Genomic DNA, 72,089 nt, shown 5'->3' on the forward strand with positions numbered 1-72,089 from the left:
ATAAATAAATATAATATTTATAATAAAATTGACCCCAAAACTTAATTTATTTATGCAAATCATTCACTAAAATTACTCTAAATAATGTCTAGAAATTACGCTTATCAATGGGAGCAGGCGGAGGTAGCAAAGCCTGGGAGGTACCCGCGGCGCGGCTCGCCGCGCGACAACGCAGCTTCGCAGATCGACTGGCCATGGAGTCGGAGATGATGGGGAATGAGTCAACGTCGCCTGCATAAAAGAAAATAAAGACAGTAAGTCGAAATGCCAGCCTAAGCTAGGCAGCACAAGTACAAACACCCAAAAGCTACATGAGGTGGCCGATCCAGCAAGAAGAAGACCCGCCTCCTCCATAGCACGGAGATGAGACCAGAAGAACACGCACATGGACCCGGGCCACAGTTTCATCAGAAAATTGGCGCCTCGAGTCGCCTTTGCTGTGTAACGAGGCTGTCGAGTGTCCGCCTTGAAAAGAGTGGTAGGCCATGTGGTCGAGAAGTCGAAAGGAGAAAGAGTGGGAGCCGGTCGGACAAAAATGAAGAAAGGCTTCCAATTTTTTACAGAATCCGGCCGGCCTTCAAATAAAACAAGGCCTATCCGGTGGGATATCTACACAAAGCCCAGCGAGTGGCGGCCGACCTTCGTCACCGAGTATATCCGGCGGAATAACTCTATGTCCAGCTCCGCGTATAGCCAGCGACAAAGTGGGGTGGATAAATCTGGTTGGTACTTGGTAGTAAAGAGCCACCACCCATGGGTAATGTCCAACCTTGAACTGTATCAAGCATAGAAGAGAAGAATAAGAGATGCAGAATGGTAATTGATTGATTCACTACAAGAGTCCATATTTTTATAGCCACCACCCATTTGTGACTTTTTATTTATCGACATGATAATTCTGTAACTGGCTTAGGACTATCCAATACATAAATGATGAGTTCCATCATAACTAAAATGCAAAAGCCAATCCTTTAAGTGGGGTTAGATATGGAAATGGGCGGATGGACTTTAATCACAACTCACAAGGCGGATGTGAATTGCAATCCCTAGAGGATACACATCATTTTCTAATGCTCATCCATACCTTTTAATCTCTTTGACTAGTGCCAATTTTGAAACTAGGCAACAAAAGAGGATTAAATCCGACTTTTTATATATTTTTCTCAACACAATCATTTTCCTTATCTCAGGATGAAGAAAATATGAACATGAAGGAGGTGATTCGCAATCAAGTTAGAAGTGAACTGAGTAAACTAGAAACAACATGCAGAGATATAGCTTCTGTGCTACGAGGTTTGGGAATTTTTGTGGGCCCCAACATCCACCTCATCATCCACTATCTCACTCAATCACAAAATCTCTTCTTCCCATTAGTTTTAAGTTTTTCACAACTTTTTGTGTACCCACTATTTTATCTCCCTATTTTAATTATTTCTTTATTTATTATCATTCTAAAAATTACAATTATAAATTTGATAAAAATATTATTAATAATTATAAACAAAAAAACAAAACAAAAAGCTGGCCGTTGCACAGCAAAATAAAACAAAAAGACCTTCACAAATCTCAAGGCCCATGCGGGCCACTAGACCCACTAGACCACCTTTTTAAAAAAAAATTCTGACAGATGGCTGACAAAATGTAGGGTGTTGCAGGAGAAAATTTTCTCCAAAATGCAACACCCCCATTTGTTAAAAGTTTGTTATGCAAGATTTGATTGTTCCAAAATTTAGTAAGATCCCCCCTATTGGGGATGCCCTTACACATAACTTAATTGTTTTAAGTATCATGTATTTCCAATTTTAACTTGTTCCTTACATCAGTTACGTGGCATGTTCTAATTCATCCAGAAAAATGACAAGTCAGAATTTTTATTACTCTCTTTTTCTTTCATTAATAAAATTAAGACAATGTGAAAAGAGTGTGCAAGTCCATATATCAATATTATAAATTTTAGTATAAGTAAGCTCGAGTACTTAGACATAACATTTCAATGTTCTACAAGAACAATATTTACCATAACAATACATTAAAGCAGACATGAGACGCAAAAACAAGGCATAATATTTGCTTCAACGCATTAACTTAAGTAAGTAATATATTGCTTCAAAGCAAAAAAAGCAAACATGAGACGCTAAACATAGAAATGAGTCGTGGATTAATCAAATACAATGGTAGTAACTTCTTCCACCAATATAATCTAAAGTTGAACCATCTTCAGATTCTGCAACATGAACTGATATGTTAGAACCACAACAGCATAAAGAGAATTCAATATACAAAAATGTCACAGGATAACACTTCATGGTAAATAGAGAACAGTACAGTTGTCATTTCACCACCTAAAGAATATAAGGTTAGTTTCTGGATAATATAACGGCATGGTAATTAAGGTTAGTATCTTGACCCCATAGCCATAAAAGATCGAATTCAGAAGAATACATACGTACCGCATATTGCTACCATGTCTACCTTGTAAACGCCAAGGGGTGAGCCACGTACGGATAAAAACATCTCCCCATGTTTGGGATGTGATGGAATAATTACGGAGAGAACTCGGGGCGAAGCAATATGGAGCAGATCACACCCGGCACTGAGTGGACTACGCACGCGACTGAACAGACCATGGAGAAGTCTACCTATCACAGGGTCCCCGGCTACTATGCATACGGAGTGACGAACCACCCCGGGGTCGGCACCTCGGGGTCGGCTAACCACCCCGGGGTCGGCCAACATGGGCTCGGCACCCCGGGGTCAGCCGGCGCGCCCGGGGTCGGCCACCCCGGGGTCGACCTGGCGTGAGGTCGGCTCGCCGTCGAGCTGACCTCCACGGGCTCGGCCGAGCCCATGGCCGACACCTTGGCCGAGCTCCGTGCTCGGCCAAGGACCGGGTCCTCGCGTGGAGCGAGTACCGTGGCGCGGGCCGCGGCTCCTCCCGCGTGACTCGGGCCCGATCCGGCCGGGGGGTATAAAAACACCCATCGGTGTCCTATTCATGCAGCTTCTATCTTCTGACAATACTTGTATCATTATTACACGTCCTGAACCTCTGTAATAGCATTACACATCTATTTAATATAATATCATTTACGTACACACCCCTATTATCATTTTATTACTTCGTTTATCACATTCGATATATATACGGGTTGTATAATCCGGACCCCCGGGTTCATATAATCCATCATTGGTGCTCTTATTGAGAGCGGATGTACAAGCTTAAGTGCTCTCCCTATTATCCTTCATCAGCAGGCGGCGACCGCGCTCAACAGCGTCGCGGCGGGGCTGCGACGGGGTGCCCCGGCACCTCAACCTCCACCCCCTCCGAGGGAGCACGGTGGTCCCAGCACTCACGCGCCCCGGGCGCCCGCGACGCCGGGCGATGGGGAAGTCAACTCACCGCGGCCATCCGAGAGACGAGACGAGGCGGAGGCAAGCCGAGGCCGGAACGAGCAACGGGAGGAGAGGAGGACTCGGTCGACCCAGACAACATCCGCGCTCGGGCAGTTGGGCCCGCGTGTGCCGGCGCGAGACCGCCTAGGGCCGAGGCCAGCCGCAGAAGCCAAACAGGCGGAGTCGTCGTGTTCGCGGAGGTCCCGGAGCCATGAACCTCGTGTTCCGGGGCCACAGGAGCCGACCCCACTAGTAGAGCGCTCGGGGGAGACTAGAGGCCGACTTCCAAGCTCCCAGCGCGATGAGATGGAGCAACTGCGCAGGCTGATGCGCGAGTTGCAGCGCAAGATCGAGGCGCGCGACGAGTCACCGGAGCCTCAGGAAGCCTTGGCCACGCCTTTCACGAAGGACATCATGGCCGAGCCCCTGTGTCGTTAAACCCTACACGGGAGCGACGGAATCGCGGGATCACCTCAATAGGTACAAGGCGGTCATGATGATGACAGGCGTCAATGACGCCATCATGTGTCGCGGCTTCTGCACGACTCTGGATGGCCAGGCCCAAGACTGGTTCGGGGCCTTGCCGGCAGAGTCCATCCCCACATTTGCCGCCCTAGCCAAGAAGTTTATGTCACACTTCGCGGGTAGCATACAACGAAGGAAACAGTTCGCTTACTTATGCTACCTGAAGCAACTCAAGTTGGAGACCTTGGCGGAGTTCCTGAGCAAGTGGAAGAAGGAGGCCATGGGGGTGACCAATTTCGACGAAAGGTCCGCCATCCCATTCTTCACCAACAACCTTCGATCCGGTCCTTTCCACAGCGACCTCGTCCGGAAAGAGCCGAAGACGTACACGGAGTTGATGGACCGCGCCGCGCGGTATGCCAATGCCGAGGCGGCAGAGATGAGGAAGAAAGAGGAGGAGGAAGGGCGGGGCTGGAGTGACAAGGCACCGTCTAGCCCCACTACGACACCTCACTCCGTTAACACAACCCGTGAACGTCATCCTGGACCACGCGGAGGACATGGGTATCGTGTCGTTCCCCGAGGTGTGCTAGAAGGTCTCCCCCAAGGCCGACCCGAAGAAGTATTGTCGTTTCCATCGGCAGCGTGGGCACGACATGGACGAGTGTATGGCCCTCAAGAGACAGATCGAGGAGCTCATCAGGCGGGGGTACCTAGGCCAATACGTGAAGAGGACAGGGCAGGACCCCACCAAAGGCCTCGACAACGCACGGAAGAAGAAGGGCGGTGCCGGACCATCCGCCTCTGCCCCGCGCAAGAGGGAACTCGGTCAACTCACGGAGTACGAGGAGACCGAACCAGACAGCCCGCCAAAGAAGAAAGTCATCCACGTCATCTTCGGCGGCCCGGAGGGTGGAGACACGCCCGCCGAGAGGAAGAGGTTGGCGCGGAGCCTATATGTGGGGGAGGTCGTCCGGGTACCCCAAGAAAAGAGGACACGCTGGGAGCCCATAACATTGACCGACGACGACCTCCCGGATGGCCCCCTGCCCCACCGAGACGCATTGGTAATTAGGCTGGAGATCAAGGACATCATTGTCCACCGTGTACTAGTGGATACGGGGAGCTCCGTGAACGTCATGTATTATGGCACCTTCACGCAACTCAGGCTATCCCGGAAGCAGCTCTCCCCGGTACGGACCCCGCTATCTGGTTTCACCGAGGACTCCATCGAAACAGAGGGCTCCATCACCCTCAAGGTACAAATCGGCACCCCGCCCCACGTCAAAAGGTGGGAGGTGGAGTTCGTGGTGGTCAAAACCAGTTGTGCCTACAATATCATCTTCGGCCGACCTGCCCTAGAGGACCTCAGGTGCATCATTTCCATGGAGCACATCTGCCTCAAGTTCCCCACCCCCACAGGAGCGGGTGTCGCGCGAGGAGACCAGAAGATCAGCCGGAGCTGCTACTTGAAGGCATGCCGCCAAATAACAAGGAAGGACCTCAAGGTACAAACTGTAACCGAGAAGGCGCTTCGAGAGGAGGAGAAGCGGCCCCCAGGCGAACCCGCGCTGGAGACGGAAGAGGTCATTCTGGACCCCATCGGGCAAGACGATGGACAGGGTGTGGAACGCGGAGCACTCGCTGAAATTTTACCAGTAGAATCACATTTTTACGGCCTACCCCCTCCCCAATAACAGGCTGACTCCCCACAATAATCTTTTGTTTTCATTCGTAGTGGAATAATGAATTTCATTGAGCAATTTTCCTACCCCGAGTTGTGGAAGAGTACGGGCACATGCGAGATCAAGTACTCGGGCACCGCGGGGCCGGCCTCCTCAGGGTCGGCCAACGCGGGGTCGGCCGACCTGAGGACGTCCATACCAGGTCGGTCGGACGTGGCGGTTGCGTAAGCAGTGACCGCGACGGCCAACCTAGACGTAGCACAGGCCCTAGTGGTGGTATGAGGTCCGACCTCGCCTATCACCGAACGGATGGGTTCGAGGCGCGAGTCAAAGGACTCCAACCCCAGAATCGCTAAAACGTCCTAGGGGCGGTACGAGGTCCGACCTTTCCCACCGCCGAACGTGCGTAACGCAATCTTAACACCCTAGGGCAGTACGAGGTCCGACCTTGTCTATCGCCGAACAGAAGGGTTCGGGGCGCGAGTCAAAGGACTCCAACCCCAGAATCGCTAAAACGTCCTAGGGGCGGTACGAGGTCTGGTCTTCCTTACCTTACCTCTCTTCCATATCCTCTGGAAAGTTTATCTCTGTATCTATATGTATCCTAGGGGCGGTACGAGGTTCGGCCTCGCCCACCGCCGAACGGGTGTAACGCAATCTAAATACCCTAGGGGTGGTACGAGGTCCGGCCTCGCCTATCGCCGAACGGAAGGATTCGAAATGCGAGTCAAAAGGCTCCAACCCATGAATCGCTAAGAAGTTCTAGGGGCGGTATGAGGTCCGATCTCGCCTATCGCCGAACGGGCGTAACACAATCTCGATACCCTAGCGACGAAACGAGGCCCGACCTCGCGTATCAACCCAGACGGAAGAGCTTAACAGCCCAAGTCCGGTGACTTGGAGTCGAAGGGCCACCCTAAGGGGGCACGAGATCCGACCTCGCGTACCAACCCCAACGGAAGAGATTAACGGCCCAAGTAAGGTGGCTTGGGGTCGAAGGGCTACCCTAAGGGGAGCCCGAAGTCCGACCTCATTTGCCACTCGGCAGGGTCTCGGCCGACTTCCCAAGGAGGTCTTGGCGGACTTTTTCGATGAGGTCTCGGTCGACCTCTCGAGGAGGTCTCGACCGACCTCTCGGGGAGGACTCGACCGACCTCTCGGGGAGGTCCCGGCCGACCTCTCGGGGAGGTTTCCGCCGACCTCTCGAGGAGGTCTCCACCGACCTCTCGAGGAGGTCTCCGCCGACCTCTTGAGGAGGTCCCCGCTGACCTCTAGACGAGGTCTCGACCGACCTCTCGGGGAAGTCCCGGCCTACCTCTCTGGGAGGTCTCCACCGACCTCTCGAGGAGGTCCCCGTCGTCCTCTCGAGGAGGTCTCGACCGACCTCTCGGGGAGGTCTCCGCCGACCTCTCGATGAGGTCCCCGCCAAACAACAAACCTTTAAAACCCTTTCTTTTTTTCTTGTTTTGTTTCCGCCGAACCCACCAAGTATAAAACCAAAACAACCTTAATCTCTATTTTTCTTTCTTTCCTTGCTGCGCAATTCTGTAAAGGAAAAATAAAACAAAACCAATTAAGTTAAAATAATAATAATTATATTAACCTAATGACACCACTTAACTTAATAAATAAAACACTAATTTAAAATTTAAGATATAAAACTACCAAATAAATTTAATACTATAGATAAAATAAAACTCCTATTTATATTAATAAAAATGCAACATTAGCCTAATATTTATTAAAACCCATCTAAACTAGTCTAAACTAGTAACATATAACTAAATATAATATTTATAATATAATTAACCCTAAAACTGAATTTATTAAAGAAAATCACTTACTAAAATTACTCTAAATAATGCCTAGAAATTAAGCTTATCAGCGAACTCGGGGCGAAGCAATATGGAGCAGATCACATCCGGCATCGAGTGGACTACGCACGTGACCGGACAGACCATGGAGAGGTCTACCTATCACGGGGTCCCCGGCTACTATGCATACGGAGTGACGAACCACCACGGGGTCGCCCAACATGGGCTCGGCACCCCGGGGTCGGCTAACCACCCCGGGGTCGGCCAACATGGGTTCGGCACACCGTGGTCGGCTAACCACCCCGGGGTCGGCCGGCACACCCGGGGTCGGCCTACGCGTGGTCGGCCACCCCAGGGTCGGCCTGGCGTGTCGAGCCGACCTCCACGGGTTCGGCCGAGCCCATGGCCGGCACCTTGGCCGAGCTCCGTGCTCGGCCAAGGACCGGGTCCTCACGTGGAGCGAGTCCCGTGGCGCGGGCCGCGGCTCCTCCCGCGTGACCCGGGCCCGATCCGGCCGGGGGTATAAAAACACCCCCTGGTGTCCTATTCAAGCAGCTTCTATCTTCTGACAATACTTGTATCATTATTATACGTCATGAACCTCTATAATAGCATTACACATCTATTTAATATAATATCATTTATGTACACACCCCTATTATCATTTTATTACTCCGTTTATCACATTCGATATATATTCGGGTTGTATAATCCAGACCCCCGAGTTCATATAATCCATCAGGCTGCCTCAAAGTTTTCGGTGTCATCCCAACAGATAACCGGTGGCTATTTGCCTGAAATTAAAATGAAGGGTAAAGATGATTGTAGCTCAGGTCATTGTCTAGACTCCAATGTCTTTAGGACATGAAACTTATTTTTCGTCAAGTTTGTGTTCAACACTTTGCTAGCAGCAGGTTTTCTCTGAAAAATTGCAAAACAGGAACTTGTAGCTGTTCCTTGCTAAAATTAGAGCGTAGCAACCGTAACATTGTACGTAATTGTTCAATCTGCACATCACGAAGAGCCCTGATTGCTGCACTCTGATGTTCAACAAAATCTGAAAATAAATAGGGTGCAAGAGACACTTCAGTAAAGTACAATCTCATTGAACACTAAAAATTTGAGGAAAGAATAGACAATGGCATGCAGGATGGTGCACAGCAACATTAAAATGTTTATGTCTCATCGGGGTGATTAATTGGAAATTATTAATTAAGTGTGCTAGCAACTAGAAAATTGAGTCATACATGACCCAGGACACAAGGTGAAGACTTTGAGTTTACACTTAAAGAAATTTAATTAATAAACAGTAAACTGGTGATGCCCACTTTAAACATAATCTCCAAGAGAATTTATAAACTGTTAAGACATATCACATGATTTACTTTTTCTATAGGACAAGAAAAAAGACAAACATAACCTAACTTCACATATCATTCAATTTACTTCCTCTATCAAAGAGAGTAATAGAAATTGATTTTCAAACAAGATGAAGTAGAACTCTCGAGATGGGGGTTTAAGAAAGGAGAATGAGACAATGAGGCACATTTCTTGATGCCATGGCCAATCCAAATGGTCCAACTCTAAAAACCCCACATAAAAAGAAAAAGCTAGCAGACTATCCCTGTGCCCCTGTCCCTATCTATATCACCTCATCAAATTTCTTTTGACCACAAGATCTAAAAGGGGGGAGATGCTGCTAAATTTGAATTGAATACCCAATGTACACAAAGCAGTAACAGATAGATGTGTGGAATCAGAAAAGGCTCAATGGCTATCCATCCCATCACTGCAAATATCAATTCTTATTGTAATTAATATAGATGTTTGAATTTGGTAACGTTGAAACAGACGTTGTGACACAAATATTTATAAAGCAGTATCGGGCAAGCAGCCCTAATCTGCGAGGCACTTCTCAAATTGAAAATTTGCCTAAATCCACTAAAAGCTCAATATTTAAAGTACACTTTGTTTAGGGAACGGGGATTACACAATATGATTTCCTATCAAGCTATTGAGACCTAAACACTTGTACTACTTTTCAAGGGGATTTGGGTATCTCTCTCAATGACTCTCGTGCTCACAATTAGGTGCTGAAAGCGTGAGTTTGTGTGATTGAGAGTGTCTTCTTTTATAGGAGTTTAATAACCTTAGTCTGCGCATGAGTGGGTTATTAGTCCTAATCACAGTTGGATTATGACATCTTATTATGGTTGGGATATGGTTTTTGCATTTACCACTTTGACAATTTATTTTAGGTCAACACTCTCCCCCTTTGTCAAACTTTTGCAAAAACATTGATCCTCAGAGATACTTGATTCTTGGCTTGTCTCCCCCTTGATTTGATCTCACTCTTGATGTGTAATCTTCTTAGATTTAGTACCCATAGTCTAATATCTTCAAGTAATTAATTATGCCAGGGATATTTGTTTAGATTGCTACAAAGTGGAGACTAGATAGAGACTAGTCATATAATCTTGGAATTTCTAAGTCTTCGAAGGATGATCACAAAATGAACAACCTGGCTGTCTGGACAGTTCAGAGACTATCAACAATAGTTATCAAAAAGGACATTTTCGGTTAGATCGGCTAAGTTTCAAAAGAAACATAAATCAGCTAACAGTTGAGAAATTTGTAAAAAGCTTCTTGGTCAAGTTGTCTGCTCCAAAATAGAGTTTCCAGAGTTACCAGCTGTCTGATCCAGAATAGAATATTTCCAGAGACTTCACAATAATCAAATTCCTGAATTGGAGGTCAATTCATAATCCACAATCCAAAAAGATTTCCAGTTCCAAAATCATTTCAAAAAGTTTTCCAGTTCCAGAAAAATTTCCAGAAGTAACAATTTTCAGTTCCAGTTACAATTTCCAGTTCCAGTTCCAGAATCATTGTTTCTCCCCCTTTTTTGCTTAAAAGTTTGAAGCTGCTAGGTAGATTCTTCACCTTCATCTGCAGCACTGCCACTATCTTCATCATCTTCTTGATTAGGTTCCTCTTCAGCCTCCTGATCATCTTGATTACTAGTACTGTCTTCCTCCTCTTCTTCATTAGTTTCATTGCCAGTTGCTTCTTCATTTTGCTGACTATCTTCTTTGTCATTGTTTGCTTTCAAAACTGTCAACCACTGGAGTAATTCTGCCTTTTCTTCTTTGACTTCAATATGTTTTCTTAACAGTTGTTTTTCTGCAATATCCAATTCCCTTAGTTTTTTCTCAAAGTATCTAATCAAAGTTTGCTGATTAGTTGGGTCATCTGCTGGCACCGAATTCTTGAGATCATTTTGATGTGCTCCTTTTTTCAGCTTTATTGTTGTGTTTAAGGTTTTGACTTGCACTTTTGGCCCTTGTGACTTTAGTCCTTGTTTGGTTAGGATAGAGTAGACCAGATTCGGAAAGATTAAGTGGGCTTTTGTTTCTCGGTTTTCTGCAAAGTGTGTGATCTTTGAGTGGATAATAACTCCAAGATTGACTTTGATTCCCTTCCCTATTTTGTACAACAATTCTGCTAGGCTCCATTTGAATGTTGTCTCATGTAGTGATGGCATCCAATTGACAAGAACAATTTTTTGGAGTATGGCATACTTGCTCGTTAGGGAAGCAACCTTGATTTTGTTTGTATCAAAACTTACATTTCCAGCAGTCAGTTCATAAGCAACCTGCTCATTTTGTAGTTGAATTTCTTGTTCTCCTGTGGATGTCCCTAGGTATTCATTGATGATTTCTGGATTGAATTCAAAGAATTTTCCACGTAGATATACCATTCCAAACATTGGGGTTTTAGGGTTGATGGTGGCTTTGGTGAGATTGCTATAGAACTCCCTAATGACCTGTTCCTCATAAGGATAGATGTTTGTGACTGTCCCTAGTAGGTTGTTTCTGGCTAGGGTTTCAGAAATCTGGGCATAATTTTCTAGTTTGTCAAGTATGAGGATTTTTTGGTTGATGATGTTTTTATCCACAAATTTGTTCCAATCTTTGGCATTTTCTTTAGACAAAAACTTTGAACTATAGGGTTTTGGCAGTTTTGTCAAGTCAGCATCACTAACTACCTTTTGTTTCCCATTATCCTTTGCAGGCAGTGTCTTTTTCTCAGAATTTCTAACAATCTTTTGTTTTCCTTTTTCCTTAGCTGTCAATTTCTTTCTCTTCTTTCCTGAACCTTCTTCTTCACATTCATTATCTTCTCTTATCTCATCTGGAATCCAGTCTTGTTCTTCTTCTATATTTTTCCCCCTTTGTTTCTTGGTAATTATCTGTCTTGGGGGAGGTATGTTGGGGGTTCTTCAGGGAGGTCTAGCAGATATTGGGAAATCATTGGGCCGTTTTGCTCTGGGGTCTGCCCCTTGGTAGGGGTCTGCCCTCTTTCGTTTTCTCTGTTCTCTGTTGGACAGAGAGGGCGGAGGTGAGGGTTCTACAACCGGGTGTTCTTCTTCATCTTGGGTGGGATTAACATTATTCTCCCTTAATTCATCCTCAATGGATGGAGAAATCGTGAGGTCTCCATATAAATCAACAGTAAGATTACCTTGTCTAGGGTTTTGGACTTCTTCGAATGGAACCTGTGAGATGGGAACTGGATCCATGACGATGGTGGTGGTGACCTCTTCTTCGATGCATACCGGGTTTGATGGGATTCCGATGCCGGCGAACTGCGAGGTGGTTCCTCTCCGAGGTATTTTTCCTTGCCTTTGATTTCTCGTTCTCACCATAGTTGCTCTGTTGTAGAGAGTAGAAGATGACTGTGAGGGTGATTGTGGATGAGAAGATGCAATCGGGTGATCTCAAATGTGATTTTGAATTTTGGGGATTTAGAAGTGGGCCGGGTATGGACCTTCCGGATGTGGGCTGGATGAGAGCCTCATGAAGATGGCGGTGTGGATCATGCTTATAAGTATAGTAAGACTTCTTCTTTTTTTTTTTTTTGATATATATAAATGAAAATATAGATATGGGTAAAATGACTCGTGTATTTGTTTATAAAATACACAGTCCTAATTCTGCTCTCAGTTTTGCATATCTATTTCCATCAAGTGCCTTTGTGAGTATATCTGCAAGTTGGTTTTCTGTGTTGATATGTGTGAGATTGATAATTTTGTTTTCAACGAGTTCTCTTATAAAATGATGTCTGATGTCGATGTGTTTTGTTCTTGAGTGTTGTACTGGATTCTTGGAGATGTCTATTGCACTTTTGTTATCACAGTGTATGGTCATAGTTGTTTGATGTATTCCATAATCTTCTAGCATCTGTTTCATCCAAAGTAATTGTGTGCAACAGCTCCCGGCTACAATGTATTCTGCCTCCGCTGTTGATAATGATATAGAGCTTTGTTTTTTGCTTATCCAAGATACGAGATTTGTTCCTAGGAAGAAACAACCCCCTGAGGTGCTTTTTCTGTCATCTACGTTTCCTGCCCAATCGGCATCACAATAAGCTGATAAGTGATTGTTGGTGTCGAAAGAATACCATATCCCTAATTCGGTTGTTCCTTTAACATATTTAATGACTCTTTTTACTGCCTTTAAATGTTGTTCAGTAGGATTTGCTTGATATCTTGCACATATTCCTACCCCGAAGCTTAGATCTGGTCTGCTTGCAGTCAGATACAGTAGTCCTCCTATCATACTGCGATACAAAGTTTGCTCTACTTGTTTTCCTTCTGTATCTTTTGAGATTCTTTCTGTTGTTGGAACAGGTGTTCTGACAACTTTGCTTTCATCTAGTCCGAATCTCTTGACTAGATTTTTTGCATATTTGTTTTGTGATATATAGATCCCATTGTCTTGTTGTTTGATTTGTAGTCCTAGAAAGTAGGTTAGTTCTCCAACCATGCTCATATCAAATTCTCCTTCCATGTTAGTGATGAATTGGTTTTTGTGGACCTCAAGTGTTGAGCCAAATACTATGTCATCAACATAGATTTGGGCAATGACTATGTCTTGACCATAGTGTTTGACGAATAGAGTTTTGTCCACGCTGCCTCTTGTGTAGCCCTTTTTTACTAGGAATTCAGTGAGACGTCCGTACCAAGCTCGTGGTGCTTGTTTTAGACCATATAGTGCTTTGTTTAGTTTAAAGACACTTTGTGGAAAATGGGGGTCTTCAAATCCTTTTGGTTGAGCAACATAGACCTCTTCTTTTAGATATCCATTTAGGAATGCCGTTTTCACATCCATTTGGTAGAGTTTTATCTTGAGTATGCAAGCTACTGCTATGAGTAGCCGAATTGATTCAATTCTGGCCACTGGGGCAAATGTTTCCTCAAAATCTGTTCCTTCAACTTGAGTGTATCCCTGTGCTGCTAATCGGGCTTTGTTTCGTATAATGTTCCCTTGTTCATCTGTTTTATTTCTGTAGATCCATTTTGTTCCTATGACATTGGCATTTTCTGGCTTACTGACTAACTGCCAGACGTTGTTTCTTTCAAACTGCTGTAATTCCTCGTGCATGGCTCCCACCCAAAATTCATCTTTTAATGCTTCCGTGATGTTTTTGGGTTCAATTTTTGAGGTGTAGCAGTAGTCATAGTCTCCTTCTTCCATTTTTTGATAGTCTCGTTTCTTTCCTCTAGTTTTGATTCCTTCATTTAGTCCTCCTATAATGTTTTCTATTGGATGATTTTTCTGTACCCTGGTCTCATCAGTGGTGAGGTTTTCTTCTTTTTCTTCAGGGTCTACAGCTTCTTCTTTTTCTAATGTTTCTGATTCAGATTTCTGGTTATGCGATGTTGGAACTGTTGTTTCAACAGCAGTTATCTCTTCATCATTTGTGGGGGAATCTTCTATTGTGTCATTGACCACAATGTTGATAGACTCCATGACAGTGTCTGTCCTAAGGTTATATACTCGATATGCCCTGCTGTTTGAGGAGTACCCTAGGAAGATCCCTTCATCTCCTTTGATATCAAACTTTCCCAATGGTTCTCTATCTTTTAGAATATAGCATTTGCTTCCAAACACATGTGTGTGTTTTAAATTTGGTGTTCTTCCTTTCCAGATTTGATATGGTGTCATGTTGGTTTCTTTTCGAATGAATACTCGGTTTATCAAGTAGCATGCTGTGTTAACTGCTTCTGTCCAGAATTTTGATGGAAGTCTTTTGTGATTTAAGAGGGCTCTTGCCATTTCTTGGATGGTTCGATTCTTTCGTTCGACTACTCCATTTTGTTGGGATGTTTTTGGTGTGGAGAACTCATGATGAATTCCATTTCCTGTGCAGTATTCCTTGAATTTTGAATTCTCGAACTCCCTTCCATGATCACTTCTGAGGCGAATGATTTTTCCTATTCTTCCCTCCTTTTCATTCTGAATTTTGATGATGAGGGTTTTGAATGTTGTAAATGCTTCAGATTTTTCTCTGAGAAAGTTTACCCACGTGAATCGTGAGTAGTCATCAACTGTTACATAGACATATCTCTTTCCTCCTATGCTTTCTGTCTGAGTTGGTCCAAATAAGTCCATGTGAAGTAGTTCTAGGATTCTAGAAGTGTGTATTCCTGAGGTCTTCTTATGGGCTGTTCGGGTTATTTTGTTTTCAAGGCATGCATCACATTTTTTGTTTTCATCTATGTCAAGTGTTGGAACTCCTCGATAGATTCCCTTCTTTAAACCCTTTCACATGTCATGGAAGTTTATATGACCCATCCGTTGGTGCCATAATTGTGTTTGATTGACGGTTGTTTGTAAGCAAGTTAGATCACCATTCCATGTGTAGCATTTGTTTGTGGATTTTCTTCCGATCATAACACATTCATGATTTTGATTAAGAACATTGCACTTGTCTTTTGAAAATTCCACTTTTAGTTCATCTTCACACAGCTGGCTTATACTGATCAAGTTTGCCTTTAATCCTTGTACTAGGAAGACTTTTGATAGTTTTGGTAGCCCATGTACGTTTAAAGTTCCGTTTGCAATAATTTTTCCTTTTCCTCCATCTCCAAAAGTAACATATCCTTCATTTTTATATTGTATATTCTCCAAATTTTCTGGATTTCCAGTCATATGCCTGGAACAGCCGCTGTCAAAGTACCATATATCCTGGTCTTTGTTTGTTTTGGAGGTAAATGCAACATTTTGATCTTTTCTTACCCAGATTTTCTTGCTATTATTTCTGTTGTGTGGTGGCCATGTCCTGTTGTTTTGTCTGTAGTAGAGATCATTTTGTCTTTTGTAGCAATGTGCTTTGATGTGTCCTAGTTTGTGACAATAGTAGCACCTTATTCTTCTTCGATGTCGGAAGTGCTGTTGCGACACTTCCTGTATTTCAGATTGGTTATTTTCACTGGTGTCCGTGCTTGGAGTCCTGGGTCATTCGGTAAGCTCCTTAATTTCTTGTAGCAGTTTAGTTTCTCTGTTCTTGAGGTCTAGTAGTTCGTTCTGGGCTTCTTTGTATTGTTTCTCTATTCGTTCTTTTTCATTCTTTAAATAGTGATTATCTTCCATGAGTTCCAAATTTTTATCTTGATGATTTGCTCCCATTTGGCATTTAGTTGAGTGTATGCCTCTAGTAACTCTTGCATGTCATCACTATTGTTGTCTTCATGGCTAGCAGTGAAGGCTACGAAGTTCGTGTTGTTATCATCTTCTTCACTATCTGAGTCATCGCTCAGAGTTGTTATATATGTTTTATTTTTCCTTTTCAAGTATGTGGCACATTCTGATTGAATGTGTCCAAAGCCTTTACATTCATAGCATTGTATTGCTTCAGTAATTGAATTATCTCTTCTCTTTGGATTGGATGGTTTTTTATTTGTAGAATTTCCTTGGTTGTTTGAGAAATTTTTATTCCTGGACTTGTTAAACTTCTTGAGAACTCGGTTAAAATTCTTCGTTAGTAGTGCAATTGACTGTTCCATGGTTTCTGAATCAGTTTCTGAGTTCTCTTCTTGTCTGGATTGTAATGCTATTCCTTTACCATTGTTTTTCTGACCCTGTAGCATCTCAAGTTCATAGGTTTGAAGATTTCCTATTAAGTCACTAAGTCTGTATGTATTCAGATCTTTATGTTCTTGAATAGCGGTGACTTTCATTTGGAATCTTCCGGGTAGTGAGCGTAGTACCTTTTTGACGATCCTATGTTCGGGTATAGGTTCGCCTAAGTTAAATGCATCTCCGGATATACTTAAAACTCTGGCACTGAATTGGGTGATGCTTTCTTCCTCTCCCATTTTCAGGTTTTCAAATTCAGTTTGTATCATCTGAAGTTTAGATTGTCTTACAGTTGTGTTTCCCTCATGATGATCGCACAATATACTCCACGCAATTTTGGCTATGCGGGTAGAAGCAATTAGTTTGAACGTGTCTTCGCTCACCGCTCCATATATTGCATTCATAGCCTTTGAGTTGAAGTCATATCCAGTTTTCTCTTCTTCACTCCAATCGATTCTAGGTTTAGTATTTCTTTTGTCATCAACTGGAGTTTTCCATTCGTTCTCTATTGTATTCCAGACACCTTCCCCTTGTGCTAGAATGTATATCTGCATTCGAGCTTTCCAGTAAGAAAAATTTGTGCCAAGTAGGGCTGGTGGTCTATTGTTTGAAAGACCTTCTCTAGGGAACTCCATTTGGATCCTGCTAATAACTTAAGCAGACCCGCTCTGATACCAATTGTAATTAATATAGATGTTTGAATTTGGTAACGTTGAAACAGACGTTGTGACACAAATATTTATAACGCAGTATCGGGAAAGCAGCCCTAATCTGCGAGGCACTTCTCAAATTGAGAATTTGCCTAAATCCACTAAAAGCTCAATATTTAATGTACACTTTGTTTAGGGAACGGAGATTACACAATATGATTTCCTGTCAAGCTATTGAGACCTAAACACTTGTAATACTTTTCAAGGGGATTTGGGTATCTCTCTCAATGACTCTCGTGCTCACAATTAGGTGCTGAAAGCGTGAGTTCTTGTGATTGAGAGTGTCTTCTTTTATAGGAGTTTAATAACCTTAGTCTGCGCATGAGTGGGTTATTAGTCCTAATCACAGTTAGATTATGACATCTTATTATGGTTGGGATATGGTTTTTGCATTTACCACTTTGACAATTTATTTTAGGTCAACACTTTTCTTCAAAAAAAAAATAAAAAAATTGTATTATAATTTTGTTGGTGTGAAAAGGAAATTAAACCCAGCCTTCATTGGTTCAACCTTTGCATGATTGGAGCTATCATTACACCACGTTTTGTGCTCAAAAACTAGCTTAGCTAGGTTGTGATGTGGGGTGTTGCCACTTGGTCTTGCCACCTCAGCGTGATGCTGGCTGGCTTTTATATGACACGGGTGAGTAGAATACTGACAATTAAGTATATTGACATGTAAAAGTACACTCAAGATTTGCAACTATAAAAGTATATTTCGACAAAACTACAAGTAAATTCAATGATATGTAAATTGTATTTAAAGACGGTTGTACTTGTAGATGTTATAAAATGCACTTGGTAAACACATTTCGTGATTTACCTCTTCCACTGATCTCCGAGGAAAGAGCGCGAGGGACCGTTAAATTTAAAGTTCAAACTTATAAAATGCACTTGGTAGTGTTGTATAGTACCAAATTGTGACCGTGTTTTTTTCCTTTCTTTAGCGCGCACAACTCCTGCTTTCTCCTAGGCATCAATTCTCAATTGAGCGTACTCATATATATAATTTTTGTCCTTTCATTTAATAGTTTCTAGCTTCTTGAATGCTCAATTGATTAGTTAGAGCATCTGCATCAGTTGGGGAGATTTGGGGATAATGTAAGAGTGATTAGGAAAGAGAATGTGGGAAGGGGAGGAAAAAAAATCAAAACCAAAAAACAAAAATCAAAAAAAAAAAAAAAAACGGAAGGTTCTGGCGCGCCGTTCAACGCGCCCGTGTGGGCTGCTGCTGTGCGCAAAACGCGCACAGCAGCCCATGTTGCTTCTTTTTTTTTTTCTTTTTTTCTTTTCTGTCATTCTCCTCAATTTTGTAGGACAATTCTTCCCAACTTTGTTTCTTCCCCACACTTGATATTATTCCTATTCAAGAGAATGAATCTGACACTATCCTCCTAATATCTACAAATGTAGATGCTCTAATTTTGTCATTATAGTGGTGATAGGGATTTAGGCCAAATTGATAAAACTTTGTGACTCATCCTACTTTCAAGATTACATTATTGTTGCTACTTCTGGGGTGTTAGAAGTTTGACTGAATTGAAAGAAAGAGATTGTAGCTTGCAACTTTGCTTTGCATGTGTACTATTAGCTAGCAAGATTAACTTAATAACTTATGGTCAAGTGACACAAATCTCTAACTTTTAAGTTAAAATGTTAAAAAGTTCGATTTTCAATTCTCTCAGTTCTAAGTTAGAAAAAGAATGATATAGTCGAAACTCCCATACTATAAATCTATAGTTAGTATAGACTGATTAATAAATTATTTATTTATTTCACCACAAGACGCGGACAAATCTTAATAAGAAGCTTTGGTGGGTTAAGTAAAGTATAAATCATAGTGCAAGGAGATTTTTGTTTTCATTGCAAAACAATTCTTTAACAAACTATACTGATAACCACACGGTATTTGGTAAAGAAATCTATCTCAAATAAATTGTTAAGTGTATTTTAAAATACCGATAATATGACTAGAAATGGTGAAAACATTCGGGTAAAAAGTAAAAACTATGGACTGACTTCATTCGATCTATTTAGAATAAATTAATAGCTGTAAAGTAAGATATTTTTTTTTTAAATGTAATAATATTTTTATAAATATTTTCAAACTTAGAACTATATCGACCAACACTACAAAGTGTAATGATCAATAAACAAAGTACACTTAATGATATGTGAAGCACATTCTCTTGAAAACACTTATACATATAAGTGATATGTAAAATGCACAATACACTTCAAAATTTAAAATATTTATTAAAATACCACCACTTTTTTTTCATATTTCTTTGCTTTACAACCGTTGATTAGATCAACAAAGATCACAAAAATGATGAGAATTATCCACAATACCCAGCACTGTACACTTCAACAACATTCTAGTTTACAATGACACAGCAAAGAGCTCAGAAGGGGGTTCTCTTGAACAGAAATAAACAAAGCCTAGCTCATGATTCCTCGAGGTTGTGCAGCGCTTCAGTTCTCGATCCACGCCAAGGTTCCCACGATAAGATTCTTGCTCGGAAGCTCCCCAGCGCACGGTGCAAGATACGTTATTTTCTTCCTGAAAGAACGATCGTCATCAACTCTAAGGACCATACTAGCTTTAAAATACAGCAGGATTCTTTCAGAAGAAGGGTGAAAGCGTCAAACCTTTGTATGTCGATGTCGGTGATATAGATGAACCCAGCAACATTACTGGCATGGTAAAAGAAAGGGGTCAGAGCTTCATATGCTTGATTGTTTATCCATGTTCTTTTAAGAAAAGTCGTACGACTAGATGTTTTGTTTTCCTTTCGGTTTATCAAATAGCTACTTTAAGGATAATGCATGTCGGATCCTGGACATGTGTAAGCACGAAGGTTCGGGTGCATACAGAAATTTTGATATAAAGAGAGGAAGTTAACCTAGAAATGATCTGATCTGGCTCCTTGGCATAAGACACGGCAAGAACTAAATGTAGTAAGTCTCTGTTGATATTAACGGGGACTAATCTTGCTGGATCTGCAGCTGGCTCTGCACCGATTGGTAGAGCTGAACGTGGAGCCTGTGGCCCACCACCAATTCGGAAAATTGACAGATCACTGAAATTTGCTATGTTGGAGTGGGGGGAAAGATCATTTGATGGACCGTAAAAATATTCCTGTTATAAGAAAAAAAAAAAACATGGTTTTGTTTAGTTGCATTGATAAGCCAGCACGAACAAACAGCAGGGATGGAAAGAAATTATCATTTGGTCTAACTTCATGGAAAAGTCATTTACCCGTATTCTGTAGCCCCTCGACTTCTGCCGTACTTTGGCATTCCTGGACACAACACCGCCAGATTTTTGAAGTTTCACCACATCCACATTAGCCTTACTTTTCAATGCATAATTGAGCATGCTCCAAAGTTTCTCCTGCATATCGAATCGAATATCCATTAATATATTACTAACGCTTTCCTTAAAAATTAACCATTAGGAATTTTCTCGTGGAAGTTACAGCAGAGAGACAAGAAAGATAAATTTCCATTGGTCTTAAAGTACATACCTGACCCAAGACCAGAACAACAGTGGCGTTGAATGTATCAATTGCATGAAGTAGCAACTGAAACAAAAGATTAAATAATCAGAGAAACGCACTGCACATGTTAAAGACTACGGGTTTCTGAGCTAGAAGTTAAATACCTCATAACCAACACCTTCTATCCATCCCATGGTGTTGATAACCATCCCTGCAGCTCGAGATTCAGCGTTTCCAGAAAATTGTTTTTCTAAAGTCTGGGCAAGTTCCTTTACAAGTACCTTGTAAAGATCAACATTTGCACTGCAAATCACCAAGTTGAAAACATAATCTTTATCTCCGTCTTTTAAAACAGTCACAGTAAAACTTTGCTAACATTCAAATCAATCTAGTTCAATGCAGTCAGTAAGAAGGTTAAAAGAACTCAATAAGAGCAAAAGATTTATACCTAGGAGTAACATGGCCAAAAAAGTAGACTAGTGGCATTTCAAGAGGAATTCCTTCTACCGGATCAATGGGCAATTCAATAGGAGTGGCAGCAATACAACCAGGTAAGGTTATAGAACCTTGGCCTATATCCAAATCCACAAAAGTTGGTTTCCAACCTAGTTTAGCGGCCCAACTAAGAAGCATCCTTGATAAGGTACTCTTTCCAGAATCCGTAGGTCCCACAACAATAACCCTGGGACCCTGAACCAATTAGCATTGAAGACTTATCACATAATTAATGCACATTCAAATACCATAATTAACAACAGTTTCCGCTTGAACAATAAAGATTAGGAAACAAAACAATATAACAATATACACTTTATACAAATTCCCTCCAATTCAAATGTGTTTTCAGTTCCAACAACCTGGATGACACGATTGGATTAATAAATCAGCAAGCTGGATTTTTTTGTAAAGGTAATAATATACAAATATTTGATTTGGTTCACTATCCTTTGTTTTTTCTTCAATGGACATCGATTTCAAACCTCAAAAGTGCAGGCGTTTTTTTTTTTTTTTAATAATCTATAAAGCTTATTTTGTCATTTTTCTAATGTTTGAGTTGATGCATGCATTTAAAGAGAAAAACTCAATAATGCATGACATGAAAAAAATCCAAAAATTGGAGATCTTAACACAATTGACAAGTCGAAGGTAAAAAAGAACTAAATTTGAAACCACACACACACAAATGCTTCTTTCCCTATACTAGATAGAAGTTCAACATTACCTGGTAAGTATCAGAATCACTTGCTGAAGCTTTGGCACGATGCCGTCGAGCATCAAGTACAGCGTGCACATTTACATAACTGATCATGGGTGTCTAAAACCATTGAAAAAAAAAAAAAAAAAAAAAAAAAAAAGGTGTATCATTTCATTTGCAAAATTTGGTTGAAGCAAAGTTGATTATCTTAAAATGTCAAGACACATAGACAAAATGAATATGCAGGGGATGAGAGAAATGATACCTCATCAGCTGTATACTCAGTTTCAGTTGGACCATCCATCTCAATTGTGGCCCCATACCAAGTAAAGACCTGCTTTAAAATTTTGATGTGTTAAAAATAAAATATGTATGTTTACTATAAACCATCAGATTTGCTTTACATATACCCCATGGCATTTTGAGTAGAAGTTAGGCAGGACTAACTTCCCAGGACCCAGGCTTGACAATGATGAGACTTCTGCGAAGCAAAAGCTCACAGCTTGGATCCATCAAAGTATTACATATTCTTTTACAGGGATCTAACAAATCAGTCTTTGCATTAACCCACATATGAAATAATCACCCCGAAGCCTCAACTATAACAGCCACAAGCATAGTTTCATATCATAACAAAATCTCAGATTGCCTTATGCTACATACCCACAACCAGTGTTGTAAAAATCGTGCCTAGGCACTAGGCGCCGCCCGGCCGCCGCGAGGAATGCCGGAATCGGCCTCCTCCGCGGCCGGGCGGCCGCCTAGCCGGCTGAACCGGCCGAGTAATTTTTTATTTATTATTATTATTTTTTTTGTTGAAAAGTGTTAAAAGTTTGGCAAGGCATAACTTTTGACTCGGTTGTCCGTTTTGGACAATTTTTTTTTTTTAAATCGCGTATTTTTTCGAAATCTATACACCGCAAACCGCAAATTTGCCCCACTAATTTCTCAAAAAAATGCTTCTTTAGCTCTTAATTTTAGTTTTTTATGTATTTAGATTGTTTAAACAATCTTTTGAACAATTTTACAACCACTTACGTAAATAGTTTGTAAGAAATAACTATAGGAACCTTATGTTTTATTAGTGAATTTTGATAATTTTTAATTTTTAATTTTTTTTAATTAAAAAAATAAAAAAATCCCCTAACGTGCTTTGCAACCTTGCCCACAACCACATTTGCAATCCTACCATCCATTAATTCATGAGCATTCACTATATGCAATGAGCCCGCATATCAATTGGTTCTTGTGTGGTAGATTGTGGGTAAGTATATATGCAATGCCACTTGTATTTCAAGAACGGAAATTTTCAAATCACTTCACAAATCCAACTAATAGCCAATCTACCTAATTATCCTCATATTAAGTCCATTGACTAAAACAACCAAGCCACCAAAGAACTAACGAAAAAAAAAAAAAAGAGATAACTAACTTTAATTTACAGGATTTAAGTTTGCAACCGGAGCTCAGTTCAATGACAAAACATACCAATCAAGAAAAGAATAGACCTTTAAGATTAAAGTATGAAGAAAAGAATACATACGGCGAATTTGAGGCGAGGGGGGAAGGTGAGCCAAATTCCAGGAGGGAGTTCAGTGCCGAAGATTTCCGCGGTGCCGTTTAGGACCCGAAGCCGGAGAGGCGTGTCGGGGCTGACTTCAATTCTGAGCTCACACTCCTTGTCAACCTTCTCTTGCCGGACGTTCGAGCTGCCGCTTCCGCCATGGGTTGCCATAGCTGAATTGGACGTTAGCGGAAATGGTACTTATGCAGTTATGCCCAAATATATGGGCCAAAAAGGGATGGAAGCTTGAAGAGTTTTAACCTGTCTTTCTGTCTTCCAGATTTATTGATTCTTGTTACCAATAAATCAATAATATGTATTTTTCAATAATTTTTAAATCGAAAGAAAATCAAACCATATGCGTTTTTATGGATTGTCATTTCAAGTGGACATAGCTCTCAATTAAGGTATATTCTAAACCCTAAACCTTAGAAAATATAAATGTTTCTTCTATGCTTTTTTTATTGATTGTCATTTAGTTTTTCTCAATTACAGTTAGGGGTGAGCATCGGTCGGTTTTCGGTTAATAACCGAAATAACTTAAATACCGACCAACATTCATAACCAATATAACCGAAACTGATGATTTTCGGTCGGTTAAATATAACCGATCTTGACAACTGTGAATTTAGTATTCTTGCTAATCAGAAGTTTAATGACAAAGTTTTTAAAGTTCTTGCTCACAACAAAAGAAAGGACTTTATTAAAGATGGTTAAGACACATACAAGCATACAATTTACAGTTTACAACTAACTTTACACAAACAAATAAATCATAAAATCACAAATAAGTTAAAATACTAAACCAGTAAAGAAGTAGGATATAGATTTTGGGTGCTCACTTTTGAGGCTGAAGATTTTGGATTTGGGAAGCTAAATCAGTAAATCGCAAGGTGAGGCAGTGAGCATAGAAAGAGATAGTTGCTGCTGCTGTCAGAATTAATGTAGGATATTTATTTAACTAATGCTAAAAGGTTAAATTACTTAAAAACAAACAATATTTTAATATTTATAATTAATTAAAATTAATGTACGCAAGTACAATAGTAGTTTAGTGTAAATGGACTATATTAATACATTATATGATTAACAAATGTAGTGCAAGCTAATAAGTCATTAAAATTAATGTGATATATTGTGGACTTGCAAAATGTAAATGGCATAAGACTATATTTTATATTATCTTTGGATTAATCTTCGGTTTTTCGGTCGGCTTTCAATTTTCTCTTGAAAAACCGATAACCGACCGAAAAACCAAATTAGTTTTTTTAACCTTAATAACCGAAAACCGAAAACCGAAATATTCGGGCGATTAGGTTTTCGGTCGTCGGTTTTTCGGTCGGTCCTATTTGTTTGCTCACCCCTAATTACAGTTCTCAATAAATGTACAGCTCTAAATTATTCACAAGTCACAACAAATATATACAAATCCCTAAGCCAATGTAACAAATTGAGCATAGAGTATTACTTGATGCAAACAATATTGTCTAAAAAAAAAAAAAAACATACAATTAAGCATGAACATGATTAAAGGGTTTGGATTTTGACATCATCGAGCCTTTCATCAACATTGAACTATGACGTCTAGAGATTAAGTTCATATAGTGCAAGTGTTGCTAAATGTTAAACCCAACTTGACATTATTTAAAGTTTTACACATTTACCTGCTTTCATTCACTCCTTAACTCCCTTGGATCCATATTTTTCTCACACTCCTTAACTCCACGTACTCCTTAACTCCATAATTTATAGGTAAAATTAAATTATATGGAGTATATAACATGAGGATGGATTTTTTAAAGTCAAATTCTAACATGCCAAATATAGTTAGTAGGTAAGAAAATCCGAATCAACATCAAAAATAGAGAAACCAATGTGAGAAAAATATGGATCCAAGGGAGTTAAGGAGTACGTGGAGAGGGTTGTATGTCACAAATATATGACTTTAATCATAGTATTCCATAGTTACATTATTGATCATGTAATTGTCTCGTTCATCCTTAATTGCAGCATCTTAAATACTATACACTCATCCCCTTTATTGTCTCGTTTTTCCTTACTTGCACCATGGTTATTTCTCAAAAATTTACAAAAAATAATAATGAACCATTACAGGGTAAGTCGGTAACATAGTGTCCACAGACTCTAGAATTAATTTCCAAACACAGTAACAAGTAACAACATAGTCCACAATAAATTTTCAAACAATTAAAGCCAGTGATGATTTTGTATGAAATGCTTTTAAAGTTTTAATGTATGAAATCCATACATTCGCAGCAAATCCAGCAATGGCTGCAGCTAATGTATGAAATTCCTTTTAATTTTAATATGTAAAAATTCCTTTTAGTTTTAATATGTAAAAATTTACCTTGAGTCGAGTTGCAGCCGTTGAGTCCTGTACGGTCATCGATGACCGTCTAAGAATGTGAGGAGCGACCGAGCAGGGCGGAGGGCGTGAGGCGGTGAGAGACGAGGGACCAAGGCAGTGGCCTGTGAGACAACTGACGAGCGACAACTGACGAGGGCTGACGGCCGGATTGCGGAGGCCGGAGGAAGAGACAGAGTAAGAGAGTGGTCGTCGTGGTGACCGGTCCAGTCAAGACACAGAGTGGAGTCGTGTAGAAGTGTAGAACTGGCAATTGAAGAAGCTAGTTTCGAGAACTGATAAAGTGTAGGACTAATTGAATTTTGAATTGTTATGCCGTGCAACCGTGTGTACCATTCTTGGTACACACGGTTGAAAACGGCACCGTATAGTACCAAGGGAGTAACGGTGCCGTTAGTGGCACCGTTTCACTCCTCCCGTCGTTTAAAAAAAAAAAATTATTATTATTACCATAAAACGCCACTAGGCGCCTTTTTCCACCATTCCCAACGTTTCGTCTACAACAAGCTTGCTCGCTCTCACTGTTTCAGTCTTCATCACTCTCTCTGTCATTTTCATCGCGATTTTCGCCTTCTTCATCTTATTGTCGCTGAAGCCCTGTTTTGTTCACCATTGTCGCCATTTTCGCCATTTTCATTCTAGCATTGTCGCTTTGTCGCCGTTATCATCGCTTTCTTCATCAGGTATAATCTATTTTTGTGATTTTTGAGTATTAACGCTGTGATTTTTGACTATTAACGTTCATATTCGCTATAGAATCTTGTGATTTTTGAATAGGGTTTTGCAATGCGATTATTGATTGTTCTCAAACAGAGCAACACTCTGTTTTTTTTTTTTTTTTTTTTTTTTTTTTGTTTTTTTGTTTTTTGGTGTTTCTGAAATGTTTGTGGATAAATAGTAGTGATATTATGGATATATAGCTTTATAATTGTGCATTTATAGTTTAATACTTCTGCATGTATGAAAATATCATTCCTGTCTTCAAGTATGGTGTTTTTGAAATGTTTGTGGACAAATAGTTGTGATATTATGGATATATAGCTTTATAATTGTGGATATATAGTTTAATACTTCTGCATGTATGAAAATATCATTTCTGTCTTCAATTAGGGTGTTTTTGAAATGTTTGTGGGCAAATAGTTGTGATATTATGGATATATAGCTTTATAATTGTGCATTTATAGTTTAATACTTCTGCATGTATGAAAATATCATTCCTGTCTTCAAGTATGGTGTTTTTGAAATGTTTGTGGACAAATAGTTGTGATATTATGGATATATAGCTTTATAATTGTGGATATATAGTTTAATACTTCTGCATGTATGAAAATATCATTTCTGTCTTCAATTAGGGTGTTTCTGAAATGTTTGTGGATAAATAGTAGTGATATTATGGATATATAGCTTTATAATTGTGGATGTATTGTTTAATATTTCTGCATGTATGAAAATATCATTCCAGTCTTCAATTAGGGTGTTTTTGAAATGTTTGTGGACAAATAGTTGTGATATTATGGATATATAGCTTTATAATTGTGGATATATAGTTTAATACTTCTGCATGTATGAAAATATCATTTCTGTCTTCAATTAGGGTGTTTCTGAAATGTTTGTGGATAAATAGTAGTGATATTATGGATATATAGCTTTATAATTGTGGATGTATTGTTTAATATTTCTGCATGTATGAAAATATAATTCCAGTCTTCAATTAGGGTGTTTTTGAAATGTTTGTGGACAAATAGTTGTGATATTATGGATATATATCTTTATAATTGTGGATTTATAGTTTAATAATTCTTATTTACAGAAATGGCGAGCGAACCTACACTAGCTGAGGCTTTTAGAGAAACAAAAAGAAGAAGAACAGGGTACCTGACAGCAGCAGTTCTAAATTCACAGGCAGCTCAGAGCTCTAATCCAAATAATGAAGAACCAGCAGCAGTCCTAAATTCACAAGTAGCTCAGAGCTCTACTCCAACCAATGAAGAACACCCTGCTAGGCAAACAACTGTTGCAGAGACTTCAACGAGAGGGCGCCAAACTTCACGCAAAAGACGACAAGCACCACGGACTAGAGAAAAAAGGACAGATTACTTCAGTACGAGGATGGGGCCAAAGTTGATGTTTGATCTTGTCCAGAGGCTCACAACACAGCAGAAACAAGCTGTTGTTGATATGGGATTTGGTGGACTTCTACATCTCCAACTCTGCTCCAATGAATCAAAGTTGGTGCAATACCTGCTGGACAAATTTAATGTTTTCAGATGTGATTTTGTATTAGAGGATGATATTCTCCACATTGAAGAGGTAGATGTCGAGTACACGTTGGGGATCCCGCGAGGGCGTATGGAGGTCAAAGAGGGAACAAAGCTGGAAGACAACTCAACCCGTGAATACAAACTGTTGCTGACTTCATGGAGAAGGAGGTGGGGTATTACAGCAGGCTCACCAATAACAACACACATGCCAGATGAGATTGTTAGGAGAGCTGATCATGGTGATGAGTTCAAGAGGGATTTTGTAGTCTTTGCCGTTTCCTCCATGCTTCGAGGAAACACAACACGCTACTCCAAGTACAGAATCTTGAAGTCATTGATTCATGTTGATATGATTAAAGAATACAATTGGTGCGGCTACACATACCAATCTCTCATTGACTCGATAGAGATTTACAAGGAAGATAGAAGCAGAAGCTTTTGGGGGCCAATGACATTGATATTGGTCAGTTCTTATTGTCTTTAATCTAAATGCATGAATTCTGGATATATAGTAATGTATTTTTGGATGTATAGTTTTGGATTTATGAATATATATGCATGAAGCTTAGAATATACTCAATTTATTAAGATCCTTTATGTAGTTCTGAATTTGTGGATATATAGTTTTAAAATTGTGGATATATAGTTATGTGATTATGGATATGTAGTACTCTGTGAATATATGAATGTATTACTCAGTGAACAGACTATTAAGAATTCTGGATATATAGTAATGTATTTTTGGATGTATAGTTATGGATTTATGGATATATATGCATGAAACTTGGAATATACTCAGTTTATTAAGATCCTTTATATAGTTCTGAATTTGTGGATATATAGTTTTAAAATTATGGATATATAGTTATGTGATTATGGATATGTAGTACTCTGTGAATATGAATGCATTACTCTGTCACCATGCAATTAAGAAATACATGGGTAATTTGTTCTAAATTGATCTTTAACATAATCTTCTTTAATTTGTAGCTGTTCTACTTTGATCGAGTAGAATTCAAAGGAATGAAGGTCAACAGGACATACCCTAGCATACTTGCTTGGACGAGCACTCTTGTAAGAAAGAGAGTCAAGGCTGAAAAAAAGGCTGGGGGGTTTGGAAAGGGAAAGGTTATCCCTAGGGTTAAGAAGCCAAGAACTGCTGCTACCACCTCACTGCAACAACCTGCAAGCGCTGCTGCTGCTACAACCTCACTGCCACAACCTGCATTTACTGCTGCTGCTACCACCTCACAGGCTACTACTTCTTCTACTCCTGCTACTGCAACACCAACACCACCTACAAATGAGCCACTCTCAAGTGTTGACCGAGTGACCCGTGTGCTTCAAAAGCTAGCATCAAATGTTTTGGAGTTTGGTGAAGCTATGTCTGAAATTGGAAAGCAGGGCGCACCTATTGAAGTGATGAAGAAAGCATTCTCAGGGATATCAAACATGCTAGGTGCTGCAAGTGCAATTGAATCAACTTCCGTTCCAACTGAATCTCAGTTGGATGACATATTCTTTGGGAGTGAAACCTTCACAGCTGCAGTGGATTCGTTGGTGGAAGCATTTCAGAAAACAACAAGAACCATGGAATTTGAAGCTCCATCATTTGATTTGGGAATACACTGCAATGAATCCCAACCACAGCCACATGAGCAAGAAACAGAGCAAGTAGTTGAAGAGGAACAACCATTGGATGCTTTGGTTCAACAAATTGGAGAAGATGCAGGACTGTCAACGCCCTTGGGAGCAGAAGTAACTCCTCCACTTGTTAGAGTCCCATTTCGAAGATATGTCCATCATGCCCCTGCTGCTGATGCTGATGTTGATGACTTTGATCGGTAAACTGACAGTTTGTTATTTACATTTGGCTTTAACATTATGAATTTATAGTTCTAAGATTATGAATATAAAATTATGAACATTTTTACAACTGTGAACATATAGCTTTGAAATTGTGGATATATAGATATAAAATTATGAACATTTAGGTTTAATATTATGGATATGAAGTTCTAACACTGTGGATATATAAACAACAGTGCCATGCAAGAAAGTGAGTCTGATGTTGATGACGTGACTGTTAGGAAGAGACCCCAGCGACGATTCAGGAACAAACCTCTTTGTCTGAGGTCACCATACTGGACACAGAATGCAAGTTTTATACGCAACGCAACTCCCCGGGAAAAAATCATCTCAAACTATGCATTCTTGAGTGCGTCTAACGAACACCCAGAAGAGTATGTTTGAACACGTATATTTATAACAAACTTTTAATTACTTAGATAGTTCATATTATTATTATTATTATTATTATTATTATTATTATTATTATTATTATTATTATTATTATTATTATTATTATTATTATTATTATTCTGGTGTTGTAGTGAGTTGCTGTTCAGCTATGGTGACTACTACCTAACAAGGCGTCACTTCTCAACTTTGAGCAACGGCGAGCTGGATATAGACTTCTTGAATGTTTGGTCTTTGCGGCTAACTTTGAAGAACAAAGAACGTGCTGTTGGGATACCAAAACGAGTATTCTTCACCACATTGCCACATGTAAGAGTTATTTTTGACATGCACATGCACATTTTTAAAAATCTAGCTGTGGATATATAGTACACTAAGCCTTTTGAATCCTCATTTTTGCATTCTGTGTATTCAAAAACAGCTGCAGCTTGATCCATCTGATGATTGGATGAAAAGTCTCCCAGCCGAGAAAAAGATGAAAAATTTCAATGATAGATTGAATTATGAAATATCAAGTTTCGGAAACCTGGAAATCAATGATGCAGACCTTGTAAGATCTATTACACACACTCAAATTAATAATTTAAAAATTTATTATGGATATATATGCATGGAGCTTGGAATATACTCAGTTTTTTAATATACTTTATGTAGTTCTGAATTTGTGGATATATAGCATTAGAATTATGGATATATAGTTATGTGATTATGGATATGTAGTACTCTGTGAATATATGAATGTATTACTCTGTGAACATACTGTTAAGAATTCTGGATATATAGTAATGTATTTTTTGGATGTATAGTTATGAATTTATGGATATATATGCATGAGGCTTGGAATATACTCAGTTTATTAAGATCCTTTATGTAGTACTGAATTTGTGGATATATAGTTTTAAAATTGTGGATATATAGTTATATGATTGTGGATATATAGTACTCTGTGAAATATGAATGTATGTATACCCATGCAGTTAATAATACATGGGTATGTACTTGTTCAAATTTGATCTTTAACATAATCTTCTGTAATTTCAATTTATCATGTCCATAAATATTAACATCGCTATACCTTTTGTTTTGGAATTAGATATTTTTCCCAGTGCATCGCCATGCACACTACTTTGTTGTGTGCATAAATGTCAAGGAATCCAAGGTTCAGGTGATAGACAACAAGGAATTGCCTGCTGGTGTTTCAGAGCTTGATAAATATGGGGACTGTCCATATAAACTGGTAGCTTATATTATATTAAAAAACTCCTTATTGTCACCTATATATTGAATTTAAAACATTATGAACATTGAGCTAATTTTTTACCAGATTGAAGCATTCAAGGCATACCTAGCAGCAGGACAATCCACCTTGACTCACAAACTGAACAGCATGCCAGTAGAGTTCCTTGCCATGAACTGGAAAAATGCTGACAATGTTACCGACTGTGGCATATATGTAATGCGGCATATGGAGACTTACATGGGTGGAGCTCTCGAGGACTGGGATCCTGGGTTCAAGAAACATATGCGCACAAATGTAAGAGTAACATAAATAAATTACATTCATACTACATTGAAAAAGGATAACAAAATTACAATAAACTAATTATTTATTTTTCTTAATTTACAGGCTAGCTTCATTTGTGAGTTGAGGGCAAAGTATGCTGCTTGTATCATCACATCAAAACCGAACACCATCATAAGCGAGGTCATGAAAGCTGCAAAGATTGAAGACAAGAAAAAGTAAAACTGCAAAGATCATTGAACGTTTTTTGTTATGATCAAAGATTGTTTTGTAACAACTTTATTGCAATTGTTGCAATTTCTGATCTATGAAATTCACTGAATATATAGTTCTCATATTATGGATATATAGCTTTAAGATTGTGTATATATTGGTATACAATTATGAACATTTTACTTAAGTGCAAAGATTGACCACAAATATTCATGAATTTATATTTCAAAGATTATGGACATATAGGTTTAAGATTGTGGATATATTGATATAAAGTTATGAATATTTGTTCAACTGTCAACATAACATTTTACATAAGTGTAAATATCAAGTTCAACTATTTATTAATTTATATTTATAATATTGTGGATATATAACTTTAATATTGTGGATATATTGATATAACATTATGAACACTTTTACTATTTTGACATACAAGTCCAATAATTTGTGGTCATATAGTTCTCGGAAATATGGATGTATAGCTCTAATATTATGGATATATAGCTTTAGTATTATGGATATATAGCTTTAATATTATGGATATATAGCTTTAAACCTGCAAAACAACAAGTTCTAAAATTTTGAATACACAGATCAAAAAACTTGTAAATTGATATCCTCAAAACAGCTAACAACTTGTATTAAACCCAATCTCAGTCTAAAACTGCATTATCATCTAAATCATTACTAAAATTGACAAAACTCCGAACTCCCAGAACTTGGATGTACAAGGTACCCATCCCCGGCAATCTCAGATAGACTTCCCAAAACCAACGACTGAACAGCACCCTTTGTACTCGAAGCAACTTTATTTGCAGCACTCCTCCTCCCCCTTGCAACACTGTACTTCTTTTCAATAACACTACTCCTCCTTACATTACGCTCACCTTTTGATCTCCGGTTTGAAGGATTTTGAATGACACCACTTGAAGATGAAACACCACACTCTTCAATATGCACATAGCCAATCTCAGCTTCAACCTTTTTCTTTGCATCCTCAACTGCTTCATCGCAGAACTGTCTAGTTACACTATTATCTTGACTAGATGCAATCAATCTTTGAAATTTTCTACAAATCTCCACAACCCAAATTGAAGGAGGGACACCAGCTCTATAAAACATTGGACCAGTATTCACATCCCTACCATCAGCAACCTTTTTAGTCCACCTTTTCATGATATATTTATTAGGGATACTAGAAACACAATGTATATGAAGAATACGTAAACAATGGCAGCATAAAATTCCCAACTCGGAAATCAACTTGCAACTACACGAAATGTCCAAGGTTGCCAACTTAAAACTAACTTCATGCCTTATAATATCTATATCTGGACGCCATACATGATACTTGAACTGACAACCATCATTCAACACCATTTCTTGATGACAAGCATTGCCTTTCATAAACTGTTCCTCAAACAAAAAATATATCTCAATCGTATATACCTCTCTAGCGTGTAAAAGAAGTTTCACGTGCTCCATCATCATAGTGGGTACCCCTTGAGCACAACGAAAATCTTCACCATTCTCTTTGCTTCTCCATTCAGAAATTACACTAACAAATGATGAATAAAAATCACAAAGACCCGCAGTCTTAGACAGCCTTCTTGAAATCGAATGATTAGTAGTTTCACTCCTTTGCGATGATAAAATGCCCCCTGAAAAATAATCCTTGTTGAATGCTGGACACCACTTCTCCCTACAATCATACAACTTTTGTATCCAACTATTCTTGTGACACTTATAATCAGTCACCAACCTGAAAATGATAAGACATATGTTCAGAACCAATAAGAAAGTTCCATGCTTTACTACTACATGTTCACATAATTCTAATACTATATATCCATAATTCTACTACTATATATCCATAATTCTATTACTATATATCCACAATTCCAAATACTATAAATCCATAAATTGAATGCATGTAATTCAGAAACAATCAGAAAAGTGTCATGCTTTACTACTACATGTTCACATAATTCTAATACTATATATCCATAGTTCTAATACTATATATCCATAATTCATTTACTGGAATGAAAAAAAAAATAGTGGACATACCTTGTCCAATAAAATTCAAACTCAGCTTCAGTCTCTGTGTATTTCAACACACAGTTAAACATATCCAAGAAATCCTTATTATTCCTTAACGCCTTGATATGCTTCTTCGAATTCTCACCAATATGCCATATGCAAAGACGATGACGTGATGTTGGAAACACTTGACAAATAGCAGCAGCCATGGATGCACATTGATCTGTCATGATAGACTGTGGACACTTCCCATTCATAGATCTTAAAAATGCTCTAAACAACCACACAAATGATTCTATCCTCTCATTCATCAAAAAACCACATCCAAACATTACATTCATGCAGTGATGGTTCATCCCTACAAAAGGGCCACAAATCATATCATATTTATTGGTGCGATATGTTGTATCATGCACTAACAAATCCCCAAACAACTCATAGTCTTGTCTCATCCGACCATCCCTCCAAAAAAAACTGCACAGTCTTGAATCGCAATCAACTTCAAAATCGAAGAAAAAATCAGACTCAGTCGATTGCCTCTTCCTAAATATTTCAATTAATGAGTTCGAATCTGTTCCATCCAAACGCTTTGATGTATCGGAAGCAATCGAATTATAAGCATCTCGATTAGTGAAACCAATTAATGGAGACCCCCCTGCTTGATGTTTCAAAAACCTAATACCATCTGTCATTGCAACACCACTCTTCTTCAAATCTTTTAAATATAACAGCTGATTATCACCCACATTTCTATGTGAACGGAGAAGATGACTCTTGTCTACAGCACATAACTCGTGGTTGTGCACTTTGACATGTTTTGTAACCGTCCACAACCCATCCTCACCCACGTCAAACTGAACACATGCACCACACCCTGTCCTTATGTCAATTTTTGAATATGCCCTAACACCAGCATTTGCCTTAACCTTAAAACCAGCTTTAGAACACATAAACATCTTCATTTGGACTGTTTTACTATATACCTTGCACCGTTGATTACCCTTCCTCACACTAAAACCAAGTCTATATGCATAATTGTTATACAACTCATAAGCTTCAACCCCGTTACTTACAACAACACCAACCAAATCTTCATCAACTGCAAATGCAATATATAACCTCAAGTATAACAAATAATACACATTCCATTGAAAATATAATTCCGAATAAATCAAGCCATGCTCTACAAAAGGAATAACATTTTCCATGGAAAAAGAATGAAAATATAACAACGCTGAACACTGTGAATTATGAGCAAATAAAACTACATATAGACCTGGAATTGAAGAAGAACCATCAATGTCTAACTCTATTGGATCTGAACTTGATGAATCAACAACAACATCTTCACTGACTGCATAATGTTACAAGCCAGAACAGAGTATCAGTTTAGAAATTAGTTAATATATAGTATTAGAATTCTGGATATATAGTATTAGAATTATGGATATATAGCTCACAATTTCTGGACATAAAGTTCAATAACTATGGATATGCAATCCAAAACAGAGTATCCGTTCACAAAATCCTTGATATATACTATTATAATTCTGGATATATAGCTCACAACTTCTGGTTATATAGTTCAAACATTATGGATATATATTTCGTTCATTCAGAAAACCATAAACACATAAACACCCAGAATTACGAATGATCTCAGACTATAATGACCAACATCACATACGTTGTATACAATCACACTAAATATAAACACCTAAACAATATATCACACTGCAACAATCAAAATAATCGCAAACGATCACAAATTCATAAAAAACCAGATGCAAAATAACCTGGAACCGTATGCAATTCATCAGCTGCTTCATCTCTCTGATCTACTGCCTCATCCATCATATGATCCATACAAGAAATCGGGAAAGCGACTGCGATTGCTATTGCGATTGCGATTTTGCGTATACTAAAATCAAAACGCCAAACTACCAAAATTCGCAAAACTATCAAATACGAGATGAATAACGCCGCTAACGGCCATCCAATTTTTTTTTTTTTTTTAATTTTAAGCGAGCCGTGTCTTTTTTTAATAAAACGGCGCCGTTTTGCAACCGTATGCACCTTGCAAGGTGCATTCGGTTGCACGGCATAATTTACCTTGAATTTTATTTTTGTATTGGGCTATAATTTTTTTTTCTTGGGCTATTGGGTATTGCATGTTGGGCTTGTCTTATTGGGCATTTATATAGGTTGGGAACCTCTATATATATATATATATTTCTAATCAAGTGAGAACGTGTAGTATTTTGTTGGCCCTTGATTTTGGGCGATCTAAATATTTACTGTACAATATGCCCAGTTTCTATAATGCCCAATTTCTATAATGCCTGCAAGGGGACTCCTAGGTATTTGCCCAGGTCCATCATCCTGGGAATACCAGATATGTGTTCTATCTCGTGCTGCAAATCAACGGGGATGTTTTTTGAAAAAAAGATGGAGGACTTTAGCAAGTTAACTCTCTGACCAGAACTGCTACAGAACCTTTCCAGGCAAGCATTCATTTCCCCAGCTTGACGGGTTGACGCCTCACCAAAAAGTACCATATCATCTGCAAAAAATAAATGCGTAATATGAGGGGCAAGGTTATTGACTTTGAAGCCTTTCTACCTACATAGAGCCACAGATTCCCGAATCAGGTGGCTAAATCTTTCTATGCAAAGAACAAATAAGAGAGGGGAAATAAGGTCTCCTTGACGTGTTCCACGCTCTGGCTTGAACCATTCAGATTGGTGGCCGTTCCAAGTAGTTGATAGCCTTGATGTAGTCACACAAGGCATAATATTCCTTACCCAAATACTGCTAAGTCCAATGTCCTTTAACGTATCTTCGATGAAGTCCCAATTCAGCCTATCGTATGCCTTCTCTAAATCAATCTTCATTATCATCCATCCCGAAGTCCCTTTCTTGCATCTCATGGAGTTAAGAGCCTCTTGGAAAACCAGGATATTATCGGTAATCTAACGACCGGGAACAAAACTTGTCTGGTGGGGGCCGACTAGTCTTCTGGAGATGTCCTTGAGTCTTGATGCCACTACTTTTGTTAAGATCTTGTATGTGACGTTGCACAGCCCAATTGGGCGAAACTGTTTCACATATTCCGGAGAGGGCACCTTGGGAATAAGAGTAATTACCATGTCATTGCAATGGTCCGGAAGCTCCCCTTTTTTAAAAAAAGTTTTAGCGAATTTGACAATAGAATCACCCACTAGCAGTGGCAGACCCAGGAATTTTTTTCAGCGGGGGCAAAATATTAAAGCAAAAATGATAATTAGAAAAAAAAATGAAACACTTAAAAAGTATAGCCATAAATAATGTTGGATATAAGAAAATTATAAAACACATCAAAACATTATAAAAATATTCATAACAAAATATGAACATAATCAATTTGATAAAATAATTTGAATAAAAGATCCATTATAAATTACACATCTCATCTCATTATTAATATATAAATGAAGATTATATTATTGTGTTGAAGCAATATGCACTATTAATAATAGTGAAAATGTGAAATAATGAGAAAAGGTAGTGTTAATAGTGAAATAATATGAAAAGGAAATGTTGAAAGCAGATAGAGGGGATTTAAACCCTGACTTGCGTTCAGGCCAACCACGCGTTCAGCCAACTAAGCTAAGCCACATTCTGTTAACATTTTTCTATTTTATAATACTTATACTAAAGCTTGTACTATATATACACATATACATAAAGGGTTATATAAGGGTTGGGGTGGGGTGAGTGGGGGCAGCTGACCCCACTGCCCCCACTGTAGGTCCGCCCTTGCCCACTAGGCCCCATGCATTTTGATAGAAAGCAGCACTAAAACCGTCCGGGCCTGGAGCCTTACAAGGCTCCATGCTGAACAACGCTGCCTTGACCTCCTCCGTAGAAAATGGCTTGTCAACCTCTGTCCAAGCTTCCTAGCTTACACTGGAAAACTTGTTTCTAAGTCTTGAACTAATGGAACTGACTCCTTTGTATAGCAGTTCCTCACATGAGCACTAATCCTCTCCTCCTCTGTTATCCATTCACCAAAGTCATCTTTCAATTTATTGATTTTACTGCTGCAGTTCTTCACCATCGTAGCCATGTGATAGTACCAGGTATTTCGGTCACCAGACGTTATCCACTCATCCCTTGACCGTTGATACCAAAGAACCTCCTCTTGGTAGAGAGTTTCTTCTAGTTCCATCTGGAGTTTTCTCTCTAATCTCAAGAGATTCGGGGTAGCTTTGATACACAAGCTGCGCTGCACACCATTGATCCTAGACAAAATGCAATTTTTCCTTTGGAAAATATTCCCAAAGACGCTCCTGTTCCAGTCTTGAAGGGCCGTAGCCGTAGTCTCCGTGTTTGCCTCCAAGTCCCCTCCTGGGATCCAATACTGTCTTATAAGGTCCATGAACTTGGGGTGTGTAGTCCAAGCATAGTTGAACTTGAACTTTTTTCCAGTTAACACTGGGAAGAGACAAGTTAGTATTAATCAAAAGTGGGGAATGGTCAGAAGATACCATTGGAAGGTGCTCAACGTGTGTGCCCGGGAATCTTAATTTCCAATCCACGTTAACAAGAGCTCTATCTAAGCGGGCACCCTTGAAAGTTGTAGTATTTACACCCCTCATCCAAGTAAAGCTTGAACCCGTGAATCCTAGATCAATCAACCCTTCACGGAATATCCAATCGTTGAACTCCGAGCATCTGGACAAATTGAAAGTCTCTAGATTGCTAACTTCGCTCCGGGAGGCTGCCGTGTCGTAGTCTCCTACTGACATCCAGGGTCCTTGTATGCCAAAGATCTGACTTGACAAATCGGAGAACAACCTCCTTCGCAATTGAAGGTTGGGGCTGCCGTAGACCACTGAGAGGAACCACGGTTCCAAGCTACCTTCTCCTACATGCATAACAACAAACTGGGGATGAGTTCAAATAATGTTAACAAACAAAAAATCCTTCCAAAGGATCCAAATTCCTCCCGAGAATCCAACCGCCTCTACTCTAACCCATTCGGAAAAGCCAAAGTCAGAGCAAATAGCATTCGCTTGGTCTCCCGACACCTTAGGCTCTAGTAAGCAAACGATGGAAGGCTTATGCATCCTAACAAACTGTTTGAGGGTGCGGCGAAAGACCCTCGACGCCGCCCCTTGGCAATTCCATATCATGCACATCATAGAAACCAGCTGTAAAAAAAAAAAAAAAAAAAAAAAAAAAAAAAAAAAAAAAAAAAAAAAAAAAAAAACACACGCTTTGGAGCGAAAAACATGCAATCCTCCAAACAGCGCTTAGGAGCGTAACGCAGCATTTGGTGCAACAGGGCCATCCTGGCCAATCCGACCCCCTACAACCCCCATGGGATCATTTGGAGGCTCCGGTGGAATTGCCGGTAGACCCGCACAGTCATGGCTGGGCTCTAGTCCCTCCACCTTCGAACACCTCCATTGGAGCTGCTTCGTGTGGTTATTCGATCTAAAGACCACCGTACTGGTGGTACGTCCCCCTCGAATATAGCCGCGAACCACCGTGTGCTCCATTTCGGCTGCCGCCCTCCTTGGTGTGCCACCTCTCCCATTCCTGCCCTTAAAAGCACCACGTTGAGCCGGTGTAGGAAGAGATGTGGTACCAATTCGAACCCCAGAACTGTGGTTCGCATTCCCCGTCTGGGCCATCACACTAATCCCATTGGCTTGATGGTTTGTCCTGATCCTTGGGAGATTGGTGTTCCCGGACTAGTTGTCTGCCCTCGCATTCTGACTCCCCTCATTCGTACTAACAGTAACATTGATTGGCGTGCCCTCGTCCCAATCAAGCCCATCTAGAGATGCAAAACATGACGGGATTCCCAACCCTTGCTGAGCTGCCTCTGTCCTACCCGGATTCTATCTCCCGGCGTTAATAACATTTATATATATACTCTTTCAGATTCAAGATTGTCATTCAAGTTAAATAGAAGATAATTTCCAGTAATGCTCACATATGCAATGACCATTAAGGACAAACATTTTTTGCTCATGTATGATTGTTACTTCATTGTAAATTATATATTGCTCTTTCGAAAGTTTTTTTTTTTTTTTTTTTTTTTTTTTTGATAACTCTCTTTCAAGAAGAATTAGTTATGCACAAGGTTTCAAAAATTTAATTGGTAATGAATTAGAACAAATATGTACTTCAAACACTAATATATTTTACAATGAAGTTTTTAATAATTTATAATATTCATTTTCTTTTATTCAAATATTAATAAATATTTTTATGCTTACTTATTACACATTCCAATTTTCTACTTTAAATATACTATGCATCAAATTAAAATTTAATATAAATTATAAATAGAAATCGCATTTGTTACTATATTCCCTTCATATAAGTCTTATGTTGATATTCAATTAACTTTACTTAATAGTCTATGAGTTAATTCCAGCAATAGTCCTCCGACTATTGTGATTTTCCAAAATCGGTCCCTGTCTTTTAATTTGGACGAAAAAAACACTTGACTTTCATATTTGTTCCACCATTAGTCATTCCGTTAACTTTCACTTTGTTAGGTGTTAATGTAGGGGTTAAAATGGTCATTTCATAGATTCAGCTTCTTTCCCTAATTTCAACATTTCTTCATCACAACAGATCGATGACATCCTCCCGTGAAGACATGACAGATGCTTCAATCTCACGACTGAGGTGGTAAATATACATATGCTTTGGTATGTGAAGTTCCCGACATCCTATCGCAGCAAGAAGAGTGGATTTATCACAGCCATTCAGCCCAAGCAAACCATGGCAGCAAGAAGAGTGGGTTCTGTTGGACACGAGTATCATTGGTTCAAGCTTCTCTAGTTTTAAATATAAAATACTATAAATCAACAACATTTTATTCATTATGACATCTTATGTGCATAATTAGCTAATTGTTACTCAAAATAGGGTGCATATTAATCAACAGCATTGTTCTTTAACACCATTTTCAAATTAAACCAAAACTAGTATGCCCCATTGCTTCGGCAAGTAAAACCAATATTATATATCCAGCAAATGTTCTCGTCAGTAATAAGCTAATCCTTTTGAATCATACACACTATTTGGTAACGTACAATCAATGACATGCAAAATTGAAACAAAATCAAGGCAAATGCTCCTGACAACAGAGAATCCGATAACGTGAGATCCGAAAAGTAAATCAGAAACCTCACCCGAATATCTCTAGACAGAGGATGCGAACACAGAATGCCCGTACACGTCCAATCGGATATCTGGAGCTCCCCAACTCCGTTGGCCAAATTGTCGACGCTCGCACTGCCGTTCTCCGCTGCAGTCACCGCCGCTACGGCCTTGGACGAGGCCACAGCAGCTTTACCGCCTCTTTTGGCAGCAGCCGCCGGCAAATAGATGAGAAACAATGGAGTTTTTCATTTTGCTCACCTGCGTCTAATACATAAGTATACTCACGAACATGAGGAAGAAGAAAGCAAGCTAATGAACTGACCATTATTGTCATCACACTTCTATTTTCTGATAATATGTTAAATTGACAGAAAGTATTACTATGAGATTGGAAATGGTGATTCTTCAAGGAAGTTTTGGTTTCAAACACCTCCAAAAGATGGGCCAGATACATCTTACAAATTTGGTATTATAGGTTAGTAGAGTACATGCCATATATGGTACTACCTATTATAAAAATATACTTATTCAGTTGCATGCATGCATGCTTATATTTTTGTTCTTATTAATTTTTCCATTTAGAAGTATCATGTTAAAACTGTGACTAGAGAGCTAATGCACGGAATCACATTGGTTTTCTGCTCTTTTTTGTGATGAAAGCATCATAAGACAAATTGTGTACCAAATAAAGTCTCTTCTGTAATTTTTTCATGTTGTCTTGTTTTTAATTTAATATTTTGAATTCTTGAAGCGTAATCTATGCTATCTTCCTGAGACACAAGTCTAATTATTTGTTACCCCATGGCGCAGATAATATGATATTGCCAGCACAATTTTCTTGCTCCTGAACCATAATTATGCAATGATTTCTCCTTTCCATCTGTTTGAAGTTTTAGTCAAAGTTTTTAACGGCTTTCCTCCATTATTTTTGATCGGGGGAAGTAACTCCTTCTAAATCATTTCTCTTTAGATATCCCACACCCTATAAAGCCTCCAAGAGTACCAATCAGTCGCCGCTACGGCCTTGGACGAGATCACAGCAGCTTTGCCGACTCTTTTGGCAGCCGTCGCCGCCAAATAGATGAGAAACAATGGAGTTTTTCATTTTTCTCATCTATCTATTTTTAATACATACGTATACTCACGAACATGAGGAAGGAGTCAAGCTAATGAAATGATCATTTTAGCCCCTACACTAACACCCAACTAACTGAAAGTTAACGGAAGGATCAATGCTGGAACAAATCTGAAAGTCAAGTGTCTTTTTTGTCCAAATTAAAAGAAAAGGACTAATTTTGAAAAATCACAATAGTCTGAGGACTATTGCTGGAATTAACTCATAGTCTATAAATATTGACTTTACTAGGGAATCAAGATTATATATGTGTGTATGAGAGAAATTATAATAGAAATTTCATTTGCTATAACTAATAAATAATATTATACTCATTTCATATAATTTATAAAATAATAAATTAAATTATAATTAATGCACACAATTGCATAATAAGTTTAACAATTTTATCCCGTACATCGCACGGGTACTTTACTAGTTTAACAATTATATGTATACACACACACACACACACACACACACACACACACACATATATATATATATATATATATATATATATATATATATATATATATTTGGATTCAATGAGATCACCATATTCAGTGTGATCGTGAGACTAGATTCTGTCCGTTTATTTTTAATCTTCAATGGCTCTGATTTGGTTCATTTTAATTTCGCGTAGGTTTTGTTTATATAGAGTTAGGGGTATTGTTGTCATTTGTATTCATCATTAATGCATTGAATTAATTATTGCGCCTGTTCAGATGGGCTTGTGCGTGTTATTTTTGGTATCATATCTTTTTTAATTTTATTTATTTCAATCTTGCGTCTATTCAGTACCATATCCGGCCATTCATTTTTCACACAAAATAAGCTTTCTCATCTATTTAGTATTTCTTCCAGCCACGCTACAGAAGCTCTCTCCGGTGTCGCTATTTAAGTAACGTCTAGTCGCTACACGTTGTCTCCATGCTCGTGTCTAACAACGGGCGTTCCAAGCGTCAGAGGGGCAGTCCTACTGATTCCCGCAAGGTATTCCATGAAACCTTTTTTTTTTTTTTGGTTTCGTTGTTTTTTTTGTTGCCAAGCTTATTGCGTTCTCCGGTGGGAGGACAGTGTCCGCTTGTTTTTTTGGCACTTTTATGTGTGGTGGTTAGGCTTTGAGAATTTTTGCATGGAGGGGTTTTGGCAGTCTATGGTGGTTCAGTCGGGTTTTGGCGGTCTATGGTGGTTCAGTCGGGGTTTGACTGTGATAGGCGGTATGGTGGTTTGGGTTCTGGCTGAGGGGTTTTTATTATTATTTTTTTATTTCTATAATTTGGTGTTTTTTTCGTGGGGATGAGGGGTATTGTCGTTGGGTCTGTGTGATCCCGAGTTGGGGGTTTTTAACTTGTTGATTATCTTGGGTGGTTCGTGCATGGTGGTGGTTGGGAGTAGGGGTGTCATGTTTGTTAAACATGTTTATTTATTATCTTCGCATCCCTTAAGTGTTATGCACACGCCAAACTATGGGTACGCACATGCCGATTAAACAATACTTCGATGTGTGCGCTGTATGTTTCGGCTTTGCGCCACGAGCCACAGGATTAGAAACTAGGATTACTCTTGATGTGGTTATATGTGTATATTTGGTTGTGGATTTTCTGCTATATAAAATATTTCAGTTAGTAAATATTTTGGTTTATGTTTCTAAATAATTACATTTTTATTATAAAGTTTTAAAATTTATTATTGTTCTTGATTTGAAGCTTATGAGTTTATTGTCCATTCTAAAATGCCATATTATTTTTTTTATTATGTCATATATGTTAGTCTTTAGTAAATTAAATGTCAATTTTTTGTTTCATTACATTGCAGTTACTTATAAATACAAAGTGTGCGTTGTTGATGTTGACTGTGCGCGAGGAACTATTTATTGGTGTTTAGTGTGTGCGCGTGACTCTTAATTGTCAAACATGTTTCTTTATTGGATTCGCATCCCTGCAGCGTTATGCACAGGCCAAGATGTGGGTACGCACACATCTAGTAAACTATACTTAGATGTGTGCGCTGTAGGTTTCGGGTGTGTGTTACGAGCTACGAGATGTTGAAACTAGGACTACTCCTAACGTGGTTATCTATGTCTATTCTTTGGTTAACGATTGTGGATTTTCTTTTATATAAAATATGTTAGATCGTAAGTATTATGGATTATGTTTGTAAATAATTATATTTTTATTATGAAGTTTAAAAATTTATTATTGTTCTTGATTTTGAATCTTAGGAGTATATTGCTCATTTTGAAATACCATATTATTTGTTTAATATGTGATAGCAGTTTGTCTTTATTTTGAATTAAATGTCAAATTTTTGTTTCATTACATTGCAATTACTTATAGATACTAAGTGTGCGTTTAGGCGTTGGGTGTGTGCGCGCGACTCTGAATTCTTAAACACGGTTCTTTCTTGGATTCGCATTCCTGCAGTGTTATGCACACGCCAAGTTGTGGTTACGCACACATTGAGTACGTCATGCTTAGATGTCTGCTTGTTGGTTTCGGGTGTGTGCTACAAGCCACGGGAAATCGAATCTAGGATTATTCCTGATGTTGTTATTTGTGTATATTTTTTGTTATGGTTGTGCATCTTTTGCTATATAAAATATTTCAGTTTGTAAATATTTTGAATTACCTTTCTTAATAATTCTATTTTTACTATAAAGTTTACAAGTGTCATTCCGCACCCCATGAACTATATCGAATTGTTCATGCCGCACCATGATCTTTCATAACATATATTTTGAGCCATCTACCATTAATTTTTTTCACCTAGCATTTTTTACAGGTTTTCAGGTTAGTATGATGACTACATGTAAAAAGTTATAGCTGATGTGGACCTTCTTTTTAAGTCAACCCTTAATTTTAATATAAATAAATAAAATTCGGAGGTCAAAGAGAGAAGTTGAAGCTCAGAGAGGATAAATGGAGAGGGCCGCCGTGTTCGCAGGACTTCAGCCTATTCATGCGCATCGCCACCGTATTCCCCGACCGTCAAGAGGTTCTGTTCAGCTACCGTCTATTTCCTTGAGCGACAAAAAGCTATTTTGTAATCTCCCTATCAATCTTCAAAATCAACTACATTTCAGTTTCGACGGTAATACCAGAAGCAATAATAATCGTAATATCAAAAGAGAGAAGAATTGCTTGATGCTGATGAAGTGTTCTATACGGGAACAACTGTGGTTGTATAACCAGTCGGAAGCATAACCCATTTAGCGAAAAAGGTGACATACTGGAGCAATGGAGTTGGTCCTGTTTCACAACAGCTGTATTCCACACTTACTCAACTTTAGATGGGAATTACAGAGGATAAGATGGGGTGGGTTGTTGAAGTGAAATAATCTTGAACTCATGAGATACATAGTAGTTATTGAGTTATCACCAGCTAGCCATGTCAACGTCCAAACGTCGGTCCACATCCAAGCGCAAGACATTCGATGCGGAACTTCCGACCCAAAATCGTCAGGAAGCGTCGTACCACTCTCCTTGTCAGTGGAAAATTCTCAGCTATCCAACAATGTATTCAGCAAAGAAGACGAAATCAACCTTCTGAAAGCGCTGTTGGATTCCACCACCGACCTCAACGTCTCCCTTCCGCTGAACCACCACGTCTCGGAGCCTGAAATTTCATAGGAAACATCTACTTGATGGGGTTAAGGCAATTGGGTTCAAGAAAACTCAAGGGAATGAATGAGGAAGAGTCTAATTTCATAGCTAAGAAGGCTCAGTTTTATCAAGAGTTAATGCTGAAGCCGGCTATGGAAGTTATGAACATTGCTGTTGACAAATGTGGTAGACGGAAAAAGAAAAAAAAATTACGTGTAAGCATATTATTACCTGTAACCTGTAGGCATCCTATAAAAAATGCTAGGCGAAAAAAAAATTAATGGTAGATGGCTCAAAATATACGTTATGAAAGACCATGGTGCGGCATGAATAATCCAATATAGTTCATGGTACAGGATGACACTTTAGTCACAGTTTTATTATCATTCTTGATTTGAAAGTTAGGAGAAAATTGTCCATTATTAAATGCCATATTATTTTTTTAATATGCCATACCAGTTCGTGTTTATTTTATATTAAATGTCTAATTTTTGTTACATTATATTGCAATTACTTATAAATACAAAGTGTGCGATATATTTGTTGAGTGTGTGCGTTGTAGGTATTGGGTATGTGCTCGTGTGCATGATTAAATTTACTACTCCGTATTATTCTGTGCAATTGGATTGGTTATGTTTTGGTTGTTTTTTCATTTCTTTGCATTAATTATGGTTATTAACAAGAATCAATATTGCAGAGACTGCAGATGCTATGCCATCGTCTGACGATGTCCGAACACCCCATTATGTTGTGTCTCTTCCTGCTCAAGCAGATCCTCCTTCTGATGTTTCAGATGATGAGCTCGATGTAGATGATTTGGCACTCTTCCTGGCTTTGAAGATTCGGGCCGCTCCTAAGCATTTAGTTGCACCGATGAGGCGGTTTAATGCTTGTCAGAGAAAAGTTGTTGTTGAGCTTGGTTTAGTCGAACTCTTGAACTTACAGATCACTGATATCCCAAAGCGAATGTCTAGATGGTTGCTCACTAATTTCGATCCTGTGAACATGTGTTTGCGTTTAGAAAATGGATCTGTTATCCCTGTTAGGGAGGTTGACGTTCATTCCACATTGGGGCTTCCTACCGGAGATGTTGTTATCACTAAAAGACAAAAAGATGATGTCACTAAAAGACATGTGTTTCCTTGTTATTTTAGATGTATGGTGCACGTCAAGTTGTTGATCCACCTGCTGATGCTGCCCCAGTTAAGGTATTTGGATTTATTTTAATTGATTAGGTGTGTGCGTCTCATGGGATTGGTTAGTGCTTAGCCATTTAAACATGCATATGTTTAGTTCTTTTTGTTACTTCTCGTATTGTTTAATAATAATGGGATGGAAACATTGTAGACTGTTGCAGAAATGTTTAGTGAGCGGCTCAATAATTTGCACGTGCTCTATATCACTCATGCGCACCCATCACACGAACTAAAAATTTTCGATACAATAAAAATAACCCAATGCCAAGTTTTTTGCATAATCTGTCTTATTAAAAAAATAAAAACCAACATCCTGAGAACACCAAGACATCTAATTACGCTTTCGGATGGAAGTCATAAAAGAGCACAGTTGCATTGTCTACAGTATTTAAATACGCACACGCCATACCACTATTACAGTATTACACACACATTTCGGTCAACAAATGCAGCCACAAATGTTCAGCATTCTTTGAATAAAAATTTACCCGAGAAACAGTCAATTATTCATGTTCACTCTGATTACCAACTATTTTAAAACACATAACAACATAAAAACCTCTACATTCACCCATCATGCCAATTTCAATCTTAGTAACAAGTACACGCTGTTTAACATACACTCACACACCACTGTCACTTTTCAAGAATGTCGAACAAACAACTAAAGGAATACGCCTCTTGCCTTTTGTTCCATTTAAAAAAAAAAAAAAACGAAAAAGACATTACTACACGCACACAACTCATTATAATTTCCCGCAAAAACTACACCAAAAAATAAAAATAAAAATAAAAACAACAACCACCGAACCCATCTCAAACGTTGCACACAAGACACACTTAACCACAGTCACGCACATGCCATACCACATCTACGCACACCCCAACCCAAAAACCATATGTACGCAAATTTTGCATTCTTTTAGAAAAATGAAAAAAAAATAAAATCTGTTCAACCCACATGCATTCACTAAGAATAACAATTTGTTTACATTATAACATCAAAAAGATAGTAACATCAACGAACTAAGTCTATTTTGCAGCAACTTGCACACGCTAATGCCTACCTATGCAATGCCGACAAACATAATATATATATATATATATATATATATATATATATATATATATATAAAAGTAAAATCCTACAATTTCATTTTCCTGCTCAAACTTTTGTAGTAAAATTTATTTGGTAACCAAATGTAAAATAGAAATTAATTAAAATATATTAATTGATAATATTGTTTACATATTCACGTATTAACCTAATTGGTAAATCTATTAATTGATAATATTTTTTCCTTATATTCATTTATTCATTTATTTACATTGAGTAATTATATATATATATATATATATATATATATGTATGTATGTATGTATACTAACAAACAATTGTTACGGCTCCAATGTTTATCCTTGCCCAGGATATTTCTCCATTGAAGACTTGCAGAGCTATTAGACTGCACCTGGTGCGCACCTATATGAAGTCCCATAGAGAAAGGGAAGTGATTTCATAAAATCTAGAGAGTGCATGTTTCACTATCAAAAGGTATTTTTTTTTCAATTTTGCTTTTTTTTTTTCTACGACTCCAATGTTTATCCTTACCCAGGATATTTCTCCATTGAAGACTTTCAGAGCTATTAGATGGTGATCAGTGTGCACCGATATGAAGTCCCAGAGAGAAAGGGGAGTGATTCCATAAAATCTAGAGAGTGCATATTTCACGATCAAATGATATTTTTTTTTGATTTTTTTTCTAGAACTCGTGTTGTATATGAAATTGGGAAAAAGATGCATTCCAAAGCTGCTTCATATACTGCAAAAATAAATTGCAAAATAACATTTTTCTTTATTTTACTCCATTGTAGGAAACTTCATGCTCATATACCAAGGGAGCATGTTGGTAAGTACTGTAAGATTTTCAAAGAATGAAAAGTTTATGACATTAAAAATTTTATGGTGATAAATAATTTCTATATTTACAAAAAATGGACTCAGTATTTTATGTTGTAATTCAACTATGCTACTTTGGTTAAAGAATATAAAAAATGACAACTTTCCTAGACATATTTATTTATTGAAATCTTTTTCATTTTTGAAGTCTGTGGATGATAAACAGTTCGTTGGTAAGTTTCATTACAATTTTAATCTACATCTGAATTCTTTTTTTTTTTATTAACATGTTTGACGTTATTGATAGGGTCGTTGAGATATACTCCTCATTTGATAAGATCATTGCAGGGAATCCTTCTTAACTTATTGATTTTCTAATTGTACGTGAATACAAAGTAAATTATCTAATTTTGTTATTTTTATTGTATTTTGTATATATATTTTTTATTAAGTAGTTTATTTGTTTATAGGGACAATCAATTGAAGACTACAGTGTGAGATCAACATATACCAAGAGTTTAAACTTTTTTTTTATTATTTTATTATGGCCTTGCAAATCCTATGGTTGTTCTTATGCAATTTTGTAGAGTTAAGAATGATACGAAGAGTTAATCTAAACACAAGTGTTTTAATTTTTCTTTATATTTGAAAGTGTTTGAATAAGAACAAGTAATGAATGTTCTTTTTTATTAGCTGGTTATGTCAAGATATGTAACTCTTTGATATACAACTCCTTTTCAATCAGGATTTTTAGAGTTTTATGATTTTCTGGAAAGGTAAATTTATTATGTCTTAATCATTATCATAATGTTTTTATAATTTAGTTTTGTACATATTTTGTTTATGATTGTCTTTTTTTTTTTTTTTTTTCAGTTTATGTGTTGATTAGACCCCTCTAAGAAACATTGTTGATATTTATGAGATGATTGAGGTAAACAGTAGCAATAAAACATTTTTTTTAAATTCATGCAGTGGCATCAAATTTTCTAATCATCTTTTGCCACTTTTTAAAATGATTTATTAGTATAAATTGTCACACTTTAAAATGTATTTTTTTAATGTTAATAAATAAATATTAGCTTAAAATAATGCATTAAAATCCAAAGGATAAGCAAAGTATAATCTAAAGTATAAAATAAAGCCAAAGTTGTACATGTTTGCAAAGTGATGGAGCATTGTAATAGTCTCAGTGCAACCAAATAAAGGCATCATTTAACTGATTATTTCTTTCTTATCTCACATTAAAGGTTCAATACTGCATATATATATATATATATATATATATATATATATATATATATATATATATATATATATATATATAAAGTATTAGTAATAACATTGGTACTGCTAAATGTGTATATAACTAATTGTTATAATAATAATATTATTATAATTATTAAACCAATGTCTAATTAGTTTGTTAGAATTTAGAAAGCAAACATGTGAGGTGTGTGGACGTGTGGTTGCAGAACATGGAGCACTAATTCCCTACACTTTAGCATTCTAGTCATTTCTCTTGCTATAAATATGTTTACTTGCAAAGCATTTCAAATCATCCCAGTGAATAAACATTCATTCATCTTTCTCTCTCTCTTTTCCTATTTATATATTAATATATATAAATACATAGATATATAATATATAATATATATTATATTTATATATATTATATTTATATATCTAACATTTGGTATCAGAGCCAGTCAACCTTTCAACCCCGAGGTATTTTTCATAGTGAATTATGGCCACAAATTTCAATATTGTATGGTCGGGTCCCAAATTGGACGGGAACCTCGATTACAATTATTGGCAAATTATGATGTCCACACATTTGCAAGCTCAAAATCTTTGGAGCTTTGTTGATCCCGGTCTACCCGAAGGAGCTGATGCAGGCGCTATACGGCGAGATAAATTGGCCTTGGGTCAGATTCACCAAGGTGTTCATTATTCCATTTTTGGGCAATTAGCTCGTGCTCAAACAGCAAAACAAGCTTGGGACATCTTAAAGGTGTCACACAAAGGAGTCGATCGGGCGCAGAAGTCTAAGTTGCAGTCGTTGAGAAGGTTGTACGATAATTGTGAGATGACCTCTACAGAAACAGTAGATGCGTATTTCACTCGTCTTATTGATATGGTGAATAAGATGAGGCTATATGGAGATACGATTGAAGATGGTGCAGTGGTTGAAAAAGTTCTTCGAACTATGCCGATGAAGTATGACCATGTGGTGGCTTCAATAACAGAGTCACACAAAACCGAGCTCTTATCAATTGCAGAGCTGAAAGGTATGGTAGAAAGTCATATTGACAGGATTGCGTCAAAATCGGAACCACTAGCAGAAGAAGCTTTGAAGAGTCAAGTCACCCTTAATGTGACTGGCACTAATCAAAGAGGTGGAGGATCTGGTAGAGGTCGTGGAAGAGGAAGAGGAGGTTCTGGTGGAAGAGGTCGTGGTAACTTCAACCAAGGAGGAGGACGTGGTAACTCCAACCAAGGAAGAGGTGGAGGTAATACCAAACAAGGTAAATTTCCATTTCATTGCTACAATTGTGGCAAGTATGGGCACAAGATTGCAGATTGTTGGTATAATGAGGACAACAATCGTGGAAATCAAGCAAACATTGCTGAAAACACTGCTGAAAAGTCTGGTGAGAGTTCTGAAACTTTACTTTTAGCCAGCGATAGTTTTTCTGCAGATAAGAACATATGGTTCTTGGATACTGGGTGTAGTAACCATATGTGTGGGAAGAAAGAATTGTTTTCTGAATTGGATGAATCAGTCCGGTCTGAAGTAACGTTTGGCAATAAGTCAAAGGTGCCAATTTTGGGAAAAGGTAAAATCTCTATTCAGTTGAAGGATGGTACTCACAATTTTATATCCGATGTGTTCTATGTTCCTGAACTACACCAAAATTTGTTGAGTATGGGTCAGTTGTCAGAAAAAGGATATAAGATACATATTGCTCAGGGGTGTTGTACCATTGCAGATGCTAAAGGAGTTTTGATTGCAAAGGTAAATATGTCCTAAAATCGACTATTTCCTTTGAAAATTAAGCATACTCTCCTTGCTTGCTTTAATTCTGAAGTTTGTGATGATAATTGGTTATGGCATATGCGGTTTGGGCATTTTCATTTTTCTGGGTTAAACTATCTTGCGAGAAAGGAACTTGTTTCTGATTTACCTGTTGTGAATGTCCCTAATCGTATCTGTGAGATTTGTGTGATTGGGAAGAAGCATAGAGATCCCTTTCCCGTGGGCAAGTCAAGGAGAGCCACAAAACAGTTGGAGATTGTTCACTCAGACCTGTGTTCGTTGGAGGTTCCCTCATATGGAGGTTGTAAGTACTTTATTACTTTCATTGATGATTTCAATAGGAAAACATGGGTTTACTTTCTGAAGCAAAAGTCTGAAGCATGTGATGTTTTCAAACAATTTAAGGCTTTTGTTGAAAAGCAAAGTGGTTATGAAGTTAAAATCTTGAGAACTGATAGAGGTACATAATATATTGCTTGTGATAATTTTCTGAAAGAAAAGGGTATTCAGCACCAAATGACAGCTAGATACACTCCACAACAAAACGGAGTGGCTGAGAGGAAGAATAGGTCAATCATGGATATGGTGAGGTGCATGTTGAAATCGAAGGATCTGCCTAAACCTTTTTGGGCAGAAGCTGTTGCTTGTGCTGTCTATGTGTTGAATAGGTGTCCAACTAAGAGTGTCCGTGATAAGATGCCCGAAGAAGCTTGGAGTGGGAGAAAACCCTCTATCAAATATCTCAAGGTTTTTGGATGTTTGGCATATGCCCACGTGCCGGATCCATTGAGAAAGAAGTTGGATGATAAAGGTGAGAAATGCATATTCATTGGTTATAGTGACGCTTCAAAGGCTTATAAACTATACAATCCTGAAACTAAAAAGGTTGTTATAAGTCGTGATGTCACTTTTGATGAATATGGTGCCTGGGATTGGTTAGCTAAAGATGAAAGTTCAGTTGTTATTCCTGCTGTTGAAAATATTGTTGAAGAGCAACCGATTCTAGATAATGTCCAGTCTCCTTCACAGCCAGAATCGTCAGTTCGGCGATCTCAGCGCGAGCGCCACTTACCAGCTCGCTTGCAAGATTATGTTTTGGGTCATGATAATGACCTGTCTGATGAAGAGATTGTTCAATTTGCTCTCTTTGCAGATTGTGATCCTTTAACTTTTGAGGAGGCTGCTACAGAAACTCATTGGCTTAAGGCGATGGATGAGGAGATACGTGCCATTGAAAATAATGGTACCTGGGAGTTAACAGATTTACCTCCTGGAAAGAAGCCGATTGGAGTAAAGTGGGTTTACAGAACGAAGTACAAATCAAATGGAGAAATTGACCGTTTTAAGGCACGGTTGGTAGCAAAGGGTTACAAGCAGAAACCAGGTATTGATTATTTTGAGGTTTTTGCTCCTGTAAGTAGACTTGATACAGTTCGAATGGTTATTTCTCTTGCTGCTCAAAATGATTGGAAATTGCATCAAATGGATGTCAAGTCTGCTTTTCTGAATGGTTTTCTTGATGAAGAAATATATGTTGAGCAACCTGCAGGATTTATGAAGAATGGGGAGGAAAATAAAGTGTACAGGTTGAGAAAAGCCTTGTATGGCTTAAAGCAAGCGCCTAGGGCGTGGTATGGTTGCATTGACTCATATTTTGTTGAAAGTGGTTTTATGAGATGTCCTCATGAACACACTTTGTATGTCAAATGCACGGATTCTGGTGATATTGTTTTAATCTGTCTGTATGTTGATGATCTGGTTTTTACTGGAAACAACTTGAAGCTAATCTCAGAATTCAGGGAGGCACTCATTAAGAGGTTTGAAATGACCGATATGGGCCTTATGTCTTACTTTCTTGGCTTTGAGGTTATTCAGATGGATGGTGGAATCTTTATTTCACAGAAGAAGTATGCTGCTGATATTTTGAAAAAGTTCAAAATGGAAAACTCCAAACCAGTTTCGACTCCGTTAGCTGAAAAGTTAAAGGTGTCCAAAGATGAGTGTGGTAAGAATGTGAATGTTACAGCTTATAAAAGTTTAATTGGAAGTCTGAGGTATCTGGTGGCAACAAGGCCAGATATTTCTTTTGGAGTTGGAATTCTTAGCAGATTCATGGAGGAACCAAAAGAATCACATTGGGCTGCAGCAAAGCGAATTCTGAGATATGTCAAAGGTACAAGTAATGATGGAATTTTTTACTCTACTAATGAAACTGTGGAACTTGTTGGGTACACAGACAGTGATTGGGCTGGAGATGTTGAGACCAGAAAAAGCACATCAGGATATGTCTTCTATCTTGGTTCAGCTATATTTTCTTGGTCTTCAAAGAAGCAGCAGATTGTAGCGCTTTCAACCGCAGAAGCAGAATATATTGCAGCAGCAAACTGTGCTACTCAAGCAGTTTGGCTGAAGAGAATTTTGGAGTTCTTACAACACGAGCAGGAAGCACCTACGACTATTTTTTGTGACAACAAGTCAGCAATTTCGTTGTCCAAAAATCCAGTCTTTCATGGTCGTAGCAAACACATTGATATCAAGTATCACAAAATCAGAGAGTTGGTTGCTGAAAAGCAAATCAACATTGAGTATTGTTCAAGTGAATGTCAAGTTGCAGATATCTTTACGAAGCCGCTAAAGACAGAGACATTTCTCAAATTGAAGAAGGAAATTGGAATGACCAATACGTCCAACTTGGTTTAAAGGAGGCAATGTTATAATAATATTATTATTATAATTATTAAACCAATGTCTAATTAGTTTGTTAGAATTTAGAAAGCAAACATGTGAGGTGTGTGGACGTGTGGTTGCAGAACATGGAGCACTTCATGGAGCACTAATTCCCTACACTTTAGCATTCTAGTCATTTCTCTTGCTATAAATATGTTTACTTGCAAAGCATTTCAAATCATCCCAGTGAATAAACATTCATTCATCTTTCTCTCTCTCTCTTCCTATTTATATATTAATATATATAAATACATAGATATATAATATATAATATATATTATATTAAATATATTATATTTATATATCTAACACTAATTATTTATTGATTTAGGATCAAAGAGTGCCCTATAAGATCTTAGAGCTAAAATTTTACTTCCAGATATATTATAAATAACCAACCTACATCAGTACTATCTTATCTTCATATGAACAAAACTCATCATCCTTGAAGTGGTGAAAACAATTAAGAGCACCTCCCTACAATTTTCCTCTCTGTAATCACAGTTTCTTTCGTATAACTTAAAAAGATAAATAATTCACATATAATAGTAAATGGAATTGTAATATAGTAGAAAAAAGGAATTAATATTATTGGTGTAGTATATATTAGTTGAAATTGTACTTATCTTTAGTAAATCTTTCTTTTACACTTCTGAAAGATTCTTTTGAGCCTTCAACATGTGTGCATGTGCACATACAGAACTAGAAACTGCCATTTTTAGATTGAATTTAACTTTCATGCGGTAGCTGTATTTTCACCAACTAATTTAATAAAACTTATTTTGTAAGCAAATGTAAAATGGATATTAACTAAAATCTTGGTAATATTGTTTCCATATTCACGTATTAACGTAACAACATAATACCACATAGAAAAAACATATTAATTATATTCTATAATATAATAATATTTTTGGTAACATTATTGTTTTCAAATTCTCCGTATTTTTTTTTATGTATTTATAATACCGTGTAGAAAAGACATTAATTAATTAGGTAATAACATAATATCATAATTGGTAATATTATGTATGGTATTACCGTGTAGAATTTTTGGATGTTTATCACCAACTAATTTAATACAACTTTTTGAAAGTTAGGCCAAAGCCATATATTAATGAATGAAAGGAGTAATAGAGTGAGGGGGGCGGAGTCCCAATACATAGAATAATCCTGATTGAAAGCTACGGAAGCTAAAGTATGAGCATGTAAATTAACTGATCTAGAAATAACATGTAACGAGCAGTGATTAAATAAAGCTAAAGACGCCCTACATTGGTCTACAATGATACCAACGTAGGATCAAATATTTGTAGGGGCCGAGAGCGAGGAACTTCGAAGTTCTAAGCAGTCTGTTAGAAGATCCACCTCAATCGCATTCCGTTGTCTGAGCCAGGATAAAGCTTCTTTGCATGCAAGTGCTTCAGCTATAAGCGGTGAGAAACATCCCGATAGTCGTCCATTTGTGGTTGCCAAGAAAGTACTGGCGTGCGAGAGGAGGACAGCACCGTAAGTAGCTTCTCCGGTGTGAGGTTGGAATCCTGCATCCACGTAGCACCTCGGAAGAGTCAGCCCCGTGCCCGTGGTCGTTTCTGTTGCTAACTGCCGAGGGAGACGCCGGTGTACTTGTGTGTACGCGATCATGGCAGCGGCTACTCGTCGCCATACCTGGACGGGGCGCGGCAACGAGCCTTCCCACACCGCCGTGTTCCGAGCACTCCATAGGTGGTAAAGGACCGCCACCAAGAAACCGCATTGTTCTTGTAACACCCCAGATTTTCCATACCAATTTAAACCTTAGACATGCAGATAATACTAACCATAAAAGCATACACAGCAGAAGACTTAAGCATGAAATAGATGGAAAACGTAGAGTGTTATGCCACGCTCACACAACGGTGAACGCACAGGCGTAAACATCTGCAACATAATCTATCAATCCAAAAGCAAAGTCAACAACATAAGTCTAGAGTCTAATCAAAGGCACGTAGGCCCAAACCATCACAAGGGAAAGGGATCTACACTAACTGCCTCTAGACCGCGCTCTCATCTACTCAGCACCTTAAAGATACACATAGATATATGGGACGACGCCCGGTCAGCGAATGATGCTGGTAACACACCACTACATGTGAAATATCATATGTAGATAGTTTATATACAAAATCATTTGCGAAACGGGATATAATATATATCAATTTCAAAGCCAAGATAGAAGTCAAACACAAGACTCTTTGCACTCACAATAAAGATAAGGGAACACATCCCAAGACCTCAAGAAGCAATAACGACTCATAAGAACGGCTCAAGGCATAATCTACCATCACACAGTAGATTAACACCCGACATGCATAACACAAGAAAATAAGGACAACCATTGACAACACATGCTTTGTGACAACACATGTCACAAATAGAGAAACACACAACAACGGCTACACAAGCCTTCGTGACATCACCCATCACGAATTGAGATGCCTTCCATATGCCCGGTTCCAACCTTATGGCTACCCCCAACCTTATGTCTAGTTCCAACCTTTACCTCCAAGACCCCTGTACACCAAGTCCAACCTTTTTCCCTCCGAGGACCGTCGTCCCCATCCGCCAACGATCGCCAACAAATCCACCGAATTCATAGTACACGAGGGTACCGATCACACACATGGCAACACATGCCTCCCAAGAAATACGTGAACCCGACACACAGGTCACAAACTCCATAATCACGTCATGGCCACCACGAGGACCACTACCGTACCTTGGTGACTAATGTCCCATACCATTAATCGTGCAATCCAGGTACAACCACACACACCACACCATCACAGGAATCAATCAACGGATCCTATAAATAACTAAGTGACAGTTAAACTATGGTATCCGTACTAATCCAAGATTTACCACTGTATAGAGAAACTCCCGTGGCGGTTAAACTTAAGAGCTGAGCTAGCCTCTTTTCAAACAGAACCACTTTCATACCCCTCACCTTGGAGGTGATTTCAAGCTTTCCTCCATCATTTGTCACAACCATGTGATGGTAAAACTCTTTAACCAAGCTGGGGTATGTCTCGGCCCTTATGGCGAGAAACCCATCTAACAAGCCTTGATATCTAAGCATATCCAACAAAGAACTAGGAAAAGATTCCGGGTCGAAAGCTTTACCTTCTAAAACGAGATAATGGGCATCCACCCATTCCATTTTCATTGCCAAACTTAATCTTCTAGTCATGGTTGAAAGGTGCCTCAAAGCCCAACAAAAAAAAAAAAAAAAAAAAAAAGACCAAAGCTTTCCTCTTCTTTCCTTCTTCTCACTGCTCTCTCTCTCGCTGCTCTCTCTCTTTCGCGTCGGCCCAGCGGCGGTGAGGTGGCTCCGGTCGACGGCCGCTCCGGCAGGTCGGCGGCGGGCAGGTGGTGACGTGTGGTTGTTCTCGGCTGGTCTCATGGGTAGGGAGAGGGGAGGGAAGGAAATAAGGGTTTTGGGATTTGGGAAAAAATTGGGAAAGAAGATGATTTAATTTGGGAATTTTGGGTAAAGTGAGAAATTATGGGTTAGATAGAATTAAAATTGGATAAATTTCAAGAAACATAATTAGTTCAAGTGGTTCAAGGGTTGGGTTGGTAAATGATACACCTGGGTTTGAAACTCAAGGTTTATAATTTAACATCTACTTGGTCTTTTAGGCTCCACAAAAAAGAATTTTATGGATTTTTCTATTCCAATATTCAAGGAACACTTGGATGAATTTAGGTGACTCACAAGAAGGATGGGTTACAAGAATACATAAGCAAGGCTAGGGAAATTAACTCAAACATGACTTATTTAGAGGTAAACAATTAATCTCCACAAAAGGCTTACTCTTAAGACTAAAAGAATCATACATCAAGGGAAAACACGACAAGGAGAACAAGACAACACAAACGGATAACGAAGGAAACAAGACAACGCACAAAAGCAACAAGAAACAAGATGCGTTCTAAAGACAAGGGTAGGCTAGAAAAGGGATTACCTGTTATCTCCTCCTCAACCAAGCCCTCGGTCTCCGCCTGCGATCCCCCATCACGAACACCCTACCTGACGGCCTAGCCCCGGCTGCTCCCCGGCTTGAGCTACCTCCTGCTGCTCCTCCGGATCCCGTGGGTGGTGGCAACGCCCTTTGGTTGGCTTGCTGAGGGCACTCGGCGATCTTGTGTCCTCTATCCCCACAACGGAAACATCAGAACGCTTGACCAGGGCACTCCTTGCTTGCATGCTCTCTCCCACACCTACGGCACGGGAACGTCCTGGCTTGATTTCCATGCTCCGCTCGATTGGGTCCTTGGGTTGGAGATGATGCGTTCTTGGCTTGGAAGTTTGGTCGTGGCTTCTTGAAGTTGGAAGAGCCTCCACTCTCGGTCCTCTTTCTTGCAAGCTCATAGGACCCCCGCTGAAGCTGCTGAACACGATACAAATCCGCGGCACTCACATATGCATCATTCAAAGAACTCGGCCTACTCACGGTTAAGGCCTTTCGTGCCTCGTACTTCAAACCGGCAACGAACTTCTCAACTTTGGCGAGCTCAGTAGGAACAAGCATCCGGGCGAAGCGTGCAAGCTCTATAAACTTCTTGTGGTACTCAACCACCGATGGAGATCATTGTTGAAGATGAAGGAATTCCTCGTACATCGCGGCTCGCACATGCGCCGGGTAGAACCTCTCACGCATCCGATCCTTCAGGGCAGACCAATCAAAATCAGGCTCCACGAGGCAAGTTGGGCCCTCGTGTATCTACCACAAGTCGGCCTCGTGGCTGAAGTAGAACGTCGCAAGCTCTACTCTCCGCTCCTCTGGGCATCCAACAACCGAAAAGATCTTATCAAACGTTCTCACCCACTCTTCCAGAACAACGGGGTCTTCCTCGCCCGCGAATGTCGGAGGTCTATGGCCCGACACGAGACGTCCTATATCCCTATGCCCGGCAGGCTGTGGAGGTGGCACGGGATGGTTGTTGTTCAACAACGCCTCACTGAGGGTCTGCATAGTCTGCATCAGCTAATGTAGGTTCTGAGCAAGCTGTTCGTTCGTCGGGGTCTCCAGTGTACGTGCACGCTGACAGGGAGGCATCGCAAAGCTTCTACAATAACAACACTGTTACCAACAAGACAACAAACAAGCAAACAACTATAAATAACACTCAGCAAACCGAGCATCCTAAGAATCCTAAGCCTAAACACTTAGATTCTTACGGTCACCTTAAGGTCTCAAACCACACTTAGCCACTTAGAAGTCTAGACTCTATCATCCTAGGCTCAAACCTAGGCTCTGATACCAACTGTAACACCCCCGATTTCCATACCAATTTAAAACTTAATCATGCAGATAATCTAACCATAAAAAGCATACACAGCGGAAGGTTAACTATGAAATAGATGGAAAACGAAGAGTGTTATGCCACGTCCACGCTATGGTGAACGCACAAGCGTAAACAACATCAACATAATCTGTCTACATAAGACAAGGTCAAACAACAACAAGTCTAAAGTCCAACATAGGGGCACACAGGCCAAAACATACTACAAGGTCTGAGGGATCTATTCTATCCTTCACTAGATCGCACTCGCCTCTACTCGGGACCTGAAAGAAACACATAAATATATGGGACGACGCCCGGTCAGCGAATGATGCTGGTAACCCACCAATACATGTGAAATATTATACATAGATAGGATATATATACAAATCATTTGCAAAACGGAATATAGTATATATAAGTTCAAAGCTGAGAGTAGAAGTCAATCACAAGACTCATTACACTCACAACGAAGACAATGGAACACATCCCAAGACCTCAAGATGTACTCTACCATCACTCAGTAGAATAACACCCGACATGCGCAACACAAGATAACAAGAGACACACATTGGCAACACAAGCCTTCGCGAAATCACTTGTCACGAATAGAGAATTACACAACAAGGGCAACACATGCCTTCGTGACATCACCCATCACGAATTGAGATGCCTTCTTTATGCCCGGTCCCAACCTTATGGTTACCCCCCACCTTATGTCTAGTTCCAACCTTTACCTCCAAGACCCCTGTACACCAAGTCCAACCTTTTCCCTCCGAGGACCGTCGTCCCATCCACCAATAAACCACCAACAAATTCCACCAATTCATAGTACACGAGGGTACCGATCACACACATGGCAACACATGCCTCCCAAGAAATTCGTGAACCCATCACTGGGGTCACATCCTCCATAATCACGTCATGGCCACCACGAGGATCACTGTCGTACCTTGGTGACTAATGTGCCATACCATTAATCGTGCAATCCAGGTACAGCCACACACACTACACCACAATAGGAATCAATCAACGGATCACAACGAAGATAACAAACCATACTCAATCAAGGAATGGATCACAATCCGACAACAACGATGATTAACACAAGTCATCATCCACAATAGGAAGGGACAAACAACACACACGCTAGCATTTAAACACTGAATTAGCATGCTTATCAAACGGGTAAACCGAAAGTAGTTCCGAAGAACACACAAGACTCACCATGGTTTAACGAATTACAAGGTTGAACACTTAGCACGATTCAAGACACCAAAACCTACATGGAATCCTACCATATAGTTCTAGACATACGAAACATCAAGAAGACGCTCAAATAGTTCTACAAAAGAACATCGGTAAGTCAAAAGACCAAATACCGAGTCAAAAGAATCACGGGGAACAAATTCTCAACAAGCCACATATTGTACCCCGCGGGTGGGTCCACGGGTGGACCCCCACCCATGGTTCCGCCTGCGGGAACCAATGCCCACCAGCCATGTACCCCGCGGGTGGGGCGGCGGGTGGAGCTCTACCCGCCGTTCCCCCCGCGAGTACACAACCCTGTACCAAATAATCCCTTCGGGGATTTTCAACTCTAAACTCAAATTCAAGTCCAAAACATGCCAAATCTCACCAAATACAACAAAATGACTTGAATCAAAGGAATAGCCAAGAAATGGCATACATGAACCCTAATAACAAGCTCTAGATATGCATTTTCACAAGACAATGCATCAACACTCACATTTCATAGCAAAATCACATGTAGAATCCAATAAATCATCATATAGGTAAGCAAAATAGATTTTCTAGAGCATGGGTTACCTCTTGTAGACAAAAACCTTCACTTAACACTTCTCAAAGCTCCTAACAAGGTTCACCTTCCACACCCACTTCAAGAACACACCAAAAGATCATAAAGATTTCATCTTTAAGAAAAGACACCTTAGAAAACACTAAAAATACAAAAGGAACATAGATCTTACCCTCCTAGATGCTCAAAGGTAGGAAAGGTGGAATCTTGGAGATAAACTTTGAAGATCTTGGAAAGTCTAAACTTAGCTTGGAGAGAAAGCTAGCTAGGTTTTTAGAGAGAAGGAAGAGCTTTTTGCTTTGAAAGTGTAAGGATAGAAATGAAAGATATCTTCTAGGTTAGCTTGGAATACAATCATAAAGGAAATGTCTAATTTACCCTTACTAAAATGAAGAAGTGTAAGGGAACAAGGGAACTACTCACAAAGCTTTAGGTACAATACCTTGACTTGGGTTGACTAGTCAATTACTAGTTCTCAACTATTGAATTTTCAGGAATTTAAGGAATTAAATTACCAATTGAATTAGGATTAATTACTTAATTAATCCCTTAATAGAATTCGGATTACGGGGTGTCACATTTAATTTCCATACTTTTACCCATTTATCAAAAGCACCTGGAGTGTGGTCGTGATTTCCCATAATGTGCCTATAAGCATTTTTAACGGTATATTCTCCTTTGGGGTCACTGAGCAAATACCATGAGTCCTCATATGCTGGACTAATCAGGATTCTAGATATGCGTGCCACATCAACCAGGTCAAATAAGTCCGTCAAAATATGGGGATCCCAGTTATTTGTCTGTTGGTCAATTAAACCTTCCACACGAGCTTCCTTTAATTCCTCAGGCATAAGAGTACGAACTAAGGGACTTGGGTCATCAGGCAACCAGGGGTGTCCCCAGATCAAAGTTTTTTTACCGTTACCAATTCTCCTGCGGGCCCCAGAACATACCATATCACGTGCAGTCATGATACTTCGCCAACAATAACTTGGGCAATTTCCCAGCGTGGCATCAATAAAAGAGCTTTTCGGGTAACATCTCGCCTTATAAACCTTTGTAGCTAGGGAGTTGGGTTCAGAAAGAAAACGCAAGGCCTGTTTTCCCAACATAGCTAGGTTGAAAGCACGGAGATCCTTGAAACCCAGACCACCAGACTTCTTGGGGATACATAATCTGTCTCATGCCTTCCAATGAATTCCCCTGTCAGTTCCATTTCCCCACCAATATCTGTTCATAGTTCTTTCAATAGATAAACAAACCACATCAGGTAATAAAAAAACAATCATAGTAAAAGTGGGTATAGCTTGGGCCACACTTTTCAAGAGCACTTCCTTACCAGCCTGGGATAGTAGTTTTTTATTCCAAGAATTCAATTCTTTGTCTGATCTTATCTTCCACATAAGAAAAAACAGCCCTTTTATTTCTACCAACAAAAGAAGGTAGACCAAGATATTTTCCAAATTAAAATTCGGGGCTTGTATAACCCCCAGAGATTGCGCCACTTCTTCCCTAGTATTCTCAGGGGTATTCCTTCTAAAACAGATACCTGACTTATGAAAATTCACCATCTGTGCAGATAAATCCTCGTATTTCTTTAGGCACTGTTTAATCACATTGTCTTCCTGTATATTTGCTTTAAAGAAAAGAAGGCTATCATCTGCAAAAAAGATAGGGGAGCTCCCCTAGCTACTCTACAACCATGTATTGATCCTGCCATCTGAGCTTTCTGCAATAACATAGACAAGCCTTCCGCACAGATAATAAATAGGTAGGGGAAAGAGGGTCACCTTGTCTGAGGCCACGTGATGGGATTTAATACAACTTATTTTGTAAGCAAATGTAAAATAGAAAATAACTAAAATCTTGGTAATATTGTTTCCATATTCAATACTCTCACGTACTAACATAATACCCTATATAACCAATTTAAACAATTTATAATATAACCAATTCATATATATATATATATATATATATATATATATATATATATATATATATATATATGCTCCAACCTCACGGTCAAATCTATACTATAATTAAAAACAAAATCCTATTTACTTGATTTTCTGCCCAAACAATAGTAAATAGTAAAGGTAAATTAAAAAAAAAAATGAAAAAAAGGGAACATAAATATTTCACAATAATATTTTACATCATCAATTAAAAATGGAATGGAAATTAGGTAAATTAAAAAAAAGAAATGAATATTAATAATTTACTGAAAATTAAAAATGTATTGGGAAACTGAGAGGAGAGTTTCCAAAGTAATGAAGATAGAAAAGAAAACTGTGTGTCTCTGTATCGTAACTGGTTTACACATATAAAAAGCTACATTAGCTAACTGGAAAGAAGCGGGAAGAAAGAAGCTACTAAGCTAACAGAAATCAGTTACAAGAAGTAGTTGCATGGATATTTATAGAGGAGGCTGTTGACTTGACTTGTGCATCTGTTGACACCCCCCCCCCCCCTCCCCCCGCGCAAGCTGGAGTGTATATACAATGAAGGTCCATCTTGGAGATTAATTCGCAGAAGGACATGGGAGAATGTGGTTTTGTGAACACATCCGCCAGTTGATTAGTGGTAGAGACATGCAACAATTTCAGAATTCCCTTTTGTAGTTTTTCCCTCACAAGGTGACAATCTATCTCGATATGTTTCGTTCTTTCGTGGAAGACCGGATTCTCAGCTATAGCAATGGCGGACTTTCTATCACAATACAACATTGCCGGAGGGCTTCCAGTTATTCCCAGGTCTTGTAGTAGATAAGAGAGCCATTGTATTTCACATGCTGCTGTGGCCAAAGCCCTATACTCTGCCTCGGATGAACTTCTAGAGATGGAACTTGTTTCTTGGATTTCCAGGAGACCAATGTGGTACCAAGGAACATGCAGAAGCCTGTAACAGAACGCCTAGTGTCTGGACAGGCAGCCCAATCAGAGTCAGCAAAGCCTTTGAGCTGCAATGGGGAAGCTGCTGAGAAGAAGAGACCTTGGCCTGGGGATGCTTTGATGTACCTTAACACCCTGTGAGCTGCCTGCATGTGTGTATCAGTAGGGCAGTCCAGAAATTGAGACAACTGTTGGGTTGCATAGCTTATATCAGGCCTTGTAATAGTTAAGTATAAAAGTTTTTCCACAAGCCTTCTAAATTGGCTAGCATGATCAAGTTTACTGCCAATGTCTTTGCTGAATTTTATAGATGTAACCATGGGGGTTTTGGCTGGTTCTGCAACTCAAGAAATTAGTTTCTTCAAGGAGCTCTAAAGCATATTTCCTTTGTGTCATGGAAATACCTTTAATGTTCCTTGCAATCTCCAGCCCCAAAAAAATCTTAGAGGACCTAAATCCTTGATATGAAAGACACTGTCTAGGTGTCTTTTTATTTGTTGAACTTGGTTCAAGTCTGGGCTTACTAACACCACATCATCAACATAAACCAATAATGCTGCAAAGTTATCTCTTTGTCCTCTAATAAACAAAGAAGAATCAGAGGCAGCTTGTGCAAAACCCATAAGCAGCTCATGAGTGAGTTTTACATTCCACTGTCTGCTTGATTGTTTGAGGCCATATAAGGACTTCATCAGCCTACATACCTGTCCAGATTTCTGAGGGGTAAAACCAGGAGATAACTTCATGTAAACTTCCTCCTTTAAGTCACCATGTAAGAATGCATTGTTCACATCCAATTGGTGAAGAGTCCAGCCTTTGATAGCAACAACATCCTGATGGTGGTAATCTTGGCAACTGGACTGAATGTGTCCAAGTAGTCCAGACCTGGAGTTTGGGTGTACCCTTTGGCCACAAGCCTAGCCTTGTGCCTCTCAATGGTCCCATCAGCTCTTAACTTGGTTTTGTATACCCTTTTGCAGCCTATGGGTTCTTTGTTGGGTGGGAGATCAGTGAGCACCCAAGTATTGTTATCTTGCAAAGCAGTGATTTCTGCTTCCATGGCCTTTTTCCAACATTCTGCTTTGATGGCCTCATTGTAAGACCTTGGTTCTTTTGCCTGCACAGCATTAGTGACAAAAGTTTTATATCCTTGTGATAGATTGGCATAAGATAGGACCTTGGAGATGTCATGAGGGGAAGTTCTGTTGACAGCCACATTTTGACATGTGTAGTCACTTAGATAGGCTGGTGTAGCCTTTGCCTTGGTTGATCTCCTCGGTTGGGGTACAGATGGTGGATCTGCATCTCTGGACTCATCAATCTTATTTGGCCTTACTGGTTGAACCCCAGGTGAGTTCTGGTTGGCAGTATTTGGTTGCTGACAAATAGAGTCTTCAGGTGAGACCTCTTCAGTATCTAGGTGAAGTGTCCTTTCAGAATGCAAGAACAAATCAGCAGGCTGGACATCTTTTGAATTTTGATAGGGGAATGTGTTCTCATAAAAATGGACATCTCTGAACAGAAAAATCTCCTTTGTTTGTAGATCAAATAACTTGTACCCTTTTACCCCATTTGCAAAGCCCAAAAAAATGCACTTCCTAGCTCTTGGTGCAAATTTGCTTCTCTGACAGCTAGGGATAAGAGCAAAGGTTAGACAACCAAAAACTCTAAGATATTGTTATTGTGGCACTTTGTTGAACAACACTTGATATGGGATTTTGTTGACTATGGCTGCTAAAGGAAGCCTATTGATTATGTACACTGCATGGAGTATGCAATCTTCCCAAAACTCTTCAGGTAAGTTGGCATGAAACCTGATAGCCTTTGCTACTGATAAGATATGACCATGTTTCCTCTCAACAACACTGTTTTGTTGAGGGGTATATACACATGATCTTTGGTGGAGAATTCCTTTATGTTGGTAAAACTCTTCCATATTGAATTCTCTTCCATTGACAGATCTTACACATTTGATATGCTTCCAAAATTGTGTTTTAATCAACTCACAAAAAGACTGCATAATCTGCTTAACCTCACCTTTTCTTCTTAAGAGATAAACCCAAGTGGCCCTACTATAATCATCTACTAATGTTAGAAAATATTGATGGTCATAGACAGTAGGGATGTGATATGGTCCCCAAATATCAGCATGTATAAGATCAAAACAATCATTTGAGGTAGAATGACTATGCCGAAAAGGTAATCTTCTTTGTTTTGCAAAATGACAACAATCACAAGTAGTAGGTTTGTCATTACAAATTTTATTGTCTATAGTATGAAGGAACCTAATTTTTCCTTCAGAAGCATGTCCCAATCTGGCATGCCAAGAACTACATACATTGGCATCAACTTTACAGTGCATAAAAGCAGGAAAAGTAAGCTGGTAGAGGCCTTTCCTGAGCTCAGCCATACCAATCATCCTCCCATGGTGTTGATCCTGTATAAAGCACTGATTAGATTGGAATAATATGTTGCAATGTGATCCTTTTATCAATTCACCCAAGGATATCAGATTGTAGTGAAAATGGGAACACATAACACATTCTGTAAGATTAGCTCAACAGACAGTTGGACACTCCCAATGTGGGATACTTGAGCATTATGTCCATTAGGTAGACCAACATATATGCCATGAACTCTTCTTGAATTTTGTAAAAGATGCATTCTACAGACAATATGATGAGTAGCTCCACTATCAAGAATCCATAGAGCCTCAGTATCTGTCAATTTATGACTAGAAGTGGCAGATTTACCTTCCAGTGAGTTGTTTGGAATGAAATTGGCTGCTATGGCATTGACATGAGGGGAAATGCTAAGAGGAGAACTGCTGGCCTTTTCAAGTTGCATGAACTCCAAAAATCTCCTATAGTCCTCTTGATCAATTGGAGGATTGCCCTCAGAACTTCCAACTTCTTGCAAGGATGATGTCTGAACCTGATTTGCTGACCCCATCCCTTTACTTCTTGGCTTCCAACCGGGGGGTAGCCATGCTTTTTATAGCACTTTTCAATAGTATGACCTGTATATCCACAAAATCTACATACAGGTTTTTGTTTCTGGCTGGGAAAAGGTTTTCTATTGCCATCAGTCTTGGTGAAAAAGGTAGTTGCACCTGTTATACTATCCCCCAGAGAGTTTGAACCAACAGTGACTTGCCTCTCTTGTTGTGAAACCATAGAGAAGGCTTCTCCAACATCAGGGAGTGGCCTCATCAATATGATCTGGTGTTTGGTATTAGTGTAGTTCTCATTGAGGCCAATGAGAAAGGCTGACAACATATCATTCTCTAGGTGATTTCTAACCTTCTTAGATAGGTCACTTCCACATTTACAACTTGGTGAACACTCACAAGCAGGAACAGGCCTTAATACAAGTAATTCATCCCATAAAAGCTTTAATTGAGTGAAGTATTCATTTATCGTAGATGTGCCTTGTCTTGTCTGATAAATTTCTGCTTGAATTTCAAAGATACGGAACACGTCCTGCTGGCTGAAACGTTTTCTCAGATCATTCCATACGCCTTCAGTTGTGTTGATCCATAACACGCTTCTACCAACAGTAGGTGAGAGGGCTATGAGGATCCATGATAGGACCATAGTGCTGCATTGATCCCAAAAAAAATACTTAGGATCAGATCTGCTAGGGATCGCCATCGTCCCATCGACTAGAACCATTTTGTTTTTGGATCTGAGCGCCATTTCCATGGCTCTTGCCCATGGGTGGTAGTTTGATATTCCCTCTAACTGGGCAGTCACTAATTGCAGCGATGGACTCTCATTTGGATGAAGGTAAAGAGGATCAGTCCGATCCTTAGGATCAAAGCCAACAACTACTGGAACTGGAATCAGAGTAGGTGTCGGAATTGAAGTCGGAATCGCATTCGAAGTTCCAGCCTGATTGTTGCCTTGAAAAGTTGGATTTGCAGCCATTGATGGACGAATTGTGTTTACAGAGGGTGTACGCCAAGCCATAGTGGCTCTGATACCATATTGGGAAACTGAGATGAGAGTTTCCAAAGTAATGAAGAGAGAAAAGAAAATTGTGTGTCTCTGTATTGCAACTGGTTTACACATATTCAAAGCTACATTAGCTAACTGGAAAGAAGCGGGAAGAAAGAAACTACTAAGCTAACAAAAATCAGTTACAAGAAGTAGTTGCATTGATATTTATAGAGGAGGATTTTGACTTGACTTGTGCATCTATTGACAAAATGGAAAAAAGAAAAAAAAAAAAAAAGGAATTGAAGTTAGGTTAATTGGAAAGGAAAATGAATATTAATAATTAACTGAAAATAAAAAAATGATCCATAATTGACTAAAATGGAAAAGGAAATGGTCAAATCATTGCATTTTAATTTGATACATCAAATCACAATTACGGAAAAAATTTCAATTTTGGTCCACTGACTATTGGGGTTGTGTTAATTGCAACACTTGACTTTTAAATATGTTAATTTCGTACCTTGACTATGCAATTTCTATCAATTTTAGTCACGCCGGCCAAATTACCGGCGAATTGTGACCGAAAAATATTAATAAGTAAAATAATGAGGGTATTTTAGTCATTTCACTACTTTTTTCTTCTCCACCGGTGAGTCCACCATGTTTTCCGGCGAATGATTGGAAGAAGAAGGCTTTCGCTTAGTTCCTTTTCTCCCAACTCGCCGATCATCGAACCCGGTCCAAACTCAGCGGACTAATCGTCTTCGCTCTCCCCGAATCTCGATCGTGCTTCGTCTTCCTCAGAATGGGTACTTTCATCTCTGCACCGCCCCGATCCATTCTTAATTATCATCGTATCAGTGTATCACTACTGCATCGCTGTCTTATTCGAACTTCTCCAATTTAGTGATCTGCTTTATATTCCGCATCCATTTATTATCAATTTGCTATTTTTAATTAGGGATTTTGCTCATGTAACTGAGTGATATTTATTACTTGTTTTTATCTGCGGGTTGATCTTGCATTTGAGTGTAATTTCATGTAGTTTTGTTGTTGATGTTGCTCTGTAGCAACTTGATCTGGCTGGAAAACATGGTGTGATCACCGGAGAAGAAAAAAGTGTAGTGAAATGACTAAAATACCTTCATTATTTTACTTATTAATATTTTTCGGTCACAATTCGCCGGTAATTTGGTCGGTGTGACCAAAATTGATAGAAATTGCATAGTCAAGATACTAAATTAACATTTTTGATAGTCAAGTGTTGCAATTGACACAACTCCAATAGTCAGTGGACCAAAATTGAAATTTTCTCTAATAATAATAATAATAATAATAATAATAATAATAATAATTATTATTATTATTATTATTATTATTATTATTATTATATTTATTTTCTCACTTATCCCACATCGGTTGGAGAAGTAAGGAATGGAGCCTTGAGGCTCCTATAAAAGGAGCCTCAAGGCTTCATAATTTTAACTGCAATGCTCATTCGCTAGGCAAGCTTGTAATGCACATCCGCTAGGCATGCAGATGGGCAGGCTACTTAATTTAGGAGCCAAGGCTCCATAATTAATGAGTCTTATATAGTTAATTTTTGTTATTTATATATATATATATATATATATATATGTATGTATGTATATATATTGATTGATAAAAATTATAATTAATTAAATATATACATTTATATAATACATTATATTATATTTATTAAATAAATATAAATATTATATAATGTGCAAAGGGTATTTTTGGTATATGTGATATAAAATTTATTCCCAAGGACATGGGAATAGCTAATACCAAGCCCCCCCCCCCCAGGAATGGCTATTCCCCTTGCGAAGGTAATTGCTCATTCCTAGGTATGTTATTCCCATGACAAAATGATCCAACCAAACGATGGAATATGTCTATTCCAAGGCCCCCCCTAGGAATGGCTATTCCCCTTGCGAAGGTAGTTGCTCATTCCTAGGCATGTTATTCCCATGACAAAATGATCCAACCAAACGATGGAATAGGTCTATTCCAAGGAATGTTATTCCATTTGACCTATTCCATGAACCAAACATGCCATAAGTGTATTCAAATTGACTTGAGTGTTTAATATCGCAAACTTGATGAAGTTTTTCATGCCACACGTGGTGAATATCGCAAACATGATGAAGTTTTTCATGCCACATTAAGTGTATTCAAACTGTGTTGATAAACATGGAGATGCAAGAGACGAAGAAAGCTGAATTCAAGAGAAAAAGGAACAAAATCGAATCGATGGAGATGGCTGTTACACTGTCTATATAGAGTAGCAAAGATAGGATAGGAAAGGGAGGGAAAAGTAGTTAGGAGTCTAACTAACTAACAAAGCTTTAACAAACTAACATAAAACAAAACTTGCAGACTAGCTTGTGGCTTCATCCTTGGCTTCTTGAGCTTGTATATCACTTAACATCCCCCCGCAAGCTGGAGCATACATATCATGGAGAGACAGCTTGGACACCAAACCATAAAAGGAGGTTGCTGCATGTGGTTTAGTAAAAACATCTGCAAGCTGGTTTGTAGTAGTAACATGTAGCAGTTTTAATACTCCTTTATGTAGCTTCTCTCGTACTAGGTGACAATCTATTTCAATATGCTTTGTCCTTTCATGGAACACTGGATTTTCAGCTATTGCAATGGCTGATTTGCTATCACAAAACAACATGGCTGTAGGGCTATTAGTCATCCCAAGATCCTGCAATAGATAGACTAACCGTTGAATCTCACATGCAGTTGTGGCAAGAGCCCTGTATTCTGCTTCCGAGGAGCTTCTTGAGATTGTCACTTGTTTCTTTGACTTCCAAGACCCCAATGTGTTGCCTAGGAAGATGCAGAAGCCAGTAATGGATCTTCTGGTATCTGGACAAGCTGCCCAGTCTAAGTCAGTGAAACCTTTGAGTTGTAAGGGGGATTTTGCTGAGAAGAAAAGACCTTGTCCTGGAGCAGCTTTGATATACCTCAATACTCTATGAGCTGCATGCAATTGTGTGTCAGTAGGGCAGTCCAAAAATTGAGAGAGTTGTTGTACAGCATAGCTGATGTCAAGTCTAGATATGTTTAGATATAACAACTTCCCAACAAGCTTTCTGTATTGAGTGGCATCCTATAGGGTGTTGCCAGTGGTCCTACTGTATTTAGTTGAGGTAATCATGGGTGTACAGGCAAGCTTGCAGTGTGAGAAACATATTTCCTCAAGTAGTTCCGTGGCATACTTTCTCTGAGTTAGAGAGATCCCTCTACTACTCCTTGCAACCTCTAGTCCCAGAAAGAACCTTAGAGGACCTAAGTCTTTAATGTGAAAGACTTCATCTAAGTGCTTCTTAATTTGTTCCACTTGGTTTATATCAGGACTGGCAATCACTACATCATCAACATA

The 72,089-nt window shown here is 38.8% G+C and overlaps 5 protein-coding genes across 5 annotated transcripts; 1 reads left to right on the plus strand and 4 right to left on the minus strand.

The window, feature by feature from the left end:
* Positions 1-4,514: 4,514 nt before the first annotated feature.
* Positions 4,515-5,555, plus strand: LOC109153448. The gene has a single exon (XM_019301318.1). The coding sequence runs from the start codon at positions 4,515-4,517 to the stop codon at positions 5,553-5,555; it is 1,041 nt and encodes a 346-aa protein (XP_019156863.1).
* A 4,728-nt stretch (positions 5,556-10,283) lies between these two features.
* LOC109153450 lies at positions 10,284-12,065 on the minus strand. Its single transcript, XM_019301319.1, has 2 exons — positions 11,746-12,065; positions 10,284-11,637 (listed from the first exon to the last, which is right to left on the minus strand). The coding sequence occupies exons 1-2, from the start codon at positions 12,063-12,065 to the stop codon at positions 10,284-10,286; spliced, it is 1,674 nt and encodes a 557-aa protein (XP_019156864.1).
* Positions 12,066-19,373: 7,308 nt separating this feature from the next.
* Positions 19,374-23,521, minus strand: LOC109153436 (protein CLP1 homolog). The gene is made up of 10 exons (XM_019301306.1): positions 23,233-23,521; positions 21,955-22,023; positions 21,717-21,809; positions 20,943-21,184; positions 20,659-20,797; positions 20,522-20,578; positions 20,254-20,388; positions 19,898-20,133; positions 19,644-19,688; positions 19,374-19,554 (listed from the first exon to the last, which is right to left on the minus strand). The coding sequence occupies exons 1-10, from the start codon at positions 23,422-23,424 to the stop codon at positions 19,467-19,469; spliced, it is 1,296 nt and encodes a 431-aa protein (XP_019156851.1). The 5' UTR covers positions 23,425-23,521; the 3' UTR covers positions 19,374-19,466.
* Positions 23,522-33,651: 10,130 nt separating this feature from the next.
* Positions 33,652-34,902, minus strand: LOC109153451 (protein FAR1-RELATED SEQUENCE 5-like). The gene is made up of 2 exons (XM_019301320.1): positions 34,416-34,902; positions 33,652-33,659 (listed from the first exon to the last, which is right to left on the minus strand). Exons 1-2 carry the CDS (start codon positions 34,900-34,902, stop codon positions 33,652-33,654), a joined length of 495 nt encoding a protein of 164 aa, XP_019156865.1.
* A 2,981-nt stretch (positions 34,903-37,883) lies between these two features.
* LOC109153452 lies at positions 37,884-38,962 on the minus strand. The gene is made up of 3 exons (XM_019301322.1): positions 38,959-38,962; positions 38,550-38,849; positions 37,884-38,416 (listed from the first exon to the last, which is right to left on the minus strand). The coding sequence occupies exons 1-3, from the start codon at positions 38,960-38,962 to the stop codon at positions 37,884-37,886; spliced, it is 837 nt and encodes a 278-aa protein (XP_019156867.1).
* Between the last annotated feature and the right edge of the window lie 33,127 nt (positions 38,963-72,089).

Source organism: Ipomoea nil, unplaced genomic scaffold, assembly GCF_001879475.1.
Source record: "Ipomoea nil cultivar Tokyo-kokei standard unplaced genomic scaffold, Asagao_1.1 scaffold2484, whole genome shotgun sequence".
NCBI lineage: Eukaryota > Viridiplantae > Streptophyta > Magnoliopsida > Solanales > Convolvulaceae > Ipomoea > Ipomoea nil.

What these genes read in the sequence shown, in the direction of transcription:
- LOC109153448 (XM_019301318.1), top strand. Translation starts at nt 4,515, where the DNA reads ATGGACGAGTGTATGGCCCTCAAGAGACAGATCGAGGAGCTCATCAGG.
- LOC109153451 (XM_019301320.1), bottom strand. Translation starts at nt 34,902, where the DNA reads ATGAAGATGTTTATGTGTTCTAAAGCTGGTTTTAAGGTTAAGGCAAAT.
- LOC109153436 (XM_019301306.1), bottom strand. Translation starts at nt 23,424, where the DNA reads ATGGCAACCCATGGCGGAAGCGGCAGCTCGAACGTCCGGCAAGAGAAG. An exon ending in TAGAAGGTGTTGGTTATGAG is followed by an intron (nt 20,579 to 20,658) that starts GTATTTAACTTC and finishes CTTTTGTTTCAG; the next exon opens with TTGCTACTTCATGCAATTGA. An exon ending in CCAGATCAGATCATTTCTAG is followed by an intron (nt 19,689 to 19,897) that starts GTTAACTTCCTC and finishes TTACCATGCCAG; the next exon opens with TAATGTTGCTGGGTTCATCT.
- LOC109153450 (XM_019301319.1), bottom strand. Translation starts at nt 12,065, where the DNA reads ATGGTGAGAACGAGAAATCAAAGGCAAGGAAAAATACCTCGGAGAGGA. An exon ending in CCCTCACCTCCGCCCTCTCT is followed by an intron (nt 11,638 to 11,745) that starts GTCCAACAGAGA and finishes ACCTCCCTGAAG; the next exon opens with AACCCCCAACATACCTCCCC.
- LOC109153452 (XM_019301322.1), bottom strand. An exon ending in AAATACTACAACTTTCAAGG is followed by an intron (nt 38,417 to 38,549) that starts GTGCCCGCTTAG and finishes GTCTCTTCCCAG; the next exon opens with TGTTAACTGGAAAAAAGTTC.